At 41.6% G+C, this 72089-nt stretch overlaps 1 protein-coding gene and 1 pseudogene across 1 annotated transcript; one reads left to right on the top strand and one right to left on the bottom strand.

Moving 5' to 3' along the window:
- Positions 1–17735: 17735 nt before the first annotated feature.
- On the bottom strand, positions 17736–57932 carry SLAMF1 (signaling lymphocytic activation molecule family member 1). Its single transcript, XM_055583849.1, has 7 exons — positions 57744–57932; positions 47686–48024; positions 45473–45757; positions 32113–32211; positions 27574–27647; positions 19966–20058; positions 17736–18375 (listed from the first exon to the last, which is right to left on the bottom strand). Exons 1-7 carry the CDS (start codon positions 57817–57819, stop codon positions 18325–18327), a joined length of 1017 nt encoding a protein of 338 aa, XP_055439824.1. The 5' UTR covers positions 57820–57932; the 3' UTR covers positions 17736–18324.
- A 683-nt stretch (positions 57933–58615) lies between these two features.
- On the top strand, positions 58616–58710 carry LOC129656665 (uncharacterized; annotated as a pseudogene).
- The last annotated feature ends 13379 nt before the right edge of the window (positions 58711–72089 follow it).

Raw genomic sequence — 72089 nt, 5'->3', positions numbered from 1 at the left:
GTAAACTTATGGTTACCAGGAGATTAGGAGAATGGAGTGATAAATTGGAAGATTGTGACTGACATAACCACACTACTCTATATAAAATGCATAACTAATAAGAACCTACTGAATAGCACAGGAAACTACTCAATACTCTGTAATGGGGGTGGTCCTAAGATGGCAGAGGAATAGGACAGGGAGACCACCTTCTCCCCACAAATTCATTGAAAGAACATTTGAACACTGAGCAAACCCCACAAAACAACTCTGAACACTGGCAGGGGACATCAGGCACCCAGAAAAGCAGCCCATCGTCTTCAAAAGGAGGTAGGACAAAATGTAAAAGATATAAAGAGAGACAAAAGAGTTAGGGATGGAGATCCATCCAGGGAAGGGAATTTTAATAGAGGAGAAGTTTCCAAACACCAGGAAACCCTCTCATGGGCGGGTCTGGGGTAAGTTTTCGAATCTCCGAGGGCAACATAACAGGGAGGAAAAATAAATAAATAAGACCCACAGATTACGTGCCTAAAGGCAACTCCCAGCAAAGAAGTAGCCCAGACGCTCGCATCTGCCACCAGCCACTGGGGGCTGAACAGAGAAGAGCGGGCGGCATTGCTTAGGGTAAGGACTGGGCCTGAATGCCCTGAGGGCAATCTGAAGGAGCTAACGTGGGATAGCAACCTAAACTGTAGGATAGCCGGGTGGGGGGGGGGGGGGGGGAGAGAGAACTATGCTGCGAAAAGCCCTAACCTAAGGCACTGCCAGGTCGCTCACAGAACAAAGGACTGAGTGAATACCAGAGGAGAGCTAGCAGGCTGCAGACTGGCCCATCCCCCACCGGACACAGGGGGCAGGCGGGCACCAGCCAGAGCAGGAAGGGGGCAAACTTGGCCCCAGAGAGGGCATCCCCTACCAAACTGCAAACCGGCTTCCAGTTTCTAACCAAAGACTTCCTGGGATTCTGGACGGTTGACATCCGCTGGGAGGGTCGCAGCCAGAGATCAGCTCCCCAGAAGAGACACATGGTACACCGGAGACGGGCACTCCTGGAAACCTGAGCAGCTGGGACCAGGGAGGTGATAAGACGCACCGCACCTGAGGAGAGTGTGCTCGCTATGCACCTGGTCGCCTGAGCTGCTCTAACTGGGAAATGGCACAAAACGCAGGCCCAACTGAGTCTGCACCTTTGTGGAGTACCCAAGAACCTGAACCTGACCGGCTTAGACCTGGGAAGTGCACACAATCCAGGGCCCGTTCCCCGCAGAGCAACCTGAAGCCTAATCAGTGTAGACTGGGAAAGCATGCACGCCGTGAGCGGGGGCAAACCCAGTCTGGCTGAGACACTGTGAGCACTCCCCACACACGCCAGTGATATTTGTTTGCAGTGTTCCTCCTTCCCCACAACACGACTGAACAAGTGAGCCTAAACAAGAGACCACCTTCGCCCCCTTGTGTCTGGGTGGAAATTAGACACTGAAGACTCCTGCAAACAGAAGAAGCTGAATAAACAGAGGGAACTGCTTTGGAAGTGACAGGTGCAACAGATTAAAATCCCTGTAGTTAACACCAACTACATTGGAAGGGGCCTATAGATCTTGAGAAGTATAAGCTGAAACAAGGAACTATCTGAAACTGAACTGACCCCACACTGCCTGCAACAGCACCAGAGAAATTCCTAGATATATTTTTACTACTATCATTTTTTTTTAATTTTTAAATTTTTTTTCTTTTTTTAAGTCCTCTATTAGTCCTTTAATTTTCATTTTTATAATCTACTGCTAAGTTGCTTCAGTCGTGTCCGACTCTGTGCGAACCCATAGATGGCAGCCCACCGGGATCCCCCATCCCTGGGAGTCTCCAGGCAAGGACAATGGAGTGGGTTGCCATTTCCTTCCCCAATGCATGAAAGTGAAAAGTGAAAGGGAAGGCGCTCAGTCATATCTGACTCTTAGCGACCCCATGGACTGCAGCTGACCAGGCTCCTCCATCCATGGGATTTTCCAGGCAAGAGTACTGGAGTGGGGTGCCATTGCCTTCTTTGTATAACCTACTATTACCTTGCAAAAAAAAATAAGACCTTATTTTTAGAGCAAACTTCATATATATTTCTTATACTTTTTGTGATTTTTTTTTAATATTGTATTTTTGAGAGTCTAACTTCTGCTCTAGATTTTTAGTCTTTGCTTATAGTATTTGTTATCAGTTTTGCACATTTAAGAATCCAATCTTCAGTACCCATTTTTACTTAGGAGTGTGATTACTGGCTTGATTACTCTCTCCCCCTTTTGACTCTCCTTTTTCTCCCCCAGGTCACCTCTATCTCCTCCCTCCCCCTTCTCTTCTCAACCCAACTCTGTGAATCTCTGCGGGTGTTCCAGGCTGCAGACACACTTAGGGAACAGAGCGCTGACTAGATCTATCTCTCTCCCTTTGATTCTCCCTTTGCTCCTCCTCCTCACCTCTATCTCCTTCTTCCCTCTTCTCTTCTTTATGTAACTCCGTGAACCTCTCTGAGGGTTCCAGACTGTGGAGAGCACACAGGGAATTGTTTACTGTCTAGATTGCTCTCCCCCTTTTTGATTCCCCCTCTTCTCCTCCAGGTCACCTCTATCACCCATGTCCCTTTTCTCTTCTCCATGTAACTCTGTGAACCTCTCTGGGTGTCCCTCACTGTGGAGAATCTTTTCACCCTTAACATAGAAGTTTGATTATCAGGGCTATATGAATGGAGAAGTCTTGAGGCTACTCTAAGAATAAGACTGAAAACCAGAGGCAGGAGGCTTAAACTCCAAACCTGAGAACACCAGAGAACTCCTGACTCCAGGGACCATTAATCAACAAGAGCTCATCCAAAAGCCTCCATACCTACACTGAAACCAAGCACCACCCAAGAGCCAATAAGTTCCAGAGCAAGACATACCATGCAAATCCTCCAGCAATGCAGGAACATAGTGCTGAGCTTCAATATACAGGTTGCCCAAAGTCACACCAAACCCATAGACATCTCAAAGCTCACTGCTGGACACTTTATTTCACTCCAGAGAGAAGAAATCCAGCTCCACCCAGCAGAACAACGATGTAAGATCCATTAACCAGGAAACCTTGACAAGCCACTCGTCCAACCCCACCCACAGGGAGGAGCCTCCACAATAAAGAGGAACTACAAACTACCAGAATACAGAAAGGCCACGCCAAACACAGCAATCTAAATAAGATGAAAAGACAGAGAAATACTCAGCAGGTAAAGGAACATGATAAATGCCCACCAAACCAAACAAAAGAGGAGGAGATAGGGAGTCTACCTAAAAAATAATTCAGAATAATGATAATAAAAATGATCCCAAACCTTGAAAACAAAATGGAGTTACAGATAAATAGCCTGGAGAAAAGGATTGAGAAGATGCAAGAAAGGTTTAACAAGGACCTACAAGAAATATAAAAGAGTCAATCAATAATGAATAATGCAATAAATGAGATAAAAAAACACTCTGGAGGGAACCAACAGTAGAATAATGGGGGCAGAAGATAGGATAAGTGAGGTAGAAGATAGAAAGGTGGAAATAAATGATGCAGAGAGGAAAAAAGAAAAAAGAATTGAAAGAAATGAGGACAACCTCAGGGACCTCTGGGACAATGTTAAACACCCCAACATTTGAATCACAGGAGTCCCAGAAGAAGAAGACAAAAAGAAAGACCATGAGAAAATACTCGAGGAGATAATAGTTGAAAACTTCCCTAAAATGGGGAAGGAAATAGTCACACAGGTGCAAGAAACCCAGAGAGTCCAAAACAGGAGAAACCCAAGGTGAAACACCCGAAGACACATATTAATCAAATAAACAAAGATCAAACACAAAGAACAAATATTAAAAGCAGCAAGGAAAAAACAACAAATAACACACAAAGGGATTCCTATAAGGATGACAGCTGATCTTTCAATAGAAACTCTTCAGGCCAGAAGGGAATGGCAGGACATATTTAAAGTTATGAAAGAGAAAAACCTACAACCCAGATTACTGTACCCAGCAAGGATCTCATTCAGATATGAAGGAAAATTCAAAAGCTTTACAGACAAGCAAAAGCTTAGAGAATTCAGCACCAACAAACCAGCTCTTCAACAAATGCTAAAGGATCTTCTCTAGACAGGAAACACAGAAAGGGTGTATTAACTTGAACCCAAAACAACAAAGTAAGTGGCAACAGGACCATACTTATCAATAATTACCTTAAATGTAAATGGGTTGAATGCCCCAACCAAAAGACAAAGACTAGCTGAATGGATATAAAAACAAGATCCCAATATATGCTGTCTACAAGAGACCCACCTCAAAACAAGGGACACATACAGACTGAAAATGAAGGGCTGCAAAAAGATATTTCATGCAAATGGAGACCAAAAAAAAGCAGGAGTAGCAATACTCATATCAGATAAAATAGACTTTAAAACAAAGGCTGTGAAAAGAGACAAAGAAGGACACTACATAATGATCAAAGGATCAATCCAAGAAGAAGATATAACAATTATAAATATATATGCACCCAACATAGGAGCACTGCAATATGAAAGGCAAATGCTAACAAGTACAAAAGGGAAAATTAACAATAACACATTAATAGTGGGAGACTTTAATACCCCACTCACACCTATGGATAGATCAACTAAACAGAAAATCAACAAGGAAACAAAAACTTTAAATGACACAATGGACCAGCTAGGCTTAATTGGTATCTATAGGACACTTCACCCCCAAACAATTTTCTTTTTCTGAAGAATTTCACCTTTTTCTGAAGTGCACATGGAAGCTTCTCCAGGATATATCACATCCTGGGCCATAAATCTAGCTTTGGTAAATTAAAAAAAATTGAAATTATTCCAATCACCTTTTCTGACCACAATGCAGTAAGATTAGATCTCAATTACAGGAAGAAAAACTATTAAAAATTCCAACATATGGAGGCTAAACAACATGCTTCTGAAAAACCAACAAATCATAGAAGAAATCAAAAAAGAAATCAAAATATGCACAGGAACGAATGAAAATGAAAACACAATGACCCAAAACTTACGGAACACTGTAAAAGCAGTGCTAAGGGGAGGGTTCATAATAATACAGGCTTACCTCAAGAAATAAGAAAAAAGTCAAATAAATAACCTAACTCTACACATAAAACAACTAAAAAAGGGAGAAATAAAGAACCCCAGGGTTAGTAGAAGGAAAGAAATCTTAAAAATTAGGGCAGAGATAAATCCAAAAGAAACAAAAGAGACCATAGCAAAAATCAACAAAACTAAAAGCTTGTTCTTTGAGAAGATAAATAAAATTGATAAACCATTAGCCAGACTCATCAAGAAGCAAAGGGATTTATTTATTTAATAAAAATTTTAAAAAATAAAAAAAGAAACAAAGGGAGAAGAATCAAATCAACAAAATTAGAAATGAAAATGGAGAAATCACAACAGATAACACAGAAATACAAAAGATCATAAGAGACTACTATCAGCAATTATATGCCAATAAAACAGACAACTTGGAAGAAATGGACAAATTCTTAGAAAAGTACAACTTTCCAAAACTGGACCAGGAAGAAATAGAAAATCTTAACAGATATATCACAAGCATGGAAATTGAAACTGTAATCAAAAATCTTCCAGCAAACAAAATCCCAGAATCATATGGCTTCACAGCTGAATTCTAGCAAAAATTTAGAGAAGAGCTAACACCTATCCTACTCAAACTCTTCCAGAAAATTGCAGAGGAAGGTAAACTTCCAAACTCATTCTATGAGGCCACCATCACCCTAATACCAAAACCAGACAATGATGCCACAGTAAAAGAAAACTATAGGCCAATATCACTGATGAACATAGATGTAAAAATCCTTAACAAAATTCTAGCAAACAGAATCTAACAATATATTTAAAGATCATACATCATGACCAAGTGGGCTTTATCCCAGGGATGCAAGCATTCTTCAATAGCTGCAAATCAATCAACATAATACACCACACTAAAAATAGAAAGATAAAAAACCATTTTATTATCTCAATAGATGCAGAGAAAGCCTTTGACAAACTTCAACATCCATTTATGACTTTAAAAAACCCTCCAGAAAGCAGGAATAGAAGGAACATACCTCAACATAATAAAAGCTATATATGACAAATGCACAGCAAACATTATCCTCAATGGTGAAAAATTGAAAGCATTTTCCCTAAAGTCGGGAACAAGATAAGGGTGCCGACTCTCACCACTACTATTCAACATAGTTTTGGAAGTTTTGGCCACAGCAATCAGAGGAGAAAAAGAAATAAAAGAAATCCAGATTGGAAAAGAAGAAGTAAAATTCTCACTGTTTGCAGATGACATGATCCTCTACATAGAAAACCCTAAAGACTCCACCAGAAAATTACTAGAGCTAATCAATGAATATAGTAAAGTTGCAGGATATAAAATTAACACACAGAAATCCCTTGCATTCCTATACACTAACAGTGACGAAACAGAAAGAGAAATTAAGGAAACAATTCCATTCACCATTGCAACGAAAAGAATAAAATACTTATCAATATATCTACCTAAAGAAACTAAAGACCTATATATAGAAAACTATAAAACAATGGTGAAAGAAATCAAAGAGGACACTAATAGGTGGAGAAATATACCTTGTTCATGGGTTGGAAGAATCAATATAGTGAAAATGAGTATACTACCCAAAGCAATCTATAGATTCAATGCAATCCCTATCAAGCTACCAACGGTATTTTTCAGAGAACTAGAACAAATACTTTCACAATTTGTATGGAAATACAAAAAACCTTCAATAGCCAAAGCAATCTTGAGAAAGAAGAATGGAACTGGAGGAATCAACCTACCTGACTTCAGGCTCTACTACAAAGCCACAGTCATCAAGACAGTATGGTACAGGCACAAAGACAGAAATATAGATCAATGGAACAAAATAGAAAGCCCAGAGATAAATCCACACACCTATGGACATCTTATCTTTGACAAAGGAGGCAAGAATACACAATGGAGAAAAGACAATCTCTTTAACAAGTGGTGCTGGGAAAACTGGTCAACCACTTGTAAAAGAATGAAACCAGAACACTTTCTAACACCATACACAAAAATAAACTCAAAATGGATTAAAGATCTAAATATAAGACCAGAAACTATAAAACTCCTAGAGGAAAACATAGGCAAAACACTCTCTGACATAAATCACAGCAGGATCCTCTATGAGAATCCTCCCAGAATACTGGAAATAAAAGCAAAAATAAACAAATGGGACCTAATTAAAATTAAAAGCTTTTGCACAACAAAGGAAACTATAAGCAAGGTGAAAAGACAGCCTTCAGAATGGGAGAAAATAATAGCAAACGAAGCAACTGACAAAGAATTAATCTCAAGAATATACAAGCAACACCTGTAGCTCAATTCCCAAAAAATAAATGACCCAATCAAAAAATGGGCCAAAGAACTAAACAGACTGTTCTCCAAAGAAGATATACAGATGGTTAACAAACACATGAAAAGATGCTCAACATCACTCATTATCAGAGAACTGCAATTCAAAACCACAATGAGGTACCATTTCATGCCTATCAGAATGGCCGCTACCCAAAAATCTACAAAGAATAAATGCTGGAAAGGGTATGGAGAAAAGGGAACCCTCTCACACTGTTGATGGGAATGCAAACTAGTATAGCCACTATGGAGAACAGTGTGGAGTTTCCTTAAAAAACTGGAAATAGAACTGCCATATGACCCAGCAATCCCACTGCTAGGCATACACACTGAGGAAACCAGAATTGAAAGAGACACGTGTACCCCAATGTCATCACAGCACTGTTTATAATAGCCAGGACATGGAAGCAACCTACATGTCCATCAGCAGATGAATGGATAAGAAAGCTGTGGTACATACACACAATGGAATATTACTCAGCCATTAAAAAGAATACATTTGAATCAGTTCTAATGAGGTGGATGAAATTGGAGCCTATTATACGGAGTGAAGTAAGCCAGAAAGAAAAACACCAATACAGTATACTAACACATATATATGGAATTTAGAAAGAATGTAATGATAATCCTATATTCAAGACAGCAAAAGAGACACAGATACATAGAACAGTCTTTTGGATTCTGTGGAAGAAGGCGAGGGTGGGATGATCTGAGAGAATGACATTGAAACATGTATATTATCATATGTGAAACAGATCGCCAGTCCCGGTTCAATGCATGAGACAGGGTGCTCAGGGCTGGTGCACTGGGATGACCCTGAAGGATGGGATGGGGAGGGAGGTGGGAGGGGGGGTTCAGGATGGGAACACATGTACACCCACGGCTGATTCATGTCAGTGTATGTCAAAAACCACCACAATATTGTAAAGTAATTAGCCTCCAACTAAAATAATAAATTTTTTTAGAAAAGAAAAAAAATGTAATGGCCTATATGGGGAGAGAATTTTAAAAAGAGTGGATATGTGTGTATGTTTAACTGCTTCACTTTGTTATACATCTGAAACTAACACCACATTGTAAATCAACTATAATCAAAAAGTGAAAATGTAAAATACATCAAAATTGTTTTCCACTTTGTGAAAGACACTATGCACAGTGTTAAAAGACAGGTGCATGTATGTAACCAGCTGAGACTGAACATCCTGAATAAATAGGAATAACCTGAATATTATCAAGAACAGGATATCTCATGGGAAAATGAGTCAATAATATGCATATGAAATTCATTAAAGTGGAAACTAGAAAAGCAAGCAAACATATAGAGAGAAGCAGAATCCTTTAATAGGAATCAGAGGAGTGAACCTTAAAACAACTATGTTAGATCACATACTTGACTGGCCAAAAACAAAACAAAACAAAATCCAGATACTATCAAGTGCTGTTGAGGAAGTGGGGAAGGAGAAACTTTGTATACCCTCAGTATGAAAAGGCAAATGATAAGATACTTAAAGAGGAATTCTCCAGGTCAGTAGGTGCCCAATATGCTTCTGGAGATCAGTGGAGAAATAACTCCAGAAAGAATGAAGGGATGGAGCCAAAGCAAAAACAATACCCAGCTGTGGATGTGACTGGTGATAGAAGCAAGGTCCAATGCTGTAAAGAGCAATATTGCATAGGAACCTGGAATGTCAGGTCCATGAATCAAGGCAAATTGGAAGTGGTCAAACAGGAGATGGCAAGAGTGAACGTCGACATTCTAATAATCGGCGAACTAAAATGGACTGGAATGGGCGAATTTAACTCAGATGACCATTATATCTACTACTGTGGGCAGAAATCCCTTAGAAGAAATGGAGTAGCCATCATGGTCAACAAAAGAGTACGAAATGCAGTACTTGGATGCAATCTCAAAAACAACAGAATGATCTCTGTTCATTTCCAAGGCAAACCATTCAATATCACAGTAATCCAAGTCTATGCCCCAACCAGTAATGCTGAAGAAGCTGAAGTTGAACGGTTCTATGAAGACCTACAAGACCTTCTAGAACTAACATCCAAAAAGATGTCCTTTTCATTATAGGGGACTGGAATGCAAAAGTAGGAAGTCAAGAAACACCTGGGGTAACAGGAAAATTTGGCTTTGGAGTATGGAATGAAGCAGGGCAAAGGCTAACAGAGTTTTGCCAAGAGGGGTTTAGCAAACACCCTCTTCCAACAACAAAAGAGAAGACTCTATACATGGACATCACCAGATGGTCAACACCAAAACCAGATTGATTATATTCTTTGCAGCCAAAGATGGAGAAGCTCTATACAGTCAGCAGAAACAGGACCAGGAGCTGACTGTGGCCCAGATCATGAACTCCTTATTGTCAAATTCAGACTTAAATTGAAGAAAGTAGGGAAAACCACTAGACCATTCAGGTATGACCTAAATCAAATTCCTTATGATTATAAAGTAGAAGTGAGAAATAGATTTAAGGGACTAGATCTGATAGATAGAGTGCCTGATGAACTATGGATGGAAGTTCGTGACATTGTACAGGAGACAGGGAACAAGACCATCCCCATGGAAAAGAAATGCAAAAAAGCAAAATGGCTGTCTGCGGAGGCCTTACAAATAGCTGTGAAAAGAAAAGAAGTGAAAAGCAAAGGAGAAAAGGAAAGATATAGGCATCTGAATGCAGAGTTCTAAAGAATAGCAAGAAGAGATAAGAAAGCCTTTCTCAGCGATCAATGCAAAGAAATAGAGGAAAACAACAGAAGGGGAAAGACTAGAGATCTTTTCAAGAAAATGAGAGATACCAAGGGAACATTTCATGCAAAGATGGGCTCGATAAAGGACAGAAATTGTGTGGACCTAACAGAAGCAGAAGATATTAAGAAGAGGTGGCAAGAATACACAGAAGAACTGTACAAAAAAGATCTTCAAGATCCAGATAATCACGATGGTGTGATCACTCACCTAGAGCCAGACATCCTGGAATGTGAAGTCAAGTGGGCCTTGGAAAACATCACTACGAACAAAGCTAGTGGAGGTGATGGAATTCTAGTTGAGCTATTTCAAATCCTGGAAGATGATGCTGTGAAAGTGCTACATTCAATATGCCAGCAAATTTGGAAAACTCAGCAGTGGCCACAGGACTGGAAAAGGGCAGTTTTCATTCCAAAGAACGGCAACTCCAAAGAATGCTCAAACTGCCTCACAATTGCACTCGTCTCACATGGTAGTAAAGTAATGTTCAAAATTCTCCAAGCCAGGCTTCAGCAATACATGAACCGTGAACTTCCAGATGTTCAAGCTGGTTTTAGAAAAGGCAGAGGAACCAGAGATCAAATTGCCAACATCCGCTGGATCATTGAAAAAGCAAGAGAGTTCCAGAAAAACATCTATTTCTGCTTTATTGACTATGCCAAAGTCTTTGACTGTGTGGATCACAATAAACTGTAGAAAATTCTGAAAGAAATGGGGATACCAGACCACCTAACCTGCCTCTTGAGAAACCTATATGCAGGTCAGGAAGCAACAGTTAGAACTAGACATGGAACAACCGACTGGTTCCAAATAGGAAAAGGAGTACCTCAAGGCTGTATATTGTCACCCTGCTTATTTAACTTATATGCAGTGTACATCATGAGAAACGCTGGGCTGGAAGAAGCACAAGCTGAAATCTAGATTGCCCAGAGAAATATTAATAACCTCAGATATGTAGATGATACCACCCTTATGGCAGAAAGTGAAGAGGAACTAAAAAGCCTCTTGATGAAAGTGAGAGGAGAGTTGAAAAGTTGGCTTAAAGCTCAACATTCAGAAAACGAAGATCATGGCATGTGGTCCCATCACTTCATGGGAAATAGATGGGGAAACAGTGGAAACAGTGTCAGATTTTATTTTGGGGGGCTCCAAAATCACTGGAGATGGTGACTGCAGCCATGAAATTAAAAGATGCTTACTCCTTGGAAGGAAAGTTGTGACCAACCTAGATAGCATATTCAAAAGCAGAGACATTACTTTGCCAACAAAGGTCCATCTAGTCAAGGCTATGTTTTTCCAGTGGTCGTGTATGGATGTGAGAGTTGGACTGTGAAGAAAACTGGGCACCGAAGAATTAATGCTTTTGAACTGTGGTGTTGGAGAAGACTCTTGAGAGTCCCTTAGACTGCAAGGAGATCCAACCAGTCCATTCTAAAGGAGATCAGTCCTGGGTGTTCTTTGGAAGGACTGATGCTAAAGCTGAAACTCCAGTACTCTGGCCACCTCATACGAAGATTTGACTCATGGGAAAAGACCCTTATGCTGGGAGGGATTGAGGGCAGGAGGAGAAGGGGACAACAGAGGATGAGATGGCTGTATGGCATCACAAACTCGATGCACATGAGTTTGGGTGAACTCTGGGAGTTGGTGATGGACAGCAGGCCTGGCGTGCTGCAATTCTTGGGGTCGCAAAGTGTCGAATATGACTGAGCGACTGAACTGAATTGAACTGAACTGAGAAAAATTGCATATATCTAGAGAGGTGAGTACTCTTGCCTGGAAAATCCCATGGATGGAGGAGCCTGATAGGCTGCAGTCCATGGGGTCACTAATTGTCGGACATGACTGAGCGACTTCACTTTGAATTTTAACTTTCATGCATTGGAGAAGGCAATGGAAACCCACTTCAGTGTTCTTGCCTGGAGAATCCCAGGGATGGGAGAGCCTGGTGGTCTGTCATCTTTGGGGTCGCACAGAGTTGGACAGGACCGAAGCGACTTAGCAGCAGCAGCAGAGAGGTAAGTATTTACATAATTTATTACCCAGAAATTGCACCCCTTGTACTACCCAGAGAATCACTCACATGGGTGGCAAAAGAGATATAAAAGAATGGGAATAAGGTTGTTCATCACGGCATTATTTGTAATAACAGAGAGTTAGAAAAACTTCAATGTCTATCAAAAGGGAAATAGATGAAATGTAGCATGTCTGAAGGATGTAACACTAGACATTATTCAAAAAGATGGAACTAAATCTTCCTGTTTCAACCTAGAAGGATCTAAAAATCACAACATTGAGCGACAAAATGAAAAATGGAACTGAGAAACAGAATGAGATATCTGTATTTATGTAACTCAAAAACAATTCTAGAGATCCACATACACTTGCAAACACACACATAAATATATAGAAAATGGTCTAAGAGGGCCCATATTAGATAGATTCTATTCAGGGGCGTGAAGGTGGGAAAGAGAACAGGGTCGTGGTATGAAGGTGGAAAATAAGAAAAAAATTAAAACAAGATATAAGAGAAGCAGTACATGGACCATTGATGATTATCCACCATGAACTGAGGAATATGCTTAATCATATTCATCCATTTCTGTAGACTTGAGTCTAACTTAAAAGCCAAAATGATTGTATATTGCTCCTATCACAGAAGATAACAATTCTTAGTCTACACTGGTATATTTACATCTGAAACAGAGTTCAATTTTGAGCAGCAAATTTTGAGAGCATTGACAAATCAGACTGTGTCCAGGAGACCAGTCATAACAATGGGAAGGGCATGTCAGAGGCTTGTGTTATGTAACAGGTAATTGAAGAGACGGAGACTTAGACAATAGACTTTTAGGACAAGGAGACCTTTATTTTCATTGTTACTTAAAACTTTTAAACTAAAATAAGCTTACTCTCCTCATTCCTGAAGTCTGAGATTTGGGCATCTCCTCTGTACTCACTGTACATTCCTTACCCTCTCTGTCATTAGGGTGACTACAGATTCTAATTTGCCCAGCCATTGCCACAGTATAATTATTAATAGCACTTCCTTTTACTTTCAAGTGGTCCCAGTAGATCAGGTGGTTGTCTACCTATGGCAGTATTTTATTCATTTATTTTAATTTTATTGGAGTATAGTTGGTTTGCATTGTTGGTTTCAGGTGTACAGCAAAGTGATTCAGATATACATATATTTATTCTTTTTTAGATTCTTTTCTCATATAGGTTATCACAGAATATTGAATAGAGTTCCCTGTGCTATACTGTAGGTCCTTGTTGATTATCAATCTTATAAGGTAGTAGTCATACCAAGCTTCCAATTTATCCCTCCTCCTTACAATGTTTCCCTTTTGGTAATCATCAAGTTTGTTTTCAATATTTGTAAGTCTATTTCTATTTTATAAATAAATTCATTTGTATCTTTTTAAAATATTCAATTCCACTTATGAGTGATATCATATGACATTTGTCCTTCTCTGTCTGACTTACTTAGTATGAAAACCTCTAGATCCACATTGCGACAAATGGCATTATTTCATTCTTTTTTTATGGCTGAGTAATATTCCACTGTATATATGTACCACAGAGGCTTCCCCAGTGGCTCAGAGGTAAAGAATCCACCTGCAGTACAGGAGATGCGGGTTCGACCCCTGGATCAGGAAGATCCTCTGGAGAAGGAAATGACAATTCCCTCTAGCATTCTTGCCTGGAAAATATTGTGGTCAGAGGAACCTGGTGGGTAGCAGTCCATAGCATTGCAAAGAGTCGGAGTGACTGAGCACACACCCACTGGATGACAATCCCTAACACTTAGTAGAAACTTAATAGCTGTTTTGTGTGTGTGTGTGTGTTTATTAACTTATTTTTGGCTGTGTTGGGTCTTTGTTGCTGCACAGGCTTTTTGTCTAGCTGTGGTGAGCAGGCACAACTCTCTAGTTGTAGTACATGGGTTTCTCATTGTGGTGGCTTCTCTTGTTGCAGAGCACAGGCTCCAGAGCATGCAGGCTTCAGCAGTTGCAGCACTTGGCTTAGTAGTTGTGGCTCCCAGGCTCTAGAACACAGGCTCAGAAGTTGTGGGATCTTCCCAGACCAGGGATGGAACCCACGTCTCCAGAATTGGCAGGCAGGTAGATTCTTTGCCACTGAGCCACCAGGGAAGCCCCGAAACTATTTGTTAAATGAGTATGCCACTGAGTAGAATTAGGAGTTCTGTGAAACAAACTTTTGCAGTAAACTTTGATTAAAGTCTGTTACAAACCCACATTGGACCTCATTAGCTCTAAGGGAAGGGATCAACTCTCCCTCCAGCATGTAAATGCTGTGAACTGGTGAGAATTCAGCCACAATTTCAGCCAGTCCATGATCACGTCCTTCAAATACTGGCAAAGCGGTGCTGAGGATGCTGGTGTAGGGTGGACTGAATTGCTATATCGCCCTCTAGTGGTTGCTATGTGGAACTCTTCACAGAATCCTGTAGGGCTATAATCATAGCCTCTAAGTTGCTGCTTCTATAGATCTTTACCCAGACATCATTCAGATTTGAGGTAGGGTTTGGGCAAAGAGCTCGAATATAGATAACCTTCATAATATTGGTAGATGCGGGCCATTCTTAAGTGACTAGGTGGCCATTTTCAAAATATGATTTTTTTAATTTTCTTTTCTTATTGAAGGATAATTGCTTTATAGAGTTTTGCTGTTTTCTGTCAAACCTCAATATGAATCAGCCATAGGTATACATATATACCCTCCCTTATGAACCTCCCTCCTGTATCTCGCCCCATCGCACCCCTCTAGGTTGATACAGAGCCCCTGTCTGAGTTTCCTGAGCCACACAGCAAATTCCCGTTGGCTATCCTTCATTTGCCTTTCCTACTGCTCTTTTCCCCTTGTAGTTAATCTTTAATGTATATAGAAAATATGATTTTTGATAGATCCACTTCTTGGTATATTCATGTATATTTAGTCTATGCAGAGATGACTAGGTGGCCAGTATGTTTTTAGATCAGTGGTTCTCAATTTGGGGGTTCTCAGTCCGTAGGAAGATTTTGCCCTGCAAAAATATCTGGTAATGTCAGGAAGCATCTTTGATTGTCATGACCAGGGACAGGGGATGTGCTACTGGCATCTAATGGGCAGAGGCCAGGGATGCTGTTAAACATCATATGATATATAGAACAGTCCACCATGTCAAGCAGTTATCGGGACTAAAATATCAATAGTGCTGCTGCAGTTGAGAAACACAATCTGGATTTGCTCCACAGGGGAAAGTTGAAGACATTCAGGGAAGGCAATAACTTTGGCAGTGACAAAAATTAATCCTTTAAAAATTGCTGCTTCTCGGTGTGGAGTGTGACTCCTGACTTTTCCCCTAGGAAAAGGACAACCTCGCAGTTCATCAAATCAAATCAGCCACCTTCAGGGCTTTACGACTATAGCCATAGAGACACAAGGTCACGAAACCTGTTTTGCCACACTGCTAGATCACGTATTCTCTGGGTAACAAAGACAAAAGTACAATTTCTTGGGTGGACTGTCTGTATTTTACTCTTTCCAGGAGGTAGGAACAAAATCTTGAGGAAGAGAAGTAACTTACTGTAGTCAGTGGCTTCATAGTCAGTATATGGACTCTTTATCAGTCAGATCCTGGTTGTGTGACTAGAGTAAGTGACCTAAGGAAGCTTAAGGTTATGCCCAGTTTATTTCAGAACCCCAGTCCCTTAAAACTGAGAATGGGTCTGTTCCTCCTGAGTTCTCCAGAATTCAGATATGCTCAGTCAAAAGAAAACAGCAGAGAAACTTGGGGAAACCAGATTCTAAAATATCAGTTTAATTTTTTATTTTTTTTTAAGACTGAGGAAAAAGAAAGCTCCAGCTCACCCACAATGTCTTAGGGGAAAACTGGGAAGCAGTAAAAGGGTGATCTGAAGGGCTCTCTGATTTTCGACCCTGAATGCTATTTGAAGGATAACCAAAAAGATTCCAAGATGCAGCCATTCTCCCGGTGAGTTCACAAGCCTTGGTAAGGGAATTTTGAAGGGATAGCCTTTTCTTTCCCTCATTTGTTTCTGCCCTTCCATCCGGTAGAATTCAGCCACAGGAAAAACCCAACTGCTGGGAACTGAGCTGCTAAAAAGTCTGAGTTATAGTAAACAAGTGATTGCTCATCGTCCTGGGGTTTGCAAATCCTGGTTTTTTGAGTATAGGCAGCTAATGAGCTTAATACTATACAAAAGTGGTATAGTGGGAAGTGTGTGTGTGTGTGTGTGTCTCTGTGTGTGTGTGTGCGTGTGTGCACGCGCCTGCCCAGCATGGAATCCCAGTCGTTGTGTTTGTGGAAGACCCAGCCACCACTATGAAAGTGGAAAATGCCAGAAGTTCAATTCCCAACCTCCCTTGGAAGTAGAACATGGATGTATGACCTGGGATTGGTCACTTGATCTTAGCTTCTGATTTAGAAACTAGAGAAGAAAAGATGAAGAATGGACCCTGGAGAAGTCACTTTGGTACAGAAGGTACAACAGCAATTTGGAGTCCAGGTCTAGCTGAGGCAGGGGGGAGTGGTGGAGTCTGGGTCTAGTGCTGGGAGGACAACAGGAGCACAGCTGGTGGCCAGTGTTGTCATCCCTGGGCTGTACTCCGAGCCGCAGCCAAAGTCTCCCCTCTTCCTGCCCATTTTCAAACCATCATCTTACAGAACCTCCCAGTAGTTATTGGGGCTAACCAGCATCTTTTCAGGAGATTCCTTTTCTATATAAACAATTCAGTGTCCGTTTCTGTTCATCACAAATTGGAACACACCTGGAACTGGTTCTAAGAAATGAGATACGCTGAACAACAGAACTAAAATGTGAATTGATTGACTAGAGAGGGTAAAGTATAAGGCTATGAGGACCTCAGAGTTTTGAGCTGGAAAGTTAGTGACCCTTGTCATATGGTTGTAAGACTGTTGGCAGTTTCTTAAAGTGTTTGCTGAGGTCATACAAGACCCTTTCCGAAAGAAGAAGTGCTGAAATTGAAGAAGGCTTGTCTGAAAGCAGAGAATAGACGGGAAATAGGACTTCACTGGAAGAGGCTCTTTCTGTCTGCAGCCTATAATTTAAACTATTAAGTATTCAATTAGTTGAAACTGTTGGGCCAAAATATGTTAATTTTCTACTTCAGGATAGATTTAGTGGTGAGGAGAGGTGTGCAAAGATTAAGACATGTTTGATAGAGACCCTGAAGACATGAGGCCATGGATGTAAAATGATCTCACAATCAGTTTGCAGTCTTAGTTGAGGCTCCAGGTTCGTTGCTCAATGGAGTAAATAGAGAACTAGACTCTAAAAATCATTTTGGGAAGTGAAAGTCAAGTTCCTTTGTAATAGCAAACACTGGCCAATTTTCTTTAAATCTGACTGCCATTTCCACAGAACAGTACTCTTAAGAATCTTAGATTTTTTTCATTCCGTTATTCAAAGCTCAGAGACCTCAAAATCATGTTTTCAGTTTATTGACTCTTTAGCTTCCAGGTTTTACAAATAAAATACTTTATTAGCTTCTTTGATAGAATAATGTCAGAGTGTTTTGCATACAATGAGGAGTTCATCCTTCACTGTCTATTCAGAGAGAGAAACTGACGCACAGAGCCTTGATCAAGTCTACTTGGTGATCGGGAGCAGCTCCCAGACTGAGTACAGGCAGCCAAGGTGTGAGCGGTTCCAGACTCTGTGGCTAGTGGTCAGCTGTCTGAGATAGGTCGTAGATGTCCTGTGCTGGCTTTCTGCCTTTAGCTTTCATCATCAAGTTGCGGCAAGACTTGATGGTTGCCTGAAGGTCCAGACTCACTGGACCAGCATTATCCATTTCATCGGCTACACCCCGGACATGTAAAGTCGTATCAACTAGCTCTCTGCTCTGAGCCTGGGCCATGCACAGAGCAGGCTAAGTGCTTGGGAAGCCTCCCTTCCGTATCCATTTCACAGGTATATGTGGAAGCAACGTCACCAGGGAGCCGAACCGAGAAGAATGCAGATGTGCAGATGTCACAAAATACTTGGGATCTGGGACCAAGTTCAGTGTTTATTTTGGCTCTTCTATATTCCTTCGGAAAGTCCTTTCACTAAGTCTGTGATGTCAGCTCTCTGGAAGCGTCACACTGGCATAGACCGTGAAGGAACCTGATTCCTGGGGGAAAAACAGAGCAAGTCTGTGAGGGGAGAGACCAGCACTAGGTTTACAGGCTATAAATGGAAAGTGTGATGCTTAGGAAAAGGAAAGGTTCTCAAGAATCAGGTAGCATTGCAACTTGCTCAGCGTCTGTCACAGCTGGGTTTGTCAAGATTGTTTTGCTATGAATCATTTTTAAAGTCTCTGTTGAGTTTGTTACAATATTGCTTCTGTTCTATGTTTTGGTCTTGGGGCCATGAGGCATGTGGGATCTTAGCTCCCCAACCAGGGATCAAATCCACATCCCCTGCATTGGAAGGCAAAGTGCTAACCGCAAGACCTCTGGGAAACCGTAGAGCTAGAGGCAGCACTCAGGTCCCCAGACTGTCTGCCTGCCCACAGATGGGCTACAGTCTCCTTCAAGCATATGCAAGCCATCAGGGAGACTAGGACAACTGACCCAGTCATCTGAGGACAGGCACTCAATTTAGAGCAGCCAAGAGAGTTCTAAATTACCAAGTTTAAAAAAAGGGAAGATCAGTGAGACCTAAAGGGACAAGGAAGAAGCAGTTCAGGTGGGAGAGGGATGGGGAGGAGATGATGACTGAGCAGAGAATTCTCATAAGGAAAGGAGATTCAAGAGTCAGAGACACAAAGAGACAGGAGTGGGGGAATTCAGGTGGTTTTGCTGCAAAATGTGAATATATGCCAAGTGCTGTGTTTCTTCCCCAAGAAAGCATCATTAAAAATCTACATGATTTTTTAAACCTTTTAAAGTCAGATTTATGTTTTTACTTCCCTTTGGATAGAAGTGTTCTGTAACTAAACCTCAAAATGAAGACAAGGCATCCTTCCAGGCATTGCTGGGTATGTGTACAGTAGGCTTGAGGAAAATAGGTAAAAGTAGGTATTTCTGTGGTCTTTTGATCCTCCATTATCTCCTAAAATGCTTTATTTGATAAAGCCCAACTGGAGCCAAGACTTCAGCACAGAATTTACTTCTGTTCATTTAGTAAAAGGAAGATTTTTTTTCAAGTAAACTTACTCCATTCTGATCTTGCAATGGGATAAAACAGGTGGGCTAGGCGTCATATTCTTTACACCTTTGCAGAGCTCTACTCCTAAATATTCTGATAGATAGGGCTGAATGGGAACTAGACATGGATATTTTTACAAAGCTCCCCTGGCTATATGCAGCTGGACTTGAGAAGTCCTGGACTCAAGATGCAATTTCTGAACTTGAGCATGCATCAGGATCACTTGGAAGATGTTATTTTTTAATGTGCAGATGCCTGGTGACCTGTTATAGACATTCTGATTGAACAGATCTTAGAGAGAAGTTCCCAGAATCTTTATTTTTAATAAATATGCCAGCTGATTCTGCTGTGGTCCTTAGACAGCTCTCAGAGAAACACCAGTGAAGAGAAAGCGAGCAGGTGAGAAGCCATGAGGGTTTTCCCAGAAGCCCTGCAATCGAGGCTGCAGATGCTCCTTGCTGCCTGCTTGCCAGGACCTGCGTTCTCCATTTCAGCTCCACACAGGTTCCACCCTTTCCCCGCCTCCACCGATTCCCTCTCTACAGAGAGGAGGCACAGAGAGACGCCTCACCTGCATGGGCTCTGGGACAGGCTCTGTGGCAGCGACATAAATGGTGGTGCAGGGGTCCTGTGCTGGCAGGGGGTCAGGTTTCTTCTGAACAGACTACAAGGGAAACAAAGTAAATAAGCCATTAGTTGAGCAGCAAGTTATTTCCCATCTAATTCTCCTCATGGAGAAGCGCAGAATCAAGAAGTTATGAGCTAAAAAGTTCTTTGGAGTCATTTGGTCCTTTTCAGGTGAAAATTTTCCCCCAGATTCCCTGGAACTCAACTCCCTGGGCTTTGCTTAAGACTCCTCGAGTGACATCTTGGAGCTGACAGCCTTGTGAGGCAGCCTGACTTACCATTACCACTTCCCAGCTGTGTTAAAAGTCTTCCTCATAGTGAACTGAAATTGGTGTGGCTCTTACATGGATAGTTGATGAGAATGAGACTTATATAGTATTTTAGTCTCACTCGTATCACCTACATAGGACTTCTCTGACACTCAGACTGTAAAGAATCTGCCTGCAATGTAGGAGACCCAGGTTTGATCCCTGGGTTGGGAAGATCCCCTGGAGAAGGGAATGGCAACACACTCCAGTATCCTTTCCTGGGAAATCCCATGAACAGAGGAGCCTTGTGGGCTATAGTCCATGTGGTTGCAAAGAGTCGGACACGACTGAGTGACTAACACACACACACACACATATCACTCACAACAAGCAGAGGTCCTGCTATTCCTCACTATCATGGCTTCTCATCAGTTCTCTTTCCTATCTAAATATCGAAGTTAATAATAACCATTCATATGCAAGTGTTTTAAGTGTACAAAGTTCTTCACATATATCTTCCCATTTGTCTCACAACCACTCTATATGTTAAATACAACTGTTACTCACATTTCATAGATGAAGATGCTAAAGTCCAGAAAGATTTAGTGCTTTCTTTATGGCACATACAAGAAGTATCAAAGCCAGGATTTTAACTTAAAGCACATGTACTTTCCATCATGCTATTCTTCTTTGGTTACCCCAACTTATAATGACCTCTCCTTTACTTAAATTCTTTAGGTACTTAAAGTCTAATTCTCACATTATGGCACTTACCTGTACACTGTATACAAGACACTCTGATATATTTATATGTTGCTTCTCCAAACAAACCATCAGTTCCTTGACAAATAGCCTATATATATATATATTTTTTTTTTTTTTTTGCATTCCCTACGAAGCAGTGCTGGGCATGCAAGAACCTTCAGTCTATGTTTGTTAATGTTACTAGGAATGAATTAAAATCCACAATACCAGGACAAAATCAGTGTAGGTGTCAACTGAGACCACATCTCTCTAAGATGGAGATGACATATCTGATGCCTAGAAAGTCATCCTTTCAACATACGTAGGGGCCCTGGTGTAGAATAATATTATACTCTCCCTTTCCTGAGCATAGAGAAAGACTTAACGATGAAGGCCATGGGTTTTAATGGGAGAGCACTTGGAATCTTGTCATCTGATAGAAGAGATAAGAAATTGGAAAAGTTTACTAGAGGAAAGAAGATTCAAGGTGCGATATGATCTTTCTTTTCATATGTCTGATGAATTGCCACGTAGAAGAGGAATTACATTTGTTCTATAGAATACTTTAGCTTTAAACCGAGGTTGGAAGCTTTAGGGTAAGATTTTGGTTCAGTATAATGAAGATCTTTCTAATAGTAAAAGAAAAGAAAGAAAATGTTAATCACTCAGTTATGTCCGACTCTCTGCAACCCCGTGGACTGTAGCCCTCCAAGCTTCTCTGTCCATTATATTCTCCAGGCAAGAGTACTGGAGTGGGTTGCCATTCCCTTCTCCAGAGGAGCTTCCTGACCCAGGGATTGAACCCAGGTCTATTGCATTTTGCAGGCAGATTCTTTACCATCTGAGCCACCAGGGAAGTAAGAGGTGCTCAAATGTGGGATGAATTGTCTTGCTGCTGCTGCTAAGTCACTTCAGTCGTGTCCGACTCTGTGCAACCCCATAGACGAGAGCCCACTAGGCTCCCCCATCCCTGGGATTCTCAAGGCAAGAACACTGGAGTGGGTTGCCATGTCCTTCTCCAATGCATGAAAGTGAAAAGTGAAAATGAAGTCACTTAGTCGTGTCCAACTCTTAGCGACCCCATGAACTGTAGCCCTCCAGGCTCCTCCATCCATGTGATTTTCCAGGCAAGAGTACTGGAGAGAGGCAGTGAATTACCCACTACTGGAAGTGGTTGGGGTACAGCAGGAATTCTCACACTTTAATGTGCATAAGAATTTCCTAAGGATCTTGTTAGAAGTTTGGTTCTATTTCAGAAGATCTGAGGTGGGAACTTTCTGCATTTCTAATTAGGTCCCAGGTAATGCTTTTAGTAAAAGATTGTTTTAGTAAAAATGAGCTAGCCAGCACTTTGGAAGTAATGTTGTAGAAGATAATTCAGCAGTAACTGGGTGAAATTAAAGAAGATCTAAATAAAGGAAAGGACATAACATTTTGTGAATTTAAAATTCAGTATTAAAACATACATGGTCTTCTCAAGTTGATCACTGCAGTTCTAATTAAAATTCCAGCAAAATTTTAAGGGTCTTGAAAATTGAATCTAAACTATATAGATGAAAATGCAAAGGACTAACATGAGTTTGAGTGAACTCCGGGAGATGGTGATGGACAGGGAGGCCTAGAGTGCTGCGATTCATGGGGTCGCAAAGAGTCGGACACGACTGAGCGACTGAACTGAACTGAAAAATGGCCAAGAACTTGAAGGAGAACAAGTGAAAAGAAAGAAAGTGTTAGTCACTCAGTCATGTCTGACTCTGCAACCCCACGAACTGTAGCTCGCCAGGCTCTTCTGTCCATAGGATTCTCTGGGCAAGAATACTGGAGTGGGTTGCCATTCCCTTCTCCAGGGGATCTTCTTGACCCAGGGATGGAACCTGGCTCTCCTGCATTGCAGGTAGATTCTTTACCATGTGAACCACAGATTTATAATAAATCTGTAAGCACAGGTTTGTAAAGACAGTATGGTACTGGTACAAGTGTAAAGAAATAGAACAGTGGAGCAGAATAGAGAACTTCAAAATAGATCCACACATATACGGACCCTTGATTTATAATGATGTGGCTCTGCAGTGGGTCAAGAACAGTCTTTTAAATATAGTCAATAAGATATCCATGTGGAAAAATATAAAACAACCCATCTCATACCATACTCAAAAAATCATTTTCAGATACATAACAGACATAAGTTTAAAAGATAAACCACACTGTTTGTAGAAGACTGTAGAAGAATATCTTCTAATATTCTTAACTGGAATATCTTCAAAATTTCTTAACCAGAATACAAAAAGTTTTATCTACAAAGGAAGAGATTACCAAATTGTTCTATGGAAAAATTGAGACTGTTCCTTTATCAAAATGTAAAGGAAATTTCAGAGTGAAGTTATCTGCTAACACACAACTGCCAAAAAGCCAAAAATATTTAAGTATCTTATGATAATCCCACCCCAGATAGACTGAGACTCAAAGGAAAAATGGGTAAGGGATTTAACAGCCACTTTAAGAAAGAGGATATTAATATGGCAATAAACAATATGAAAAATTGTTCAACTTGCTTAATAATTAGTGGAATGCAAAATAAAACTATAAAAATGGTATCCAACAGAATGACTAAAATTTAAAAGGCTAATAAATAAGAAAGACTTCTTAAGTGAACAATGCAAAGAAATAGAGGAAAGCAATAGAATGGGAAAGACTAGAAGTCTCTTTAAGGAAACTGGAGATATCAAGGGAACATTTCATGAAAGGATGGGCACAAGAGAGGGCAGAAATGCCAAGGACTCGACAGAAACAAAAGAGACTAAGACGAGGTGGCAAGAATACACAGAATTATACAAAAGAAGTCTTAATGACCTGGATAATCATGATAGTGTGGTCACTCACCCAGAGCCAGGCATCCTGGAGTGTGAAGTCAAGTGGGCCTTAGGAAACACTACTATGAACAGAGTTAGTGGAAGTGATGGAATTCCAGGTGAGCTCTTTCAAATCCTAAAAGGTGATGCTGTTAAACTGCTGCACTCAATACATCAGCAAATTTGGAAAACTCAGCAGTGGTCACAGAACTGGAAAAGGTCAGTTTTCATTCCAATCCCAAAGAAAGGCAATGCCAAAGAATGTTCAAATTACCACACAGTTGCACTCATTTCACATGCTAGCAAGGTAAAACTTGCTAGAGAATGTCCAGATGTACAAGCTGGGTTTAGAAAGGCAGAAGAACTAGAGATCAAATTGCCAACACTAGAGAAAAGCAAGGGGATTCCAGAAAAGCATCTACTTCTGCTTCACTGACAAGGCTAGAGCCTTTGACAATGTGAATCACAACCAACTGTGGAAAATTCTTAACGAGATGGGAATACCAGACTACCTTACCTGTCTGCTGAGAAACCTGTATGCAGATGAAGAAGCAACAGTTAGAACTGGACATGGAACAATGGACTGTCTCCAAATTGGGAAAGGAGTACATCAAAGCTATATATTGTCACCCTACTTATTTAACTTATATGCAGAGTACATCATGAGAAATGCTGAGCTAGATGAATCACAAGCTGGAATCAAGATTGCCAGGAGAAACATGAACAACCTCAGATATGCAGATGGCAACACTCTAATGGCAGAAAGAGAAGAGGAACTAAAGAGCCTCTTGATGAAGGTGAAAGATAAGAGTGAAAAAAGCTGGCTTAAAACTCAACATTCAAAAAGCTAAGATCATGGCATCCAGGCCCATCACCTCATGGCAAATAGTAGGGAAAAGTGGAAACAGTGACAGATTTTATTTTCTTAGGCTCCAAAATCGCTGCAGATGATGACTGCAGCCATGAAATTAAAAGACACTTGCTCCTTGGAAGGAAAGCTATGACAAACCTAGACAGTGTATTAAAAAGCAGAGATATCACTTTGCCAACAAAGGTCCATATAGTCAAAGCTATGGTTTTTCCATGTATGGATGTGAGATTTGGACCATAAAGAAGGCTGAGCACTAAAGAATTCATGCTTTTAACTTGTGGTGCCAGAGAAGACTCTTGAGAGTTCCTTGGGCTGCAAAGAATCAAACCAGTCAATCCTAAAGGAAATCAATCCTGAATATTCATTGGAAGGACTGATGCTGAAGCTGAAGCTCCAATACTTTGGCCAACTAATGCAAAGAGCCAACTCATTGGAAAAGACCCTGATGCTGGGAAAAATTGAAGGCAAAAGGAGAAGGGGGTGGCAGAGGATAAGATGGTTAGATAGCATCATTGACTCAGTGGACATGAATTTCAACAAACACCAGGATATAGCAAAGGACAAGGAAGCCTGGCATGCTATAGTCCATGGTATTGCAAAGTGTAAGACACAGCTTAGCGATTAAACAACACCGCCATCAAGTTTTGATTAGAATGTGTAACAGCTGAAACTCTGGTATACAGGTGCAAAAAAGTAAATTGATATACATATTTTGAAATACAGCTTGGCCTTGTCTAGTCAATTTGAAGACATGTATACTGTATGACTTAGCAATTCTACCTCTAGACACATCCCCAACAAAAATATGTGCACATATCTACCAAGAAGCATACATATGAATATGAATAGCTGTAGTTTTCATAATCCCTCAGACTAGAAATAAAGTAAATGTCCATCAATAGTTGATTGGAAAAATAAACTCTAGTATATGCATATATCAATATACCATAAAGCAATGAATATGAATGCATTGTATCTAAGCTCAAAGACATGGATGCATCTTATTAAGGTAATATTAAGTAAAAGAAACCAGACATAGAAGGGAAAATACTGTAGGATTCCATTTTTATAAAGTCAAAAAAAAGAGTAAACTTTATTTTTAGGAAGTAGGGATAAGGAATCTTTGAGGAGGAGAGAGAAGAGAGTGATTAGGAGACATACAAGGGCTTCTAGGGGTCCAGATGATGTTCTGTTCCTTGATCTAGGGGTTAGTTTTATGGTCCTAAAAGACTCAACACTGAGAGATATAATTTCTCCTCAAATATAATAGATGTGCAGATTCAGTGCAATCCTAATAGGATTTTTCCTCTTTTTATGATGCTTGAGAAGCTGATTCTAAAATACATATGAAAGTACAAAGGGACAAGGATAGTCAAAACTCTTGAAGGAAAACAAGATGAGAAGGCTTTATTGGATATGAAGATGGGATAATTCATTGAGGTGACATTTACAGATTGTGCACTGTTTAGTATGCATGTCATGCTGTTAATCACTCAGTTGTGTCTGACTCTTTGCGACCCCATGGCCTGTAACCCGCCAGGCTCATCTGTCCATGAAATTCTCCAGGCAAGAATGCTGGAGTGGGTTGACATTTCCCCCTCCCAGAGATCATCTGTACCCGGGGATTGAACCCAGGTCTCCTGCATTGCAGGCAGATTCTTTACCATCTGAGCCACCAGGGAGTAAAAAGAGATGCTAACAACATGGGATCAAATAGATAGGGAAGGCACCATGGTAAATGTGAACCTGATTACCTAAAAGTATATGCAAAAGAGGTTGCTCTTGGGACTCATATATTTAAACGGAGTTTGGTTCTCAGTGGTAGTCATGGCCTGTGAAACAAATCCTCCAGGCCTCTAGGGGACAGCAGAAAGAAGATTTTTGTCCAAGAGTTAATCTCTGGCTTACAGAAATGCATTTACTGTCATCTGATGCAATTTCCCAAGGTGTTAATCAAAACTGTATTTACCTTCACATCTTTTACTCAAGAATTTGCCTTCCCCTACAGCCTAAAGGTCAGATTCTGGCCTTTACATCACTTAGAATTGCTTTCAGTTCTGAAAAACTATAATATCTTCATCAGTTCAGTTCAGTCACTCAGAAGTGTCCTTTTTGCGATCCCATGCACTGCATCACGTGAGGCTTCCCTGTCCACCACCAACTCCCAGAGATGTAATATCTTCATATCTAACCATTATCCTTTAGCCACCCTCTTACTTCTAACATATCTGCTCAACTTTATCTTGACTCTTTTTTAAAATCCAGCTCTTCCATTTCAATCCAACCATCACTCCATCACAGTTCTGCTTTCATCTCCTGCCTACATACCCTCTTCCATCTCACCAACCACTCTCTAGGCAGAATCCTCAAGATCCTCCTTCTTTATCTCTTTGATGTTTGCAAACTCTTAAACTTGGATCAGACCAACATGTCACACAATAGCCTTTCTCAACCATTCCCTCTCTCCTTAAGCTGCATCCTTTTCCTTAGAGAAGGAAAAAGTTTGATAACATGGAACTGTAAACTCCTAAAATGCCAGAGAGGGAAGGAGCCATACATTACATGTTTCTAGTGTCCTCACTTTTTTCCTGTGAAGAAACAGATGGCTAGAAAAGTACCCAGTGTTTCCTATCATTTCAAATAATAAATCATCCCATCTGACACTGAAGTTTATTGCCCTTTTAGAGAGCTCTTGTTCTTGCCTTCTGCTTTCCAAATTTCTTCTGCTTCATAACTCATGTAGAACAATGAATGTCGGGCATGAAAAGCGAACTGACTGGCCAGGGAGTCCATGGGAAACATGACAGGTCCACCCCAGACAAACAAAGTATAGAACTTACACCTGATGTCTGGACTTGGGCATAGATAGTAAGGCTTTTTGCTTCCGTTGTTGGCTGGTAATTATCTGTTTTACCTGGGGAAAAGAAACCATAAGTGTTATGTCTCTCTCTCTCTGGTTTCCAGCATGAACTCTCTGCTCAGACTTCTCTGGTCTTTGCATCTTGGTGCATACCCACCTACCCCAGGAGTACCATAGAAAAAAGCATTGAGTCCCAAATCCCGTGCACATTTGTCCTATGACATTAGGTTAGTCACTTGATCTCTCTGGGCCTAATGTCCCTATCTGTAAAATGAAAATGAAATACCTGCCTCTCAGGGCTGTTGTGATGATTACATGAGATATAACCTGTAAAGTGTATAGGACGGTGCCTGGCACATAGTGTTACATGTAATTGTTAGGTGTGATTGATATGCCATTTGATTATTTTGATCTCTCTATTCTTTGATGTGCATGTCTAGTCTCCTATTAGAATTTCAAGTTTTTTAAGGGTATGGAAAGTTATTTATACCTCTTTTGTATTCTTCAGTTATAGAGGTTCATTCACAGCTTTCTCACCTCCTTGTTTCTGGGGAACCGGTAGATGTGTAGTGGGAGGGGTGTAAGAGGGATGATCTGCCAGGGACTATTTGGAATAAAGCTGCCATGTCATTCTAATGCCTACCATCTTTTTTTTTCCCCCCTCAAAGTCCAGGGTCTATGAAAATTAATATGCTGCAGAACATTTAAATTTTTAAATAGTTTTAAACTTTTTTCTTTTTAAATCTATAGAAATAATTCATTGCTACAAAAATTTAAATAGTAGAGAGCAAAAAGTACTTCCTCCTTCCTCCTTCACTCAGTAACCAGTATGATTTCATTCTCAGAAGTAATAATTTTCAACAGTTTGATGTATCTCCTTCCAGATGAACTCTGTACAATAGAACTTCATCTTTGATGATGGAAATATTCCCTGTCAGCAATCTAAGTAGCCGCAAGTCTCACATGACTACTGAGCACTTGAGCTGAGGCTAATGCAACTGAGGAATTGAACCTTCAGTTCAACTTGGTTCAATTTCAAATTGCTTTCAATACTATGAAAAAGAATGTACATAAATGCAGAACTGAATCCCTGTGCTGTGCAGCAGAAATTAACACCATATTATAAATCAACTATACTTCAAAAAATTTTTAAAACAATTGCATTTAATTCTAATTAATTTAAATTTAAATAGCCACATGTGGCTGGTGACCACCAAATTAGACAGTGTGGTTCTGGACACTTGTATAGATTTTTTTTAATGCAAATATGGTCATTCCATACACACTTCTCTGTAACCCGACCTTCTCCCTTACCATATATTGAGGACATTTTCCTTGCTAAAGCAGTAGATCAATCTCATTCTTTCTGATGTTTCATGGTATTCCTTGCATGCATCATGTAGCAGTGAGAATGATGGAGGGAAAAAACAGAAGCAAGGATGCCTGTTTTGGGGACTATTGCAAAGTCCAAGCAAAAGCAATGGGGCTTAACACACAGGAAATCACAGTCTTTAGGGTAGACTTATTTTAACACCAGTTAATTTATTCTCTTAAAAAACTAGACATGTCTCTGAGGAAATAGCACTTAGGAGAGGTATATTTTTATTTTGAAGGAAAAGGCCTTGTGTGTATGTTCGTGATAAAGGTGGTGGAACGTGCTGCTTGAGGGTGTGACCCTTGGGGAGGAAATGATGGGCAGCCCCAGGAGAAGCTCAGAGAATTCAAAGAAACCAAAATATGGTTTTCCTGTGTGGGTGTGGGCATGGAGTGCTTACCTTCCTGATGGTTGCAACTTCCCTTTTTTGGTCTGAGTGGATAATTGGCTGAGGAGTGTGCATGTGTTTGGATACGGGAATGGAGAATAGAGGTTGGGGTGATCAGAGGAGATAACAGAAGGATTGCAAGTTAGTTCCGTGAAATACATCCTTTCAGTTCAAATCTGGAGTGTCTGCACAGTTATAACCCTCACTCAGTACTATCCTTGGTGTTGTAGGGGAACAGAGATGGTACAGAATCAATTCTGGCCCTTAAGGACTTTCAGTCTTTCAGGTCAGCTCAAGCTGAAAATTACAATAGAGGGGACAGTCTTAAACAGTCAGAGAGATGCAAAAGGCTGTATGTTGCTTCTCAAAAAGACTGCTGGATCAAGATAATTCAGTCTCATGCATTTTTTCCTCAATGCAGGGACAAGTTTTCATGAGTCAGCTCAACTCTAGTCACTGAGACCTTAAGATCTAATGAAAAAGTTCTCGGCCTTAGAATTGCAGCATCTACCTTCTAGTCCTCACTAGTTGTGTGGCATTAGCACTTGTCATCTCAATGGATATCTTCTCCTACCATCACTGTAAAATAAAGGAGTGGACTGTCTACTATTCTTTTTCAACTCTTACCTGTGGCGTTAAGTTGTCTCATGCTACCCTAACCTCAAGTATTGATACTTTAAATCCGCTCTCTGTGCCCGTCCCAGAGCCTTCCAGTGCTGCCCTCTGCTGGCAACAGGATTTAAATAGTAATGCCTGGAGAATCCCAGGGACAGCGGAGCCTGGTGGGCTGCAGTCTATGGGGGTCGCACAGAGTTGGACACGACTGAAGCGACTTAGCAGCAGCAGCAGCCTGCGTTAAACACTGTTTATTTGTGTGTGTATGTTATGTGTCGATCCATCTATTTATCCATCTATTATCCATCATTTATCAGTGCTTTCTGGTATTGACTCTTGAATCCCCACAAAAACGCCATGAAGTATGTATTATTATCCCCATTTTGCAGAGGAGAAGTTAGATTATCTGTTTGATCACGGAACTCATAAGTGGCAAAGTCTGAATTTGAAGGCTAAAATCTCTGTTCTTACCCAACGTACCTCCTGAGCCCGGAATTTCCAGAGAGTCCATTTGAAAAGCTTCACATGGACTGCATTCTGGAAATGACGCTGGTAGAAGTTGCCAATAAAATCTCTTGAACAAAGTCTTATGGGGTTACGGTAATTGAGCATAGGTTTTAACCACAGATTTAAGGCAAGATTTTTGCATGTTCCTGGCTTACAAAGAATACACAGTGATCAGAAACAAGGATGGGTATGTGTGTTGGGAAAAGTGATAGAGAATTATTGCGGGGTGGGGAGTACTAGTCCCTTCAGAGGCAACCACGCGATAGCAGCATGTAGCGGAGGAAAGAGTGTGAGTTAGGATCCCAGAGCCTTCGCCAGCAGGGTTAATGCAGATTCGTTAATCTCAGTTTTCTCATTGCTAGTATTTCAGTGCTGCTTCATCGTCTTAGCCAACAGTGGCTACCCTGCCTCATCCCCATAAGCTTTCATTGTGTCTGTCTGAATCGCCCCACCCCCTCCCAGTTCCTCCCCAGCTACCTCTTAGATGGAGGAAATGAGACAAGGTAGGTGGCCTGCTATGACCTAGATTATTTAATATAAGCAAAACCAACATAAGAGTGCTGAGGTAGGGCTTTTCCAAGAAGGTTGTATGTGGAGAACATTAATCTGCTTGAGAATGAGATTGGCCATCAGATCTGTGGTGTGAAGATCAAGTTCCATCTTCCCCGTGGGCGGACCGACTTGGGGACCTGTCCCGATTGCGGAGCAGGAGCTTCTGCTGCTAGCGTGGGCGGGTGGTGGGTAGTGTGGCCAAGGAGAGCACATGGCCTTGAGATATTGAATCACAGGACAGCGTGGACGCCAGGAGATACTAACGCTTGGCATTGAAACTTCAAGGGAATCATTGGACCTTAAGTGTTTCAGTCCACCCTGGGTGACTTTCTGTAACTATTTAGTTTGGCTTTAAGCGACCTCATGGATTGCACGGTTGACCAAGGTGAGTCAGAACATGTGCTAAATCGTAGTAAACTGTGTTCCCTCTGCTGTGTTCTGATGACCTGTGGGCCTTCCCAGAGGAACATACCCTGGGAGTTGAAAAACATGGTTGCAGTTCTGATTCCCTCACCAACCAGCTGGGTGACCTTGCAGGAGTCACTTAGCCTCTCTGTGCCTTGGTTACACCATTGCTAAGTCTCAGAGGGACATATCTTAAGTGTAAAAAGAAATTATAGAAAGGTTTCAACCCTTGGGTAAAAACATCTTACTATAAGGTTCTTTTCATCAGTCAGTAGATATAGCTTCACTTGAACAAGATCCAAGACTCCTCTGAATTCTGCTCCTAGTTTAAGCCTCTTATCTGGCCCCTTTCAGCATCCTATACACACCTCAGCTGCAGTGCTAGTCATACTGAATTTAAATTATCTGTGTAATGTCTCCTGTGTTAGATATCTGTGGTTCATCTTTCCTTTCATCCCTATAGACTAGTGTGGTGGTGGTGGTGGGGGGGGGGTCAAGCAAGACATGTTGAATGAGACTGAATTAAACAAAGTCTCAGGATATGTTTATTTAGTGTTTTTGCAAAGGCGCTTGCTCCCTGCAGAAAGCCAAAGTGGTGAGAGCAAGTGCTCATGGGGAGAGGTCCCTTGCTTACCACAGGGAGTCTGATAAGAATCTCTTTGTTGTCAGGCACCTACCTCTTCTTCTCAACAGTAGTATCACCACTTGGAGAATCATGATAATGCCAACGATGCTCCCTAAGAAGAGCCCAACATATAGTCCCCATTGTCTTGATTCTGGGGGGAAAAAAAAAAAGTTAAAGGGCAAACTCAAAAGTGCTGTGAGTTTAAAAACATCCCACGCAGAAGTGGGGAGACCTAGTCTCATGTTTTCTGCCTATGTTCTTTCTCAAGAGAGACATTAATTCTCATAGCTTTAGAGATCAAATTTAGCCCACTGAAGAGTTCCAGATCTGTTTCCTTATCCTGATTTCCATCACTATACTTGACTTCCATACACCTAGTTTCTGTAAAGACTCTTCTACTCAGACGTTCTATTTTTCACTTCACTTGAGACATTTTACCACATGAGTAAAGCTAAACTTATCTTTGTTTTTTCCTAAGTCAATCTCTCTGCTAGGTTTCTCTGTTTGTAAATTTCTAATGTGTCCTGTATCCATTTTGGTAAAAAGAACAGGATGGAATGGGGAGGGAGGAGGGTTCAGGATGGGGAACACATGTATACCTGTGGCGGATTCATTTTGATATTTGGCAAAACTAATACAATTATGTAAAGTTTAAAAATAAAATAAAATAAAAATCCTTAAAAAAAAAATAAATAAAAAGAACAGGATGGCTCCACATGCTGTCCCCGCACTCCCACACAGTTCTCATGAGACACCAGGAGGAAGGAGGATCTACTTTACTTTTAAAATAAACACAGTAGTGCTATTATTGTCCTTCCATGCAAATAATTGTATTGAACCAACTAGACCTGAACTGAAAGAAAAGCATGTAGTTTTCCTCTGAATCATTCCCGCATTTAATATTAGCACTAGACTACCAGTCACTAAGTTAAAAATCAGAGAGCCAGTTTTCATTGTTTTCTCTCCTCTCCCTCCTTTACCAAATCCTTCTGAACCAGGAGCAGCATCTTAATAAATAAGACATTTAGCTCAAAAAGATAATAATAGATAATTACTGAACATTTACAATGGACCAAGCATTTTTTAGTGCATTGTCTATTAATGCATTTAATCCTCAAAGCAATCCTATGAGGTAGATACTCATTACTCCCATTTTGTGGATAAGGAAGAGGGCACAGAGATCCTTGAGAACTATAGGTTGGTCTAAGAGTAGAAACATGGCTGAATATTGAAGACAGACTTCTTGGAGAGTCAGGGAGATGCATGGGCTTGGGGTTAAGTTACATCAGGGTAATGAACAGTGGCTGACAACCCAAAGCACTATGTTTCTAAGTGAAGTAATAGCATTCACATTCTAGATAGAAAGACAGCAGGAGGTACTGTTACATTAATGAGTAAGGGTAACTTGTAAAGATGATTGTGGAATCAGGCTGATTGTTGTTAAACCTGTGATAGATTTGTTGGGCAGTAACTGGAAGAAAGGAATAAGTAGAGGACAGAAGGGCAGGGTACTTACAGACACAATTCAGACATTTACAGAGTTGGCCAGAGATAGAGCCTGAAGTTGCAACAAAATGGTAAAATGCATCCTGCCAAGATCCAACTGGGCCTGATAGATGAGCAGAAGTTGCCTCCAGGATTTGAAAAGATTCTTTTCTTTCTAGGTCTTTAACACATCAAGTCATCCCAGGGAATCCCACTGAACTGGGGTTTTGTAAGCATCTTGATTATAGAGTTTCTTCCCAGAACTAAACATATTTTAACTCAGCCAGATAACAATTTTAGCAGTCTCATGACCCCCAGTCAAAAAGCAAGGGTGCAAGCAGAGTTGTAGGAAGGCTTCTAAATTTACATAAAGCCTGAAATGTGAGTACAAAGTCACTGCGGAAGCTGGAGCTGCCCTGTCAACAGCTCTAGCCTGAATGGCTGAGGGCTGCTGAGAGCCCACTTCACGTGTGTGTATGTGTGTGTGTGTGTGTATCTGAGGAACAGTGACAGATTGATTATTTAGTGCTTATGTTGCCAACACCAGAAAACTCATAGAGAAACCTTTCAAATCCTAAGATAAAGAAGCAGGGCCAGCAGCCTAAGTACCTCCAGGTTTCTTCAACCCATGGGATGGGCCCAGTAAATGGTTATGGTAGCACATAATATTTCAAGACTATTTCCTCTTTTTTCTTCCCTCGTGTGTTTTGAGACCTTCTAAAACAACAGAACAAGCACTGCAACTACATAAGTGAATTTAAAAAATAGCATTTCTTTCAAATTTCTTTTATATAAAAATAAAACCAATAAGGTGGTGTACCTAAAACTAGAAAATAGCAAGATAGCTAAATAAATTAAAGTAAAACTAGAAAATAGAAGATGACATAAGTGTATAAGTCAGCTGCCAAATGAGAGTTCCTTCCGCTGTGACAGCCCAGCCACCTACCTACTCACATAAACTAAATATAACTGGGGCATATTACTGGCCCAGAGGACATAATAGCAACTGCTCTCTCTTTCTTTTCAGGGTCTCAGGAGGATGAAAGCTATCTGCTCCTCTTGTCCTATGACATACATGACCCCCTTCTGCCAGGTCAGCCACATCGGAAAGGCAACCTGGTCACAGTCCTGAAAGACATTTCATAAGCCCTAATTTCCCCCTTAATCTTTGGATACAAATTAATATGAATCTATTGGAGGATGTAAGTTATAGGACCACAGACTTTTTTTTTTTTAACTTTAAAGGAATTACAGAGCTTATCTGACTCAGCTCACTAGTTTTATTTTGAGAAAACAGAGACCCAGGCCAGCATACCTAGAGTCACAGAAGAAGGCAATGGCCAAAACAGGTGAGAAGAGACCTGAAGGCTTCACAGTTTGTTTTAGCCTATGGAGGTGAGGCCTCTTACAATGATAGCAGCAGAAGGGTAGGATGCCTGGCAGATGTTCTGAGTCAAAAGCTCTCTGAGGTCCCAGCTCACCCCTCACCAACCTTCATCCCACATCTGCAGGTGTCTCGCCTCTGCTTCCTCCCACTGCACCTTCACTAGTCCCATCGCCTGCCTAGCCCTGGCCCCAGGCCAAGCTTAACTCCTCTGTGTAACTCTTCCTTCCACTTGAGCTCCCATTCTTCCCTCTCCTTTGGACTCTGAAGCCTCTTGATTTATGTCCTACATCTTAAAATTATCTTTGCTGTGGAGACTTGTCTTCAGGGAGGGCACCTGGAGCCAGACAGATGGACTCAAATTCTGGGTCTACCACTTGATAGCTCTGTGACCTCCAGAGGCCTCATACCCTCTGGGGTCCCTGTTTCCTCAATGTCAAAACAAACATAAAAATATTCAGTTCGCATAATTGTTCTGATGAACCAATGAAATAACATGGAAAGTGCTTAGAGCAACGCCTAGAATCTAGCATATGGTGCGTGCATGATAAATCACTTCCGATTTATCACAACAAAGAGTTGTGTCCGACTCTTTGCGGCCCTAAGAACTATAGCCCACCAGGCTCCTCTGTCCATGAGATTTTCCATCCCATGGATATTCTCCAGGTAAGAATACTGGAGTAGGTTGCCATGCCCTCATTCCAAGGGATCTTCCTGACCCAGGGATCAAACCTGCATCTCCTGCATTGGCAGACCGGTTCTTTACCATTAGTACCACCTGGGAATCCCAAGGCAAGCGGAATTGATGTTTATTCACTACACACTTCCCAGGTGTAGCTTCTACACTTGGTGTTCACCTTTTTGGTGCTCTTATTCAATTATGATATGCATATGGAAACTAACTGTCACGGACTGCCTTTGGGAATTTAAATAAATATGGACAACAAAAAGCTACTTCTATAGCTTGTGGGGGTCGGGATGCCCACGATCTCTTTAATTTCTTTCCTGCAGCCCTCTAGTCTGAGCTGTCCTGAGTGCAAGGTTCAGTGCCTTCACCCATTTCCACACACACAAAAAATAAAACCAAAAAAATCTATACTAAGAATTTTGTTGGGGGACTTCCCTGGTGATCCAGTGGTTAAGACTCTATGCTTCCACTTCAGGGGGCATGAGCTCAGTAGCTGGTCTGGGAATTCAGATTCTGCATGCTGTGTGGTGTAGCAAAAACATACAAACAAAGAGAATGTCGTGGGTTCGAATCCTCTACTGTAGATTTGAAAGTTCACAAGGAGCAGATTCCATCGTGAAAAGGGAAGCTTTCTAACACATGAGAGGCTCAGACCCTATCTTTCTTTTCCTATATCTACACAAACAACACCTTCCCCCATTATAACACAGAAGTATTTAACCTACAGCTGGATTCTTTGGGGGAGGGAGGTCTTATCTTCTGCTCTCCATAAAGAGCAGCTTACACTCTTCATAGAGCATTTATGAAGCTCTTTATCCTAAAGAAGCTCTGTTCCCTCCCAAAGAGGAATTCTAATAGTGGTTTCTTTAATATGATCATGTTTTTCTAACCCAGTAAGGTGTAGGAGTCCTATCTAGATGGTAAACTCCTTGAAGGTAGACCCTGTACCTTATGCTTCACATGCATTCCTCTTTCCACATGACACAGTATAGGGCAGGGGGCACTCAATATGCATGTGATGGACAAGTGATTTAAGTTAAATTAAATTAGGAGCCATAGAATGAAGTTTGGAGAAGACTATCATATACCCTTTGGCTAAGAATTATCAGAACTCTAAGTTCAGTGGTAAAGAATCCACCTTCCAGTGCAGGAGACACAGGAGATACAGGTTTGATCCCTGGGTCGGGAAGATCCCCTGAGGGAGGAAATGACAACCCACTCTAGTATTGTTGCTGGGAAATTCCATGGACAGAGGAGCATGGAGGGCCACAGTCTGTGGGGTTGCACAGGGTTGGACATGACTGAGCATACATGCACATACACAAAAGTATAAGAAGGTCTCAGAAGGAATGCAGGGTCACCTTCTGAATGGCCCAAGGCAGGAGTAGAAGGGAACAATCAATGACCTACTTGGCAGTGCTTTATTACAGCCAAATGGAACCAGAAAGAAGGTGTGCATCTGTGCTCTCAGCACCATCTGTGTTCCCATTTTCAAACCACCACTTCCTGTAGCAGAGACTCTGGCTCTTTTTGCTCTCCCTCTTTTCGCTCAGTCATATAGTGAGGCCCCTCAGGATGACGATGCTCAGAAATCAGACCAACATTGTTCTGGGGTCCACAGGTCCCATTCTTCGTCCAAAAAGAATCCTTATCTGAACAGTCTTTTTTTTAAAAAATTTAAAAATCATTAAAAAAAAGCTTTATTGAATTTGTTACAATATTGTTTCTGTTCTACGTTTTGGTTTTTTAGCCAAAGGCACATGGGATCTTAGCTCTCCAACCAAGGATCAAACCCACACTCCATGTATTGGAAGGCAAAGTCTTAACCATTGCCAGGGAAGTCCCTGAACATTCTTAAAGAGGAGACTTAGGACTTTCCCCCTCCGTGGAACCTCTTAGAGACAGCTGAGCAGGCTGGTTGAGAACTCCAGTGCCATTTATGAAGAGTTCTTTGCATGAGTTTCCATCCTTTGGTCTTCTATTTGATTGGCTGTGGTTCAAACCTGATAACTTGGCAGGTAGCCACGCCTCTAAGGAAAAGGCTGAAGGGCCTTTTTTATGTATCTCTGAAAGTCTGCTGCCACAGAAACACAAAAGTCTCTCTCAAGTCCCCAAACTCTAATTGTTTAAGGGAGATAAAGAAGAAAATAAAAAGAATCTGAGAAACAAATGTAGCTCACCCCAGGAGATACCGAGATGCTAATATAACGGTCTGAGGGTGCCATATCTCTTTCCTGCCTTTCATGTGGTTCTGTCAGTAAGGCCTTCTGCCTGAAGCACATCAACTTGAAGCAGTCAATCATCTTCAAGAGACACCTTTTTGTTGGTGGCAGTTTCCTCTCAGAATTGGGAGTGGGGGGAGGGTGGTCCCAAACCATACACTAATTTAAGATATGGCACCACCCAAGTAAAGATTATTACACAGAGTTCTCAGCTTCCGGAAAAATCCCTTACACTTGCCTATCCCACCCAGCATCGTGTTGCAGGGACTACTGGGTGTAACCCATTTTCATCCTTCCCCGACAAAGCAAGTCTTGTCCAGTCACATGACTGCCCAGCTAAGGACTACATTTCTCAGCTTCCTGTGTAGCAGGTGTGGCCAAGTGACAGGGCTCTGGTCTGTGAGAAGGGACAGGTTTCATCCTTCCAGGATTGTTGCCATTCTTCCCGGGTTGGGAGTACCAGGGAGAGGGACTTGCCTGTACACAGAACAGCTAGATGACGCAGTAACAGTGGGAGCTCCCTTTTGATGAGATGGCCTTGTTAGAAAGGGGGAGCCCCCGGAGCTCACTGGCAGGCGTCAGATTTTCCTTCCACGGAGCTAACCTAGACTTGCTGAGCCAACGTTTTGCTAATCTACTGAAAGGGGTCCTCTTTTCAAAATGAGCTCCCAGGGGCATTCCCTCTGAGTTCAACTGTTTAAGGTTTAGTATTACTCATTACTGCACAGACAGAACTATTTCAGATCACAGTCATGAAGGATGGCAGCAAGTCACTCACTGTCCAGTGCTGGCCCACATTGACATGACCTAGGAGAAGGCTTGGTAGCATCCCTGGATTTGTTTTTGTTGTTGTTGTTTAGTTGTTAAATCATGTCCAGCTCTTTGGGACCCTGTATACTGTAGCCTGCCAGGCTCTTCTGTCCATGGATTTCCCAGGCAATAATACTGGAATGGGTTGCCATTTTCGTCTCCAGGGAACCTTCTTGACGCAGAGATTGAATCTGCATCTCCTGTACTGGCAGGTGGATTTTTTTTTTTTCACCACTGAGCCACTAAGAAAGTACTTTGTAGTAAAGAGGCTTCATAACAATAGATATGAAGGTATTTCTTGCTGTAAAACAGTGAGATAACAATTGGAATAAAGATGAATATATGGTGGAGAGCCTGGACAACTGTTAGGAAAAAAAGATCTTGAGAAACAAATATGTCCTTGTGTGGTGAGAACCAGTACTGACATCATGTCACATTTGCTTTCATCACATCATTACCATTTGAATTTCTCATTAACGAAAGTGAAAAATGTCTCAAGATCACTGTCCTTATTATAGAAGACAAACAGACATCTAGTAAATCCTCATACCCCACCACATCATCCCAAGGCTGGGATTTCCCTCCCTTGAATGGGATCTTTGTTAAAGGAGCAGCCAGTGCTCTGGCTCAGGACTCATCATCTCTTGATGGGTGACTGCAATAATGGGCCCTCCCCACAGCTAGTTTCTTTTCCTTCTGCTTCTTCCCCACCACAGTCTACTGTCCACACCACTGGAAATTCTCTCTGAAATGCAAAACTAATCACATTAGTCCTCTATCTAAAACTATCTATTAGTTCCCATCAGAATACCATAGGACAATACAGAACAAGGCCCAGTTATATCTGCTTTTCTCTCTGCCTTGAGTGTCTTTCTCTTATCTGCTTGGGTAATTTCTATTTATTCTTCAAAACCTAGTTTGTGTCACATTCTCCGTGATGCTCTTTCTGATTCCCTGAAACAGTGTCAATCATTCCCTTCTCTGGGTTAACTTGCACATATTTCTGTTTTGCCCCTATCATACTACTTAACCTGGAATAATAGTTACTTATAGAGCTATGCCTTTATTAAGAGCAAAGAGTGTATCTTTTTTTTGTCTTTGTGTTCTCAGCATCTAGCACACCATTGGAACATAGCAGAATCTCAGTAATATTTTGTTTATTGAACCAAGTATGGTATTTTAAAAATTAGTGATATTCCTTTGCAAACCCAAATCAACGAAATAATAAAATTCTGTTTTCCATATTTAGGCAATCTGGTGTACTGAAAATGGCATGCCACAGTCTAGCTGTGTGATTTGGTTCTCGAATGCTGTGGTTCCCCATCCCTGGAGGCAGGGCAGGGGATCTCTATTTGTGTTATGGGTTGACTGTGTTTCCCCAAAAATTCATATGTTGAAGTCCTTAGAATGTGACCTTATTTGGAGACTGGGTCTTTACAGAGGTAATCAAGTTAACATGAGGTCATTAGGGTGGATCTGAATCTAATCTTACTAATGTCCTTGTAAGAGGAAATCTGGACATACAAAGAGTCACTGGGGATGAGCATGCAGAGACCACATGAAGACACAGCAAGAAGACAGCCATCTACCGCCAAGGAGAGAGGCCTCAGAGAAAAAATCAACCCTTCCAACACTTTGATCTTGGACTTCTAGCCTCCTTTCTCCTGTGAGAAAGTAAATTTCTCTTATTTAAGCCACCTCACCTGTGGTGTTTTTGTTATGGCAACCCTAGCAAAGTAATTACTGCTGCTGCTGCTGCTAAGTTGCTTCAGTCATGTCCGACTCTGTGCAACCCCAGAGACGGCAGCCCGCCAGGCTCCCCCATCCCTGGGCTTCTCCAGGCAAGAACACTGGAGTGGGTTGCCATTTCCTTCTCCAATGCATGAAAGTGAAGAGTGAAAGGGAAGTCGCTCAGCCGTGTCCAACTCCTAGCGACCCCATGGACTGCAGCCCACCAGACTTCTCCATCCGTGGGATTTTCCAGGCAAGACTACTGGAGTGGGATGCCATTGCCTTCTCTGAAAGTAATTACAGGTGGGTCCTAATCCAATATGACTGGTGTCATTTTAATAAGGGGAAATTAGGACAGATATACGCCGAGAGGGAAGACAATGTGAAGAGACAAAAGGAGAAGACAGCTATCTCCAAGCCAAGGAGAGAAGCATGGAACAGCTCCTTCCCTCATGGCCCTCAGAAGAAACTTAACACTACTAACACTTTGATTTTGAACTTCTAGCCTCCAGAACTGTGAGACAATAAATTTTGGTTATGTAAGTCACTCAGTTTACAGCACCTTTTTACAACACCCCTAGCAAATATATACCTTGGTAATCCTTCATTAGCATTTCTTATCAACGTACATACAAATGGACTTATAGACTATTTACTCTGGAAAGAACTTCAGGAGTTTACCCTTTTCAGTTTACATATAATGAAACAGAGGTCCAAGAAAGTGTAATGGCTGCTGAGTAGTTGCCTTAACGCCCGAATTGAGGTCCTGACAGGGTTTTCCCATGGTTCCATGTTTCTGCTGCTTCTTGACCTTCCCCATCTCATGAAGGCCTGCTCCATATCCAGTAAATCTGGTCACACTAGTGCATACTCAGTCCTCAAAGTGGTTTAGATGGACCACTCAAACATCTTTACATGTTTCTTTTTTCTTTCCTTTTTAAAAATTTTATATTCAATTTTTATTTTATTTTTTGGCCATGTCATGTGCCATGTGTGATCTTAGTTCCCTAGAAAGAAAGAAAGTGATGTCGCTCGGTCATGTCCAACTGTTTGCAACCCCATGGACTATAGCCTACCAGGCTTCTCTGTCCATGGGATTTTCTAGGCAAGAGTACTGGAGTGGGTTTCCATTTCCTTCTCCAGGGGATCTTCCTGACCCAGGGATCAAACCCGGGTCTCCCACATTGCAGGCAGATGCTTTATCCTCTGAGCTACATGCCTTCTGCAGTGGAAGTGCAGTCTTAACCACTGGACCACCAGGGAAGTCCCTTTATATGTTTTTTTAAGAATGTTCTGAGCTAAGTGCCTCTAGCAGAAGCTTTATGGCCAAGACTTTGAGATGCTTTAAGTAAATTCTTGTTAAACCATACTGAGAAACATGAAGAGAATTATTCTTCTTTTCTGAGATGGGTCAGGGTAAAACATTTGGTGCCCTAAGAGGGTTGCTACGACCAGAGAAGGCTGTGCTGAGGTGAGGGCTACCACTTTCTCAGCCACAAAGGAAAAACACACATATTTATTATGATTTATAAGGCATTTTAAAAGTGTATTATCTATTCTGATAGTACCCATGAGGATTTCAGGATCAGACAACTCAACTCTACCACTTGCTCAGTGTGTGACTTTTGCATATCTTTGTTTCCTCATCTGTAAGGTGGGGATATTAATACTATTTGGTTGCTGTGAGGATTAAATGAGAGTCCACATAATTGATACATAGTCAAGAAAAATTTTCAGGTATTATTTTAGATAAAGAATCTGAGTCTTAGGATAAGCAGCTTATCTTTGTAAGTAACAAGGGTAACACAAATCTAGAGATCTAGAGTTTACATTCTGTGTCTTTTTGTTGGAGCATTTAATCCATTTACATTTAAAGTAGTTATTGACATATATGTTCCTATTGCTATTTTCTTAATTGTGGTTGATTTTGTAGATCTTTTTCCTTCCCTTGTATTTCTTGACTATATAAGTCCCTTTAACATTTGTTGTAAAGCTGGTTTGGTGGTAATGAATTCTCTTAACTTTTGCTTGTCTGAAAAGCTTTTTATTTCTCCATCAATTTTGAATAAGATCCTTGCCAGGTTCAGTAAACTTGGTTGTAGATTTTTCCCTTTCAGTACTTTAAATATATCCTGCCATTCCCTTCTGGCCTGCAGAGTTTCTGCTGAAAGATCAGCTGTTAAGTGTATGGGGTTTCCCTTGTATGTTACCTGTTGCTTCTCCCTCGTTGCTTTTAATATTCTTTCTTTGTGTTTAGTCTTTGTTAGTTTGATTAGTATGTGTCTTGGCATGTTTCTCCTTGGGTTTATCCTGTATGGGACTCTTTGTGCCTCTTGAACTTGATTGACTATTTTCTTTTCCATGTTGAGGAAATTTCAACTATAATCTCTTCAAAAATTTTCTCATACCCTTTCTTTTTCTCTTCCTCTTCTGGGACCCGTATAATTTAAACGTTGGTGTGTTTGATATTGTCCCAGAGGTCTCTGAGACTGTCCTCGGTTCTTTTCATTCTTTTTACTTTATTTTGCTCTTCAGAAGTTATTTCTACCATTTTATCTTCCAGCTCACTGATTCACTCTTCTGCTTCAGATATTCTGCTACTGATTCCTTCCAGAGTATTTTTAATTTCAGTAACTGTGTTGTTTGTCTTTGTAGGTTTATTCTTTAATTCTTCTAGGTCTTTGTGAATTGATTCTTGCATTTTCTCCATTTTATTTTCAAGGTTTTTAATCAACTTTATTATCATTATTATGAATTCTTTTTCAGGTAGTTTGTCTATTTCCTCTTCATTTATTTGGACTTATGTGTTTCTAGTTTGTCGCTTCATTTGTGTAGTATTTCTCTGCCTTTTCATTATTTTCTTTTAACTTACTGTGTTTGAGGTTTCCTTTTCCCAGGCTTCAAGTAAATTTGAATTCTTTCCTTGAAGAAGGTTGAATTCTTTCTTCCTTTTGATTTCTGCCCTCCTAAGCTTGGTCCAGTGGTTTGTGTAAGCTTCATATAGGGTGAGATTTGTGCTGAGTTTTTGTTTGTTTTTCCTCTGATGGGCAAGGCTGAGTGAGGCAGTAATCTTGTTTTCTGATGATTGGGTTTGTATTTTTGTTTTGTTTGTTCTTTAGATGAGGTGTCCTGCACAGGCTGCTACTGGTGGTTGGGTGATGCTGGGTCTTGTATTCAAGTGGTTTCCTTTTGTGAGTTTTCACTATTTGATACTCCCTAGGGTTAGTTCTCTGGTCTAGGGTCTTGGAGAATGTGCTCCCACTCCAAAGGCTCAGGGTTTGATCTCTGCTATGTATCGGGCTTGGTCTGTGACACTTGAGATCCGATAGTAATCCAAACAGAAAACGATGCTCCTCGTGGTACTGTTTTCAAAGGTTAGTTCTGACTGCTGGTAGAGAACCGACTGCAGGGGCCAAGGGTGGCAGCAGGGAGACCAGGAAGAAGGCTATTGTAGAAAACCAGGCGAAAGAGGACAGTAGCTGGAATCAGGGTGGTAGCTCTGTGATGGCACACTTTGGATCCCCCTCAGCGTGGGCGCAATGTCTGTGGGGACTCTGAGTGGAGACATGGGGTGCAGGCACCTGAGATCAGGGTCAGGCAGGGATGAAGGGTCTGTGATCCCCTAGAGTTTACATTCTGTAAACTCTACACTCATGAAAGACTGCTGTCTTGATCCCACCAGCCCATTCTGAATAGCTGTGGGCAGGGAGAGAGGTCTGAACCGGGGGAGAACCTCTGAATATGGTTCATGTGCAAGGTAGGCAAGCAGCCAGACACCTCATGTGAGTGGACAGGTAGCCCACTCTGCCATGAGTGGCTGGGGGAGGTAACATGCAGTGGGTGAGGCTCACCAAGGAGCTCTTAGATGCAGAAGGCAGGTGGATTTCCCCAGCAGTCCATCTGGAATACCTCAGGGGAGTTGCTGACTGGATATGCTATGCTGAAGGGCATGACCTGGCTGGATTCCCCTGTCCCCAGATCCTTGGTTATCTGGAAAAGCCTTCCAAATATACATCAAGTCTACTGTGGGCAAGAGTCTCCTTAGAATGATTCCTGTTTACCCTCAGTGGATGCAGAAGGAAGAATGTCAGGGCACAGGTAATGACTGGCAGGGCCAGCACACTGGTTCTTCTGTCCCTGAACCTACCTGAGGCATGGACACAAGATCTTAGAGAAAAGGCTCAGTGGTCTGTTTCCAGTCTCAAGTGGTGAGATGGGCTTACTTAATCAGCCCTTCCTTCCTTTTGATAACAGAATAATGATGCTTTATCTTTCCAGAAAAAGATTAGTCAGAAGATCTAGGTTTAGGTTCTGACTACCATTCATAAGCTGAAAAAACTTGAGAAGGGTTCTTACAGGCTATGAGCTTCAAGTTCCTAATCTGTAATAAAATGAGGATGATGCCAACAGTTATCTGATAAGGCCATTGTGAGGAACAAAAGAGATCATGCAATTGAAATGCTTTCTCAACAATAAAGTGCTCTATGACTTACCACTTTCCCAAGCTTCACAGTCCAGGTCTTAGTCAGAGATCTGACTCCCCTGACCCTCTGACCTGCTGTGGGAGTCACAGTCCATTTCATAAAATGTTTCCCTTTGTTACATCTTGCTTTTCAGTATTGAGCACATGTTTCATGTACTATCTGGACAGCAGAGGTTGTATGTCATATCTGTTCCCAAATTCCTACAGCACAGGTGACTGATAAATACTTATTGATGGTATAGAACCATCCCACTCTTAGTGGAGCATGAATTGGGAGTCAGGACCTGCCGCCCACACTTCCTTACCCCGCCAGCCTTGTAGGTTGGCGCCAAGGCAGGAGGGGAGGGGAGGGTTCACCCAGGGCTCTGGGTCTAGTTCCATCATTTCTCACCAGTTTTCTCAACTATGAATGGAGCATAACGACACCTTGCTCATTATGAAGAGTAGCCACTCACTGAATGCACACGGGAGGCTTTTACAAACCATAGAGAAAATATAAAGTGTTGTTCCTAAGGTGAAGGCCATGGCTACGGAAGCAGAGCATTGGTCCAGGTGGGGACTGAGTCCATATCATTAATGTGGCGTAACAGCTGCCTCTCAGACACTTACCTGGGGGACTGGAACTGCAACTGGGCCAAGGGATAAAGGTCTGAGAGCTGTTGCTGATGGGGTTGCTCACAGTGCAGATGTAGATGTTGTTGGCATGCTGAGGGCCAAGAGTGAGATACAGGAGGTGGGAGCTATTGGTGGGACTCAGTAGGGGGACTCCTGCTTCCTCACTCCAGTTGTAAGTCACGTGGTCCCCTTTCTCCACCATGCAGGCCAGCATGAGACTGCAGTTCCCATCTTCCTGGGTGGTGTTCAACACCTTAATTTGCGGAGTGGAGACCTGCTCTGTCAAAAGGGGGAGGAAGGGAGCCATCACTGAAATGAATCCTCTGGAATGGTGATTTAACCTTTTTGTTAGAAAAAATGCAACCTAACAGCATCTTTCCCTCCCTATGGATCTGTGGTGTAATATATTTCTAATAGGAACCTACTACTTCGCACCTTCCCTCCCCCTACTACCCCTCTATACTCCTTTCCAGGACCAGGGATAAAACAGAGAAGAGAAATATTGTCTTTTAGTTCCCTCCCACCAAGACTGTTAGGGCTCCCCTTGCATTCCTCTTGTTTTTAATTTAGGTTGCTCTCCTGTATTCCATCTGGGGAGTTTGCTCTCAGCTAATTCCCCATGGGTTTGAATGTCCTTGGCTAAAGTATTACCTTCTATATCTAAAAGAATGACTTTTCAGTGGTGGGATTTCATCTGTACTGTGTGTGTGTGTGTGTGTGTGTGTGTGTGTGTGTGTGTGTATAGCAAGTGCTTTAGGATGTCTGAACTTGGGATAGCCACAGGCCTTACCAAACTTTTTCACTCTAATGATGTAAAATTGGCAAAGGAAAAGGGAAAGTCCTTTTTATTTAGTAACTACTATAGGACAGGCAGAATACTAGAATTTCACACTCATCATGTTCTTTAATCTTTTCAATAACTTTCTCAACAATTATTATCCTAGTTCTAATTATTCTCATTTTATAGATGAGGAAACTGAGTCCCAGAGAGGTAGAGTGTCTTACATAATGCCACTCAACTTTTAACAGCCAAGCTGAGATCTGAAAGTATGTCTGTCTGATTCCAAAATCCAGCCTCTTTCTTTGACTTGAGAGAATACCATGGTTGCAGAGAACATATTTTCTAAGGTGAGAATTTGATCATAAAATATGATAAGATGTGACAAAGACAGTGAATCGTTCTAGAAAACCTATGTGTAACCTTCGTGCTTACAGCAGCCTTGCCCTGGGGACACTACTGGAATGATCAGAACGCGCTGATACCTGGTGAAGGGCTGTGGGAATTCTGCAGACATTTAAAGGGAAGATACCAAGGGAAGGCCAGGGAGGGAAGTGTCGTCTTGTGGTACCTGAGAATTTTAAAGAAATGTTGTGTGTGTGGGGCTTCCTGACCCATCTAGAAGCAGGACACCACACATGGCTGCCAGGATCCCTGGGAATTCAAAGGAGCTTTGGGACTGAAGAGACAAACTCTGGGCGCATTCAAGAGGGGCTGGCAGTTAAAGAGGCTAAAAAACAAACAAAAAAAACAAAAACAAAACACTGGCCTTGGATTCAGATGGACCTAGGTTTTAGTTTAAGTTCTGCAACTAGGCGATTTTTTTTTTTTTTTTTTTTTTTTTACAACCAGGGCCTTTGTTTAAGTGAGAAAACTATACTTCTTCCACCAGATAGATGCAATCCTCTGCCAGGATGCAGGGCTTGGTGAGTGGTGTGTGGGTTGAGTTTCAGCTCTCCTTCTCCCAGGACCCCTAGTGTAGTGAACCACCTACGCAGATGTGAGTGGGCACGTGCAAACCACTTATCTCTTGATTTCAGTGTCCTCGCCTATGAAAGAGAGGTTTTGCTTGATCAGTGGTATTCAAATTTTTAAAAATCAGAAGAAAAACCCACTATTTTCAAACAAAATCTTATTTGTAAATTGAGACTCTTGGGGCTCCGGGCCCTCTAGCATACAGGCAGCTGGGCTCCTTTCCTTTAGAAAATGGGGGTAAAGGTAACTAGTGCTAATCAGCTATTACTAATGTGCAATTTGGACCAATTTAGTGAACCTCTCAAACTTTTCCCTGAAACCCTGTTTAACCCTAGACTGAGATGTCTTTCAAGTTGCTTCCAATTCTGAACACCCTTTGCTTCTGAGAGAAGCTTGAATTCTTAGGCAAGGCACTTTGGCACTCCTTGTGGGCCAAGGAAGCCACCGTCATTACCATAGAGCTTCAGCTGCAGGCTAAAGTGCTGGACTGAAACATTTTCCTCCAGGCTTATAAAGTACCAGCCTTCATCCTCCTTCCTGCTCTTCAGGATCCTCAGGCTCAGGTTTTCCAGATGAAACTCATAGCCGTCCTCCAGACGTGGAGAGCCACCTTTCCGCAGATCTAGGGACACTATTTTCTTCTTGACAGTGTCTTTGGGTGATTCTGCCATTGTGACAAGGATGTGGATGCTCTTATTCATGCTCCTACTTATCTCCTCAGATGCCAGGGGCAACAGCACGCTGCTTCCCAGCTGCCCGAGAATCGTCTTTGTGGAACTGGTCAAACCCTCACCTGTGGAAAGAAGGAGAGGGAAGTATCAGATCATAGAAGCTTTGAGACTTACGTCCGTGCATCAGGAAAAACAGACTGGAGCGTCTCTCTCTTCCTCTTGGCCAATCCCTGGGGTTGCCAGATTCTTAGTAGTTTATAAGGACTGTCGTGAGGATATCACTGCATTCTCAGTATTTAAAAAGTCCCAGTGGAAGTCTTGTGATAGAGCTGTATAGACTAACTACATTACTTGGTCTCTATGATCTAGGAGGGAATTCTATCAACTCAGATTTATAGTTAAGGCACCTAAGGCATACAGAAGTTAAATGACATGCCTAAAGTCATATAACTAGTAACCAGATTAATTCCTCAGCCAGACTTCTCATCACCACTGGATACAGTAAGTCCCCTACATACGAACATTCAAGTTGCAAACTTTCAAAGATGTGAATGTGCCCTTATATGCCAACTGTTCACTGTATTGTGCTCTTGTACTTTTCAAGGTACTATACTGTAAGATTAAAAATGTTTTCTTTTAATTTTTTTTTTTAATTTTTAGCACCCAAAATGTTTGTATTGGGGTATAGCCAGTTAACAATGTTGTCATAGCATTGAACAGTGAAGGGACTCAGCCACCCATATACACGTATCCATTCTCCCTCAAACCCCCCTCCCACCCAGACTGGCACATAACATCAAGCAGAGTTCCATGTGCTATACAATAGGTACTTTTTGGTTATCCATTTTAAATATAGCAGTGTATACATGATCTTCTCAAAATGCTTTTTATGTGTTTGTTTTTAAAGTTTTATTTGTGTGAAAAATATCATCAACCTAGTACAGTCCAGTACTATATAGCCAATTGTATTAGTTGAGTACCTAGGCTAACTAGGTACAACAAAGAGGATTTATGAGCAAATTGGACTTATGAGCTCCCTCTTGGAATGTAACTCACACATAGGGGATTTAACCCGTTCATACATAGGGGACTTATTCATAAATAGTGTGAAGGAAAGAGGGTAACTGAAACTAATTCTGAGCTTGTGAGGCCAAGAGACCAAGATTACAGAAGCATCATTTCAAATGAGAAGGAAAGAGAAAAGTCTAAGGGATGTGGAGTCAAGGAGGAGGCGAGCCTGTGGAATCTTATCTCTCCAAAAAGCCGTTGAGATATATAATAATGTTGAGGGAGAGAAATTATTTTATTTCTCTTTTTCAAAAGTGTCAAGCCAAAAAAAAAAAAAAAAAACACACCCAAATCTTTCAAACCACTGTAAGTGATCCTACTGCTGACTTTTTAACACCTCCTCTCTCCTCAAACCCACAACCTCAGTTGATGAACCTGCCTCTCATTTCACTGAAAAAGGAAAAGAAACGAAAGAGAGCTTCCATTTGTTCCTACTACCAAGTCAACCCACATACTTGGATGGATGGTCTCTGCTCTTGGGTAAGGCTGGCCTCTTCCTTCCTGGAACACTCACCCACCTCAAGGCTTTGCTCCTGAGACCTCTGCCACCCCTTGCATCATCAATTTTGTTATTGTTATGGTACACTGTGGGTTATTTCTATTAACACCCAACATACCAACATGTAATTTCCTTTATCTTAAAAACCCTGATCCCAGGTCCAACCCCAGCCAATTTCCCATTTCTCTGTTTTCCTTTATCCTAAAGTTCTTTAATGTGTATTTATCCCTCTGTTCCCATCTCCTGACATTTTTTCCTTGTACTCACTCCAGATAAGCTTCGTTCTTTACCCTTCACTGGAACCACTCTTGTCAAGGTCACTGTATACCCCATGATACTAAGTCAATTCTCCATCTTCATCTTGCTTTCTCAAGAGTGCTGAGAAAGTTCACATCCCCCCGTTTAAACACTGTCTTCATTTTGCCCAGAGAACAATACACTCTTTTGGTTTTCTTCCTATTTCATTGGCTGCCCTTTCTCAGTCTCCTTGACCAAAACCTTCTGCTCTTAAAGACCTCTAAAATTGGAGCATTCCAGGGATCAGTACTCAGACTTCTTCTCTTTCCCAGCCACACTTATCTATTAATAGTTGCATAGTTTGACAGATTTCTGGAATGCTTCCACAGGTGTATCTCCCATCCAAATCTTTCACTGTACTCCAAACTGCCTACACCAATTGGTATTAGTGTTTGGAGGTCTAAAGGGCATCTTAGACTTAGCAAATGGACTCATGATCCTGTAGCCTCTTCTGCAAACAACATTACAATTCCCAGGCCAAAACACTGGAATCACCCATGACTCCTTTCTTCCTTTAATATTCCATATTCAATCTATCAGCAAATCCCATTGGCTCTGCCTTCACAATATATCCGGCATCTGAGAACTTCCAACCCTCTTCATTTCTACCACCATCATCACAGGCCTGGCTGTTCTTTTGTCTTCCAACAAATCTTCCTGCATCTATACAATGGATAGAGAAGCCTTTTAAAACTATGTCAGATTTTGTCTCTCTTCAAAGAGAAACAAAATCCATAGTCCTTGTTATGGCTTCACAGATTCTGAATAACCCAGTCCCGTGGACCTCTCTGACTCCATCTCTTGTCCACTCTTCACTCACTACACTATGGCCACACCAGCTCCAGCTGGTCCCTAACTCATCCAGAGCATTCTTATCTCATAGCTTTTGCATTTATTGTTCTTTCTCTTTCTGGAAATCTCTTCCCTTATGTATCTAAAGAGCTCATACTCTCATTTTCTTTTAGATTTCTGCTCAAAAAAATCATCTTTTCTGAAAGACCTGCTCTGATGATCCTATCTATATCCTATCCTTTCTTGCTGCACTTATCACTGTCTGATGTTATACTGTATATTTGGTCATTTTTATTTTTGTCTCCCCCCGTACTAGAATGCCAACTTCTCAAGAGGAAGAAGTTCATGTTGTTCATTGTTTTTTCCTTAGGACCTACAGCAGTGGTTGGCATGTAAAAGGTTTTAAAAGACAGCCTTCAGAATGGGAGAAGATAATAGCAAATGAAGCAACTGACAAACAACTAATCTCGAGAATATACAAGCAACTCCTACAGCTCAACTCCAGAAAAATAAATGACCCAACCAAAAAATGGGCCAAAGAACTAAATAGACATGTCTCCAAAGAAGACATCCAGATGGCTAACAAACACATGAAAAGATGCTCAACATCACTCATTATCAGAGAAATGCAAATCAAAACCACTATGAGGTACCATTTCACACCAGTCAGAATGGCTGCGATCCAAAAGTCTACAAGTAATAAATGCTGGAGAGGGTGTGGAGAAAAGGGAACCCTCTTCCACTGTTGGTGGGAATGCAAACTAGTACAGCCACTATGGAGAACAGTGTGGAGATTCCTTAAAAAACTGGAAATAGACCTGCCTTATGATCCAGCAATCCCACTGCTGGGCATACACACTGAGGAAACCAGAAGGGAAAGAGACACGTGTACCCCAATGTTCATCACAGCACTGTTTATAATAGCCAGGACATGGAAGCAACCTAGATGTCCATCAGCAGATGAATGGATAAGAAAGCTGTGGTACATATACACAATGGAGTATTATTCAGCCATTAAAAAGAATACATTTGAATCAGTTCTAATGAGGTGGATGAAACTGGAGCCTATTATACAGAGTGAAGTAAGCCAGAAAGAAAAACACCAATACAGTATACTAATGCATATATATGGAATTTAGAAAGATGGTAACAATAACCCTGTGTACGAGACAGCAAAAGAGACACTGATGTATAGAACAGTCTTTTGGACTCTGTGGGAGAGGGAGAGGGTGGGAAGATTTGGGAGAATGGCATTGAAACATGTAAAATATCATGTATGAAATGAGTCGCCAGTCCAGGTTCAATGCACGATACTGGATGCTAGGGGCTGGTGCACTGGGACGACCCAGAGGGATGGTATGGGGAGGGAGGAGGGAGGAGGGTTCAGGATGGGGAACACATGTATACCTGTGGTGGATTCATTTTGATATTTGGCAAAACTAATACAGTTATGTAAAGTTTAAAAATAAAATAAAATTAAAAAAAATAAACACAAATACAAGTAAAAAAAATAATAATAAATAAATAAATAAATATCTGTTCAATTTATGAATGCTAAAAGCCATGTTACCTGATTAAAATCCTTCTTATTTAGCTTTGACCCATATGTGGCTGAACTTCATAACTGAAATTAATCACAAGCTAATGTTCATAAGAGAAGGAGCCCATGACTCAGAGAGAGCACAGATTGTTCTAGTTGATAAGAACGTCAAAAGAATACAATAAAACTGTCTGCTTAAATAATGCAGACACCTAGAGAAGGCACAATTAACTTGTGGTTAAGATGGGTTGTTGGAAATTTGGGCAAACAGATTCAGATGTTCTTGATAGCAAAATGTTTTGATATCCTGCGAAGGGCCCTGCTGATATCAGACTAGAGATTTTAAGGTTGGGATAAAGAAAAATTCGGATTTGAATGGTTGGCTCTTGTTTTTTTTGCTATGCTATGTGACTTGTGGGATCTTAGTTCCCCAACCAGGAATTAAACCCCGGCCCCCAGCAGTGAAAGCACTGAGTTGTAACCACTGGACTGCTAGGGAATTCATGGCACATAACTATTAAGGAATGGTGAAAAGACAATTAGCATTTGTTCTTTTGCATATCGCTATTAAATCAACTCTTGAAACAGAGTGCCTAATTAAACAGTTGCTTAATTTATTAGACAAGGAATGCTATTCTTGGTGCTGGTATTTTATTTTTACAAAGATATGTAAAAGAACATGTTGAAATTCCTTCTAGTCACACTTATGGATGCCTGGCTGTCCAGATAATGTGGTACATATAATACCCAAGAATCTTGAACCTAAACTTCTACCAATAAAGGGATGACAGAAAACTAGAACCATCCATGCAAGTAGAAATATCACATGGTATGCAGGCCCCCTAAATTGAATATAGAAATCATATAGGTAAGCATATGTACATTTTTTTCTGGGAGCATAGCCATGAATGTCACTTCTCAAAGGAATCTGGGCTTCAAATCAAGGTTGAGAATTACCATCACACTGTTGATTTTTTTAGATCAATTTTGATATGGAGAAGAAGAAAATGCAAAATGATACCCATTTATAGACCATAAGCCTCCACCCTCCCTTGTGTTGTGTGTGTGCTTTCCACCCACCTAATCCAACAGACTCTTTACACCATGGTTGCTTTTGGAATTTAGAAATGGAAAGGAGTCAGGAGAAGAGGAGACGGAGGATGGGGCAAGAAGTAGCCAAAAAAAGAAAAAAAATTTTTTTTTAATTTTTTTATAGAAAAGAAGAGGTTAAGAGGGAAGAAAAGAGAGGGCAGATGAGAATGACAGGATGAGCGGTTTAAGCAGACTTGGTCATGGGGAGTGGAATCAAAATCCCATTCAGAACAGACCCTCACACGCCACAGCCCACATAAAGAATGATGATGTAACAACTGAGTGTGTGAGTGGCCAGGTCTGTAGAGGGTGTGTGACCTCACTGACACCTGAGCAAGAGTGGAAAAACAAGTGGGGACTTTAAAGTGGTTCATAAAACCCTTCAAGTAGAGTACCAGCTCCTGAAACATCCTACTGCCTGATGAGTGTTTTCCAGTGGGTTTGTGATTCAGTCAGACCCTGTTTACTAAAAGAGTCTGGAGGAAACATTTGTAGCTGTTAACACCAACTCACTTTCCTTCCAGGGCAATTCTACTTAGAAAGTAGAGTGATTCACATGAGCTCATGGATATTTTCCTGAAATTAGTAGCATTTAGCCAACCCTTTCATAAGATGGGACTCTACCTAGTGATAACCTTTCTTGGTGGGGGGCAGCCCTGACACTGGGCGTCTTGCTACAGCATTTCTTTCAGGGAGGACTCAGAGCCCTCATAGTTCTTATGGGAAATCCGGGTTCACAAAGCAAAGATAGTGTGTCTAAGTCTCCTTTTTAAATTGAAGTCCTACCAGGTGTCCTTCTAGTCCCATTCCTTGATGCTGCTGGGTCTTTCTATCTTAGAATATTTGCGCTTACCGTTCCCCAGCCTGAAAGTCGGTCACTGCTCTTTATTTGCCTGGCTAACTCCTCCTGTCCTTCAGGCCTCTACATCTGACCCTTGGCTGTGATGCGGCTCCTCTGCCATGCACTTCCAGTGCACTTTGGGTCACTCCTTTCACATCGCCCATCACACTTTTAACTCTCCTTCAATGCTTTTTATCCTTATGCAATTACAAGCTTCTAAGAGTAGGGTCTGTGTCTGTTTTGTTCACCACTGTAGCAGTGAGACAAATCTCTCTTCAATACCCTTTTATACTGTTGAAGTTTTATAGACCTACGTAGGATACTCCTCCAGAAACAAACTAGTTAACAAAAATTAAAAAAAAAAAAAAAACTACATGACGAAAGATGTTTCTATCTACTTTTCAAATCCCAGATCAAATACTTCCATATGCCTTCTACTTCCCTCTCTGATTTATCCAACTTCTCTCACCTTTTGTGAATTCCTATATTTAATTCCAATTCAATTAACATCAACTCATATGCTTCAATTATAGGTAGCACAATCTAATTTTTACCATGGGACCGGGATACAAATTTTAGGATTCTCCTCCCTAAACATAAGCTTATCCAGTTTCATTCCTTGAGGCCTCTGGAGTCAAGCTGTGTGATTAAGGAGAAATTACTAACTACTCTGGGCCTCTTTGGAGAAGGCAATGGCACCCCACTCCAGTACACTTGCCTGGAAAATCCCATGGACGGAGGAGCTTGGTAGGCTGTAGTCTATGGGGTTGCTAAGAGTCAGACACGACTGAGCGACTTCACTTTGATTTTTCACTTTCATGCATTAGAGAAGGAAATGGCAACCCACTCCAGTACACTTGCCTAGAAAATCCCAGGGACGGGGGAGCCTGGTGGGCTGCCGTCTATGTGGTCGCACAGAGTCAAACACGACTGAAGCGACTTAGCAGCAGCATCAGTGGTGCCTCTTTTTCCTCTTTTATAAAATCATAATGTAGCAATACCAACTCACAGAGTTGGTATAATTAAATGAATAATACACATAAAGCACTTACAACAGTGTTTGATATATAGCAAGAAAGTTCTGTACATACTACTATTAATCATTCAACAAACATTTGTAGAAGGGCTCTCGTGTGCCACATTCTGTGCCAAGTTCTGGGCAGAGGCTGTGGTGGTGCATTTTACCCCACACGTCACCTAGTGCCAGGCATACCATGTGTCCTAATAGATAGTTGCCAAATGGGATTGTCCAAAGTCAATCTATGGATAAAACCAAATAGCCCTGAAGTTCTGATTTGCAGTCTAACACCGGAGATAGTGAAGTCAGTGGAGTTATGTCATAGTATTAAAACTTTTGAGAAATAAAAGTGCCTAGATCTAAATATTGGGGTAGAATGGTTCAGTGAATACACAAGATTGGGCAAAGTCTAGAACCACCCCCACCCCCCCACAACTTGCCCCTCACTTCTCTTCCTATATGTGTGGAGGAAGTGGGGAGGACCTGAATGAAAGAATAAAAAATCCTACTGGGGTAGATTCATCAGTTGTAACAGATGCACCACTCTGGTGGGAGATATTGATGATGGGAGAGGCTATGTGTACGTGAGGGCCATGGGAAATCTCTGTACTTTTCAATTATTTTGCTGTGAACCCAAAACTGCTCTGAAAAAGAGAAGCCTATTAAAAAATGTATCACTGAGGGAAATGGAGAATTCAGTTCATTGGGGGAAGGGACGTGTGGACTTTTTTTGATTTTTACAGTTTTGACTGGGAATTGGAAGGTGAGCTGAGTAGAAATGGGAAGGGGAGTGGGTACTAATGTTACAAGAAGTGGGCTTCTTGGTTGGGTAAATCTGTCATGGTTGACCTGTCCCATTTGCAAAGCATTTCCGTCTGGGTTTTATTGGGGTTTCACCAGAGGGTGCATGTTTAAAAATAAAAACAGTATAAAATTTTTGTACATATTTCAGAGAAGACAATCGTAAGAAATATGAACACTGCTGATTGGATAGACACGCCTTTAAAGGGCTGGGCTGTTTCTCACTAACCAGTGACCTCCGAAGCTTTGCCTGCAGCAGCAGCGGAACCTGAGATGCCAGGGCCAGGCTGACCAGAAGGCAATCAGCACAGGGATAGGAAAGTTCAGTTCACTGTTCAAACCCGTCACTCCTGATAGTCACCAGAAAGTATTCCAAAAATGGTGGAGTCGTGAACGGGGTGCCCCCAGGAAGGTTTGACTCTTCCTGAAGTGAAGTGAAGTGTTAGTCGCTCAGTCATGTCTAACTCTTTGCCAACCCGTGGACTGTAGTCCACCAGGCTCCACTGTCCATGGAATTCTCCAGGCGAGAATACTCGAGTGTGTCGCCATTTTCTTCTCCAGGAGATCTTCCTGACCCAGGGATCGAAGCTGGGTCTCCTGCACTCTAAGCAGGTTCTTTACCATCTGAGCCATCTCCTCGTTATGGCTTAAAGTAGTTCCATATGGCTTTCTGAACCCTGAGTTCAGTTACTGCTCTCTGAGACCTTGGGCAGTGAGAGCCATCAGTCTGCCTGATTCTGAGGAAATGCAGGGCCAAGGAAGAGCTATTCATCTGGGAATCTGTCAAAAGATCAATCTCAAGTGCAGCCCCTCAGATAACCTCAGCACATCTCTGGGCTTCTCCTGGAAAAGTCCATAATGGATTTGCGGTCTTGAAAGCCCCAAGAACAAAGCATCCAGAGCCTCGGGATTTTCCCTCTTTCCCTAATGGCGCTTCCACTTTAGGCTGCCTCCCACAGTCTAAACCAAGTCTGAAGGCATCTAAGCAGAAAGAAGATGCTCATCCACTCCCTAGTGAGCCCAGTTTGCTCCTTGCTTGGCTTTGTCTTTTTCAAACACCTTTTCTCAAAGCTCTAAACAGAGTAGTTCGCAAAACTACTAAACAGAGAATGCCAGCAAACCAGAAAGATAGGAGCAGAGTCCAGTTCCAAACACTCTGGCTCTACACTGAAGCTACTCTGACTCTGAGCATTCTTGATTTGCATTTCTCACAAACTGTAACCAGCCTTGGGCTCCAAAAATCCTGGCTCTTCCCCTCTTGCTGCCTTGGAATGCTACTTCCAGGAAAGTAGCCACCAGCACAACCACGCTGTGGCCACTATCTGTTCCCAACCATTGCCTGGGGTTTTCAGTTTTACCCTCTCTTCCCGCTACAGCCCTTTCTTGTAGGTGGACCATGTTTTTGATTTGTCTGCTCGTGTGTGTGTGTGAAGATCCCCATCCAGGATAGGGTAGGAGTAACTTTCTCCCAGAGCTCCCTCTCTCTCCAGCTCATTCCCTTAGCCTGGGCCTTTGCCAGAAGGATACTCACACAAAACCAACCACTCAGCCAGGACTTTGACTGCAGCCTCTCACCCAGAGAGGCCAGTCTAGAATGTGACCGGTGTCTTTGACTGGAACTCCTGGTTTCCTTGGAAGCTAGGACTGGCGGGGCTAAGCCTCGGACCCAGGAGTCCAGTAACTCACAATCTTCCTTCCTCTTCAACAGAGGTAGGAGGAACTCAGTCTCTGAGGAAGAGGCAGCAGATCACAGCCCTCCCCCTACCCCCCTGCCCCCTACCCGCAGCCAAATAACAACCCCTGGCCGCTGAGTTCTCTCTCTGTCTAGGAGGCTATAGCTGATTCCTGGTAGGTAATCCTAGGACCCAAGCCCTCAAACAGATGAACACTTACCTGTTCTGCAGCTCAGCTCAACAATCAGAGAGAAAAGCAGCAGGACATTCGAGGAGAGCAGCCCTTTGGGATCCATCAGCCAGTGAGGATAAGGAAGGGAGTCTGGCGAGAGCCCGGTAGCTGCTCTCAGACACCAGCCAGAGCAGAGAGAGCTCCACGCCAGCCAAGTGCTGCCTCTACTGTCTAGTTTATGCATCAGAAACCAGCAGGCTTCCTGTCTCACTGGGGCTTTTTCTGCCTGTGCCCCGAGGATTGGTCATCTCTTTCAAGCCTTAAGTCACTCTGCTCTTCCCAAGAAGTCAGAGTCAGGTGGTTACACTGCAAGAGCCGGGAAGGGATCTGTGTAATCACCTCGGTCAAACCCCCAGCCTTGGCAGAAATGTCCTCCCCTCTCTCCCTTTCTTAGCTGTCTCCGGGAAAGGGATGTCAAGCCTCTCTGGGTGGTTCTGACTGGTAACTCTTATTATAGTGCAAAGAAAAGATGTAGTTGTGTCAGGCTACCCCAAATTTGGATGGGTTAGTCCAGATTGTACTTGGGTGATTGACTTTTTAAAAAATTAATTTATTTTTTATTGAAAGATAATTGCTTTACAGAATTTTGCTGTTTTCTGTCAAACCTCAAAATGAATCAGCCATAGGTATACAAATATCCACTCCCTTTTGAAACTCCCTCCTGTCTTCCTCCCCATCCCACCCCTCTAGGTTGATACAGAGCCCCTGTTTGAGTTTCCTGAGCCATACAACAAATTCCCACTGGCTGTCTATTTTACATATGGTAATGTAAGTTTCCATGTTACTCTTTCCATACATCTCACCCTGTCCTCCCCTCTCCTCAAGTCCATAAGTCTATTCTGTATGTCTGTTTCTCCATTGTTCCCCTGTAAATAAAATTGGAACGATACAGAGAAGATTAGCATGACCCCTGCACACGAATGATTGACTTTTAATAGCTGATGGACATTTTACTTCTGATTTGTTCCATAATTTCAGAGAACATCTCTCCATGCAGTCAGGTCCTGGTGCCAAAATCACAGATAGATAGAAGTGGGCAGGGTGGGTCAGCTGGCAGAAACCCAGTTTCCCTGCTGGGTACATTGTGGTAGAATTTAGTGAGCCCTATGCTGTGTTTGGAGGGGCTGCCTTATTTTAGAACTTGCAACTAATCTTTTTGTTGAGGAGAAGGGACTAAAACTGGTGGAAGATCTTGTGCTTTTCCATAAGTTAAGCAATAAATATGAAACACACTATTATTGGCTCACAAGGAAACTTTGAAATACAATTGTAACAGGTTTTTTTTTTTGTTTTGTTTTGTTTTTTTTTGGCCGTCCTGGGTCTTCATTGCTGGGCTTGGGCTTTCTCTAGCTGCGGCGAGCGGGGGCTTCTGAACCGTGTGTTCAGGCTTCTCAGTGATGGCTTCTCTTGTCGCACAGCACCAGCTTCAGTAGTTGTGGCTCTAGCACTCTAGGTGTTTGGGCTCAGTCATTGTGGTGCATGGGCTTAGTTGCCCCATGGCATGTGAGATCTTCCCATGCTCATGTCCCCTGCACCACGAGGTGGATTCTTAACCACTGGACCACCAGGGAAGCCCCTGTAACAGGTATTTTTAAAGTCCATAGAACAGGTCAAAGTCACTTTCCAATGGGCCTCCCTAAGAGGATAAGGGTAATAAGAGCTGGTGACATAGTGATAGTGCTCTTTATTCTCATCATTCCCCTTTCCACATACATAAACACCTGACACCCCACCATCCTGCCCACAACACCACCCGGTGCTGTGCTGGAGTCAGCACATATCAACTCATGAGAGCCAGTTGGTAAAGTTTCAGAAAGCTTGTGAGCTGGTCATTGATAAACATTATATTACTAAAAATGGAATTATATAAATTTACAGTTAAATAAATTGCATCCAAAACTGAGGGAATTGAAAACTCAAAACCCATTACTTCTTAATTATTTTACATTTTACTATTCTTTGTGCTCTTGAGAACATTACGTCTATTGTATCTCTGTCATGGGAACAAAATATCTGATCATGGTTGCTGCTACACGGCTTTCCCCAGCTTTGCATTCAATGACATCATGCTGGTAGCTTGAAATCAGCCAGGGTGAAAGTATATATACCATGAAAAGAGGAAAATGATATATATCAGAGTTTTGATTCTTTAGGTTTTTAAAATATTTATTTATTTGTCTGCCTGAGGTCTTAGTTGCGTCATGTGGGATCTTTCTTGTGGTGTATGGACTCACAGTAGTTGCGTTGCTCGGGATTAGTTGCTCTGTGGCATGTGGGATCTTAGCATTCTGACCAGAGATCCAGCCCACATCTCCTGAATCGCACGGTGCATTAATAACCACTGGACCATGAGGGAAGTCCCTTGATTTATTTTTTTGTTACTTGTCTAGATGTAAGAAAGTGAGAAAAAGATTAAACTTAAAAGTGTGTCATGACTGTAGTTTTAATTGTGAAATGCATAAAAAATTGAGGAAATATTTTCTAGTATTTAAAAACTTTTATTCAGCATAAAGTCACTAGTGTTACAATATATGTCTTCTATATGTCTTCACATTTCTTTAACTTAAAAAGAATTAACTGCAAGCAACAATTGAGAATGGAATAAAATACTTAAAAGTGTTGAAGAAAAAACTTATAATCATATAAATATAATTATAATTATAAAATTATAACCACCAACTTATAATTTTCTGTATCCTTTGAAATTATTCTTCAAAAGTGAAGGAGAAATAAAGATATTTTCAGACAAACAAAGATGGAGGGAATTTGTTGCCATAGTTCTGACTTGTAAGGAATGTTACAAGAATTTCTTTAGCGAGAAGGAAAATAATAAAGATCAGAAACTCAAATCTACTGAGGGAGAGCATCAGAGAAGGAATAAGTGAAGGTAAAAATAGAAGCTTTTATTTCTTTTATTCTTAATTGATCTAACAGATAACACATTGTTCAAAATAATAATAGCAACAACATATAAACAACATACCAAATTACATATGCTTATGCATATGCCTTGTATATATATGCTTATATATAAGTGAAATGAATGATAGCAATGATACACAAATCACGGGAGGGAGGAATTGGGATTATTTTGCTACTATTAAGTACTCATACTACCCATAAAGCAGTATGAAGTGAAGTGAAGTGAAGTTGCTCAGTCGTGTCCAACTCTTTGCAATCTGATGGACTGTAGTCTACCAGGCTTCTCTGTCCATGGGATTTTCCAGGCAAGAGTACTGGAGTGGGTTGCCATTTCCTTCTCCAGGGGATCTTCCTGACCCAGGGATCAAACCCAGGTCTTCTGCATTGCAGGCAGACTCTTTACCCTCTAAGCCACCAGGGAAGCAGTATAGTGTTATTTAAAACTGTGCTTGGATTAGTTGTAAATGCATATTGCAAAATCTAGGGAAATCACTAAAAGAAGTTAAAAAAAGTATAACTGACACACTAAGAAAGGAGAAAAAAATGAAATCTTACGAAAGCTCAATCAAAACTATAAAAGGCAGAAAAAGAGTGAAAGACAAAAAGCGCAACAAAGAATGAGGTTAACAAATAGAAAATAGTAACAAACATGGTAGATATTACCCCAACAATATCAGTAAACACCTTAAATGTTAATAGTCTAAATGAACCAATTAAAAGGCAGAGATTGTCAGAGTGCATCCAAAAACAAGCCTTAACTATATGTCTTCAAGAAACCCACTTTAAATATAAACACATATAAAATTAAAAGTAAATGAGTGGAAAAAGAAAACAAGTTAATACTAATCAAAAGAAAGCAGATGTGGCTATATTAATTTCTGACAGGCAAGCCATCAAAGTAAGGAAAACTATAAGGAATAAAGAAGAGTATTACATAATGACAAATAAGTCTCCACAAAGGCATAACAACCCTTAACATGTATGCACCTAACAACAGAGCTTAAATAATAAGGTGAAAACTGTTAGAACTACAAGGAGGAAAAAAAAAAAACCATATACTTCCAACAAAATAGGATTTATCACAGGTACTAGTTTAACATGTGAAAATCAGTTAATCCATCATATCAACAGGCTAAAGAAGAAGACTGACAAGATCACATTAATAGGTGAAGAGAAACATTTGACAAAATTGAACAGGTTGTCATGATAAAAACTCTCGACCAGCTAGAAATGGGGGAAGGGGAATTTCCCAATTTGATAAAGAATATCCACAAAATCCTATAGTTGAGCCATCAGGTTTGTGGTAATTTGTTATAGCTGCGTTGTTACAGCTGTCACAGGAAACTATTTTAAAACCTAAGGGGCAAGGTGACTAACCTGAGGTTTGCAGTTATTAACTTGGTACACCAAGCTGCTTCGTCAGCTATAAAGAACAGACTCTGACAGATCAACAACAAAAGATACACCGTTGATAATGCTTTGTATTTACAGAGTCATATTCAAAAGCCTTCACATTACACTGGACAAGAATCCTAACCAATCTTCAAGCTTGTGTGGATCAATAGCCCGTTATCCATAGAACATTCCATTTGGCACAGAGACAGGCATAGGCAACAGGAGCATCCGGATGAGTACAATTTCTGCCCTACACATTCATCACTTGTAACAAAGCACCACTTCCTTCCCTTTGCCTATGTGGAGCCCCTCCCTGAGAGCAAGGAGGACCATGTGTCTGTGAAAAAAAAAAAAACCCTCTGCAAACAATCTCAGGTGGGCTGCACAATGAGGTCATCTCCTGCTCTTAAACAGGAAAGTATAAATCCCCCTGAGACTTGCTACTCTCTCTTCTGACACTTTAAGGTGAGAGATGGCAAAGTGACCTGCCTGAAGGTTCCTGGTTCTGGACTGCCCCTGAGCATTCCAGCTTCCCAGCCAATGACCATTCTCTGGTCTCATACCAGAGGTCCCTATAATATAAGCCACCCCACAGGGAAGGGTCACTGAGAAGCAGTCCAGACCACCTGGCTACTTGGAGTTCATTTATCTGGATAAGTAAAAAACAAAAACAAAACCCCCACAAAAACAAAATGAAAGTATGAAATTCCCCCAAACTCTGAAACATCTCCTAGGAGACTTGATTGCAGAGTCTAAAACTGGCCTGGGGAAAGCACTGGGAAAAACACCCTGGGGTCTGCCCTGTGGGGTGAGATGAGGAAGCTTACTGGGGATAGGTGTCTGATATGGAGGCTGAGCAGGCCAGGGTATCAAACAGCCCTGCCATGGCCTGGGGTTGTAAGGTTGAGGGGAGACGGGGGCGAAAATGAGACTATGAGGTGGCTGTCACTCAGATCTAGACCCAGGTTTCATCCAGCATCTTTCCCCTGAGAACTCAGGAAGTTACCTTCCTGAGCAGATCGATGTGCCCAGGCTCAAGGAGGGGAGCTGGGTACGTAGCCCAGAACAGTCTGTGATGATGCCCACTGGCAGTACCTTCTGACCCTTACCTCATCTGTGCTACTCAGATTGCCCACTTCAAGACTTTTTACCAGGTTTCCCACATCAGTGCCTGCTCTAATCCAGTTCAGAGCACTGGAGTCTGGAGGTTGAGGAGAGAGATCTATGAGCATATGTAATCTGAGGATTTTCTCTCCGAAATCTTCTCACTTCCCTGATGCTTTTGCCATTGTTCCAAACCTCAGAGCCAATGTGTGGAGATCTCTCCCTTTCTGAGACCTTTTTGGAACTTGACCCTGAACTTCTCATGTCTCTGAAGTCTCCACAGCTCTTTGAGAAGCATTCTTGGCAGGGTTGGGGGTACTCTTTAATGTCCCCCAAATTGCCCTACATGGCAGCCATGTAGTTTGCTAGCTTGCTTTCTACAGGCATAAGCCACTAGAAAGAGGGAAGTGCCCTTATCAGCCCACACCTTCTAGGAAGGAACAAGCCTCAGGAACCAGTAACGGTGGCTGTTGAGGCACCAACTTCAAGCCTTTTCTTGTGCACCAAAAACTGCCTCCCATAACTCTGATCCACCTTCTCTCTCTCTCTCTCTCTCTCTCCCTCCCTCCCTCCCTCTTTTTGGCTGCACTGGGTCTTCCTTGCAACACTCTGCTCTTCATTGCAGCTCATGGGCTCTAGAGCACGCAGCTCAGTAGTTGTGGCATGCAGGCTTAGTTCCCCTGCGGCATGTGGGATCTTGGCTCCCTGATCAGGGGTTGAACCCACATCCCCTGCATTGGAAGGTGAATTCTTAACCATTGGACCACCAGGGAAGTCCCTGATCTACCTTCTTAGACAAGATAGATAAATATGACAATAATTTGTGAAGTACTCTAGAAACCCTGAATAATCCCTGTCAGCCTTATTCTTCCCTCTGTGCAAAGCTCAACCCAAAGCTTCATCTTCAGTCATTCTGGAAGGCTTTTTGGTACATCTACTGAGCACTTCTCCTGCAAAGGTTAGCAAGGAGCAAAATGCTCCTTTCTCTCTGAATAGATCCAGTCTCCAACCACCGTGGCTTCCCTGAGAGACAGAGCTGGGGAATGAGCACTGCACCTTCTATGAGATCATTCAGTGATTGTCTGAGATGCTAATGAACCAGCCCAGAACAGGGGTTCCTGTGTGGACTGACTTGAAGTGAGTCCAGGGAAAAGGGAGAAGTTAGGATACTAGCTGAGTTCTGAGAAAGTGAGCCTCTTTCCTCTTACATATGTAGCCCCTAGAACTACATATGTTGGCTGACCCACCTGTTTGTATTTATTTCCCAATAAAAGAAGGGCTCTTAAAGGCAGCAAACAAAACAAAAAACCAACAATGAGCTATAGACTAGAAAGCTTCAGTGAAGACTCTAGCTGGGGTCCCTGGAGAGCACAATGAATTATGTGGACAGCCCCAGATGAAGGATGGTAGAGGAAGTTTAGTAGCTTCCTCTGCTCTATACACTTGCTAGCTCCAGCACTAACCCGAGAAAACCATTCCACTTGGTTAAAATATAATGACTCCAAACGTTCTTTTTTCATGTAATTGTACGAGGACTAACACATTTAACTATCAACCACTTGAATTATTTTATCAGATATCACTACTAGTTAAGAGCAGAATATTTAGGAAGTGTAGTTTTTATTTTTTTTAATATAAATGTATTTATTTTAATTGGAGTCTAATTACTTTACAATATTGTATTGGTTTTGCCATACATCAACATGAATCAGGATTCTGTCTCCTCTTTTAAAAATTGCAAATATTGCACAATATTGAAGAAAATTTTTAAAGAAAGAAAATAAAATCTTCCATAGTTTCCTAGCCTTGTCACAACTTTTCAACTTTGCAAATCTCCTCTAAATCTTTGTTTATCAGGTGCTAGAGTGACTGCTTCAGAATTTTGGCTCGGTATTTGCAGTAACATGGTTGTCATACTGAATGAAGTAAGTCAGAGAAGGAGAAATATTGTATGATATCCCTTATATGTGGAATCTAAAAAGAAATGATGCAAATGAGCTTACTCACAGAACAGAAACAGACTCACAGACTTAGAGAATGAACTTAGGGTTGCCAAGGAGTGGGGGGAGGCTGCGGGGAAGGAATAGCTAGGGAGTTCGGTTGTGCCTCAGCTGATAAAGAATCTGCTTGCCATGTGGGAGACCTGGGTTTGATCCCTGGGTTGGGAAGATCCCCTAGAGAAGGGAAAGGCTACCCACTCCAATATTCTGGCCTAGAGAATTCCATGGACTATAGTCCATGGGGTCGCAAAGAGTCTGACAGGACTGAGTGACTTTCACTTTCACACTTCCACTTTGGGATGGACATGCACAGACTACTATATTTAAAATGGATAACCAGTGAGGACCTACTGTATGGAACTTTGCTCAGTGTTATTCAGCAACCTGGATGGGAGGGGAGTTTGGGGAAGAATAGATACGTGTATATGTATGGCTGAGCCCCTTTGCTAGTCACCGGAAACTTCACAACATTTGTAGATCAAACCCCAATACAAAATAAAAAGGTTTAGAAAGTTAAAAGAAAGAGCTCAGCTCTGTAGTCAGACAGACCTGAGGTTAAGTCCCTAGTCTGTTATTTATAAATCGTGTGACTTTGGCAAGTTATTTAATCTCTCTAAGCCTTTCTTTCTTCATCAGTAGCAGAGTTAAGATGAACCACCATCTCATGGGGCTGTTGGGAGAACTAAAAGACATTAATTCAAGTAAGGTGTCCAGCGCGGTATTTGGTGGGCATTTTGTATTTGGTGTCTGTCATTTTCATTATTTCCTGAAAGTAGGTGTAAGTGATTAAATGATGAACCTCAAATAGCTGCAGCAGGTGAGGCACAGGGAGTACTACCTGTGGTCAAGACCAGGGACCATCCTCAGAGACCTGGAACAGAATGCTTCAGGCACTCTGGAAATTTCTGGGCTTCTTCATAACACCGACGGTAAATTTCCAGCATAAATTAGAGACAAAGCACATGGTGAACCATTAAGAACTTTTAGCAGTTGAAGACAGAAAGACAAATCTTCTGCAATCAATATTTAAAGGCCCTGTTATAAAGCAATCAAAAATTCTCAGAACAGACTATCACATTTGATCAAGAAAAATATCAGTGTATAAAGCAGAATAGGAACAATAAAATAAAATATGAATCAGAGCTGAAAACTTGAAACAGAATGAAAATATGAACTGAACCCTTAGCTACACCTGATACAGTTTTGCAAAACTCATGTGTGAGAGGATTTGAAGCCAATATCAAAATCACACAGTATAATAACTGCATTTATTATTTACTTCAACTGTAACTGTATAAAATACCTATAGGGGTCTTATTCTCATCCTGTAGTGTGGGTTTGGTCACCTCAACTTATTCTTTTGCTGTGTTATGAAATTTCAATTAAAAATGCCTTTGGGTATCATCATAAGTAAACATCTGGTAGTTGGGCTGTGTGTATATGTGCTAAGTCACTTCAGTCGTGTTCAACACTTTGCGGCCCTATGGGCTGTAGCCCTCCAGGCTCCTCTGTCTGTGGGATTCTCTAGGCAAGAATACTGGACTGGGTTGCCATGCCCTCTTCCAGGGGATCTTTCAGACCCAGGGATCGATCCTGCATCTCTTATGTATCTTGCATTGGTAGGTGGGTTCTTTACCACTAGCACCTCCTGGGAAGCTCTGATAGTTGGGCTACTTCGAAATAACTGCAATCAAGATGCAGGTGCACAGTATGCAGATGGTGGAAGCAATACTCCTAACTGTGCAGTCACTTAAGTGAAGTATTTTTTTGCTGCAGTGGGCTGCTCATTCTATAAGCACATATGTAACTAAAATTACAGGTATGCATACACTTTTGCTTTTTTAAATTTAACATAATGAAATTAAAAGACGCTTACTCCTTGGAAGGAAAGTTATGACCAACCTAGATAGCATATTCAAAAGCAGAGACATTACTTTGCCAACAAAGGTCCGTCTAGTCAAGGCTATTGTTTCTCCAGTGGTCATGTATGAATGTGAGAGTTGGACTGTGAAGAAGGCTGAGCACTGAAGAATTGATGCTTTTGAACTGTGGTGATGGAGAAGACTCTTGAGAGTCCCTTGGACTGCAAGGAGATCCAACCAGTCCATTCTGAAGGAGATCAGCCCTGAGATTTCTTTGGAGGGAATGATGCTAAAGCTGAAACTCCAGTACTTTGGCCACCTCATGCGAAGAGTTGACTCATTGGAAAAGACTCTGATGCTGGGAGGGATTGGGGGCAGGAGGAGTAGGGGACGACAGAGGGTGAGATGGCTGAATGGCATCACTGACTCGATGGACGTGAGTCTGAGTGAACTCTGGGAGTTGGTGATGGACAGGGAGGCCTGGTGTGCTGCGATTCATGGGGTCGCAAAGAGTCGGACACGACTGAGTGACTGAACTGAACTGAACTGAATACATAAAAATGTATTGCTATATCTGTTGCTTAGTTTATGAACACAGACTTCTTTATTTCCTCTGTGTGAAGATAATGTATTCTTTTTTTTTAATAATTGGTGGATAATTGCTTAGCAAAGTTGTGCTGGTTTCTGCTATACAACAGCGAGAATCAGCTGTGTCTATATATCCTGTCCCTCGTAAGCCTCCCTCCCACTCATTCCCATCCCACCCGTCTATGTTGTCACAGAGCTCCACTACAGGGAGCATGGGTTCCATCTCTGGTCAGGGAACTGAGGTCCCACATGCATGGAAAAGATATATTAGGATGAAAAAGAATATTATGTTAATTATCTTGCCTTGAAAAGAGAGCAAAGGAAGATCATGAGACTGTTTAAATTGCTAAGTTTTAGAAGGTATTCTATGAGGTAAAAGAATTATAGACTGTAACCAGAGACAGAGATTTCCTTGTTTAGTTTTGCTGTTTCTAAACTTTGTGTTGTTTAGCAAGACAATAGAATTGAAACAGTAAGGAGCAGTTCCCATCATATGACATTTTCCAGGGCATAAATAAATCAATTGAGAGGAGGCCTCTAATAAAAAAGTGTGTCAAGTGACTTCAGTCGTGTCCGGCTCTTTGAGATCCTATGGACTGTACCTCTGTTCATGGGAATCTCTAGGCAAGAATACTGGGCTGAGTTACCATTTCCTCCTTCAGGAAATCTTCCTGATCCAGGGATCAAATTTGCATCTCTTACATCTCTTGCAAAGAGGAGGCCTCTATTTATGTTGTCTTATCTTTAAGAAGGATGCCTTATAGCTCCCAGTTCTGATGACAGAAGCGGGACATTAAATGCTGAATCTTGGTCTCCTTGGGCCCCAAGTGGCTGGGATATTAAGTCCTACTTGCTCAGGCAACCTGAGCCCCAGCTGTCCTCAAATCTCCCACCAGCTAGAGCCTCCAGCAAGGGTTTCTGCAGATGTTCCCCCTAAACCTCAGATTGTCCACTCTTCCTCCTGGGAGAGACTTCCACACAAGGGCAGAAAGCTGGGAGAAAGGCAGGCACTCGTGTTGCTTCCCATGTTATTTACTAAACTCTCTAAAAGATAAGAATCTACCTTCAGAGCCTGGGTTCTAAATTTGGTTTGCCCACACAGGTGCGTTAGGTCATGGGCGTGGAAGAATATGAGAATTCTAAAATAGAAACAGCTTATTTCTCCCATGAGCTCTGCACCAGGCCTGCTGCTGCTAAGTCGCTTCAGTCGTGTCTGACTCTGTGCGACCCCATAGATGGCAGCCCACCAGGCTTCCCCGTCCCTGGGATTCTCCAGGCAAGAACACTGGAGTGGGTTGCCTTACCCTCATCCAGCAGGGGTCTTCCCGACCCAGGGACTGAACCTTGCACCAGGCCTAGACATGACAATTACCCCCGGTTTACACATGAGGAAATGAAGCTTAGAGAGTTAAATAACTTGCCAGAGGTCACACAGTAAATAAGTAGCAAGCACAGCACTTGAATGATAAGTTCTCCCACCTCCTGCCCCACTGGCCTGGAATACATGTTTCCTAGCAAAGCCATTTTCAAAGCCCTTTAAAGTCCAGGGACAAGAAGCCATGTAATGAGAGATCAGGGGAGAACAGCTATGACCCCTGTGCCCTCATTCTATCGCATTCTTCCTGGGCTCTGTGCCCTATATTCTATATATATATATATCTGTAAGTGTCTATGACTCTTGACTTCTTTAGTACTTCCTGTCCTCTTCTTTGGAACTGCCTTCTTTTTGACCCTGGGCTCCCTCTTTCTCCCCCTCCCTCTGTCCCTCTCCTATTAGCGCTCTGAGCTCTCTAGCTCTCAGAACGTTTCTGGCCACTGGTCCAGGTCTGTGATCGCTGCTTTGCTGGATTTTTCAGCTGCCAGTTTTCTACAGACTCATTCTGGTCCTGCCATAAGCATGATCCTGCTTGTCTTGTCCTCAATTTCACATTGAGGCTCCACAGGTCCTGATTCTTACTCTGTCTTTCCTCAGGAATCTCTAGGACTTTCTTTTTTTTTTTTTTTCAGTTTAAATTTTACTTTATATTGGGTTATACAATAAGTCCCTCTACCTACAAACCTTCAAGTTGTAAATTTTCAAAGATGTGAACATGTCCCTGTATGCCAGCTGTTGTACTGTGTACTGCACTTTTCAAAGTATTTTACTGCAAGATTAAAAATGGTATTTTTTTTGTGTTTTTTTTTTAAATGTAGTATTTGTGTGGAAAGTGTTATAAACCTAGTACAGAACAGTTCTATATAGCTGATTGTGTTAGTTGGATACCTAGGCTAACTTTGTTGGACTTAATAACAAGTTGAACTTATGAATGCACTCTTGGGATGGAACTCTTTGGTATGTAGGGAACTTACTGTAGTTGAATTACAATGTTGTGTTAGTTTCAGGTGTGCAGAGAAGCAATTCAGTTACACATGTATATATATCTATTATTTTTCAGATTCTTTTCCATATAGGTTGTGCAGAATATTGAATAGAGTTTCCTGTGCTATATAATAGTACCTTGTTGATTTTCTATTTTATGTCTACTAGCGTGTATATGGAGAAGGCAATGGCACCCCACTCCAGTACTCTTGCCTGGGGAATCCCAGGGATGGGGGAGCCTGGTGGGCTGCCGTCTATGGAGTCGCACAGAGTCGGACACGACTGAAGCGACTTAGCAGCAGCAGCAGCAGTGTGTATGTAGCAGTCCTAAACTCCTAATTTATCCTGCCACCCCAAGTTCCCCCTTTGGTAACCATACACTTGTTTTCAAAGTCTGTGAGTCTGTTTCTGCTTTGTGAATAAGTTCATTTGTATCATTTTTTTTAGATCCCACATATAAGTGACATCAAAAGATATTTGTATCTAAGACTTTCAATACCTGACCTCCCTATTTCTCTAATTTTTCCTCAAAGGATTAATATGTGTGACAGCTTATACTGCCATTCAGGTATCTGAGGGTTCAAGTTTGACTTTAATGAAAACTTTTTCCAAATTAGAAAAGTATAGGTAGTCAAAGGAGGATGGAATCAGAAAAATATGAATTTGAGCCACAGAAGCTTCACTTACAACTTATATAACCTCTAGGATAAGTCACATTATTGATGGGATGCAGATTTTCTACCTATAAAATAATGCACCACAAGTTACCCAGTGGATACTGTGATATGCTGCTCGGATCTCCTCAGAACCAAAGCAATCATTCCCCAGTTGCTCGAAGCATTAGTGGTTGACAGCTCTCAGCTGAGTCCGTCTCTAGGCACTGCCTTCAGCAAGTTCCTTCCCTGAGGGCCACCCACACCTAACAACTGGTCAGTTGGTCAATGAGTATCGAAGTCCCATCTCTTTGCCTCAATTTAAAGCAGCCCTTGAGGAGCATCCCAGCTCCAGAGCTCCTCGTAGAGTCAGCTAAGCCTTTATGCAATAAGTGCATCCAGAGTTCACCTTTTCTGTCTGCTCAGTTCTGCATTCCTTGCTTTCCACAGGTGAGGATTCCACAAGTACTCCCCAGTAAACTTCCTGCACACATATCTCCATTGCAGTCTATGCTGGGAAGACCTGACCTAAGATATCTCATATATTTTTTGAATGTTGAGACAACATAGGGTATATAAAGCACAGTATCTGATATAGTATGGACACTCAATGTTTGCTACTTCTCTTCTTATTTTTCTGTTCTTTCATTTATTCCTAGTGATAGTTGGTCTAGTGAACCTAGGCTTTCCAACCTGATCAAAACTCCTTTTCACAGACAAATAGTTAAATACATGCTTGGGAAAGTCTTTCATCCTCTTGATGGGAGCCACCAAAAATTTTAAGTTGGTGAGTGACCAGGTCATATTACTATTTAGAAAGATTACTTTGGCCATAATGTGGGAGAAATTTAGGTAAAACTAGAGGCTGGGAGATGATTAGAAGAAATAATGCTCTCCACTAAGAAGTGGCAACGAGGTAGGGGAGAAGGAGGTCCATTGGAGAATTATTTTAAAGCTGGATTTGGTAGGGTTTGGCAACTGATATGATGTGGGATGTAAAGGAGAAGGGCCTCTAAAGTGGCCTTTAGACTTATGGTGTAGTTTCTAGGCATATAGAACAATGTCATTCTCTGAGATAGGACGTATGGGAGGTGGAAATAACTTTGGGGCAAAATGTGGATCAAGAGCATGAATTACTTTGTTTGCTCAGGACATGTTCAGTTGAAGTGGTTATGATTCATCCAGATGGAGACTTCCAGAGGGTACATGAATATTTAGAGCTGAATGTCAGAGGAGAGGTACAATCTGGAAAAGAAAACAGCAACAAACAAAATGAAAAAAAAAAAAAAAAAAAAACCTTAGAAGCCACCTTTCCAATTCCCTTTTCTGACTCTCAGAAAACTGAGGTTTAGAGGTTAACACCTCTGAGGGACTTGCCAGAGCCACATGGCTAGTTTCTGTCAAGCCATGACCAGAAATCAGGTCTCCAGCGTCAGTGCACCCATCCCTTA

This window comes from Bubalus kerabau, chromosome 6, assembly GCF_029407905.1.
Source record: "Bubalus kerabau isolate K-KA32 ecotype Philippines breed swamp buffalo chromosome 6, PCC_UOA_SB_1v2, whole genome shotgun sequence".
Classification (NCBI taxonomy): Eukaryota; Metazoa; Chordata; class Mammalia; order Artiodactyla; family Bovidae; genus Bubalus; species Bubalus kerabau.
Note: the sequence above shows the minus strand (reverse complement) of the source record. Positions and strands in the feature narration are given on the sequence as shown.

What these genes read in the sequence shown, in the direction of transcription:
- SLAMF1 (XM_055583849.1), bottom strand. Translation starts at nt 57,819, where the DNA reads ATGGATCCCAAAGGGCTGCTCTCCTCGAATGTCCTGCTGCTTTTCTCT. An exon ending in TGAGCTGAGCTGCAGAACAG is followed by an intron (nt 48,025 to 57,743) that starts GTAAGTGTTCAT and finishes TTCTTTCCACAG; the next exon opens with GTGAGGGTTTGACCAGTTCC. An exon ending in ACTACTGTTGAGAAGAAGAG is followed by an intron (nt 27,648 to 32,112) that starts GTAGGTGCCTGA and finishes TCTTTTCCCCAG; the next exon opens with GTAAAACAGATAATTACCAG.